The 70,937-nt window shown below is 35.1% G+C and overlaps 7 protein-coding genes, 2 long non-coding RNA genes and 1 pseudogene across 11 annotated transcripts; 5 read left to right on the forward strand and 5 right to left on the reverse strand.

The window, feature by feature from the left end:
- The first annotated feature begins 4,913 nt into the window (after window positions 1–4,913).
- Window positions 4,914–6,545, forward strand: LOC125223390. Its single transcript, XM_048126520.1, has one exon. The coding sequence runs from the start codon at window positions 5,061–5,063 to the stop codon at window positions 6,417–6,419; it is 1,359 nt and encodes a 452-aa protein (XP_047982477.1). The 5' UTR covers window positions 4,914–5,060; the 3' UTR covers window positions 6,420–6,545.
- A 4,279-nt stretch (window positions 6,546–10,824) lies between these two features.
- Window positions 10,825–11,960, forward strand: LOC125219390. Its single transcript, XR_007176124.1, has 3 exons — window positions 10,825–11,047; window positions 11,137–11,221; window positions 11,709–11,960. It is a non-coding gene; the product is annotated as an uncharacterized LOC125219390 (long non-coding RNA).
- A 1,119-nt stretch (window positions 11,961–13,079) lies between these two features.
- Window positions 13,080–13,925, forward strand: LOC125219391. Its single transcript, XR_007176125.1, has 2 exons — window positions 13,080–13,446; window positions 13,626–13,925. It is a non-coding gene; the product is annotated as an uncharacterized LOC125219391 (long non-coding RNA).
- A 1,034-nt stretch (window positions 13,926–14,959) lies between these two features.
- Window positions 14,960–17,593, forward strand: LOC125221627 (transcription factor GTE7-like). 2 transcript variants are annotated; one of them, XR_007176391.1, is made up of 4 exons: window positions 14,960–16,701; window positions 16,810–17,056; window positions 17,144–17,280; window positions 17,379–17,593. XR_007176391.1 is itself a non-coding variant. In XM_048123799.1 (3 exons), the coding sequence occupies exons 1-3, from the start codon at window positions 15,202–15,204 to the stop codon at window positions 17,200–17,202; spliced, it is 1,806 nt and encodes a 601-aa protein (XP_047979756.1). In that variant the 5' UTR covers window positions 14,960–15,201; the 3' UTR covers window positions 17,203–17,593. The 2 variants fall into 2 exon arrangements, 1 of the variants encoding a protein (XP_047979756.1); XM_048123799.1 differs by having other exon boundaries at window positions 17,144–17,593.
- Window positions 17,594–18,052: 459 nt separating this feature from the next.
- On the reverse strand, window positions 18,053–24,589 carry LOC125221626 (myb-binding protein 1A-like protein). 2 transcript variants are annotated; one of them, XM_048123797.1, is made up of 9 exons: window positions 24,445–24,589; window positions 23,604–24,263; window positions 22,711–22,836; window positions 22,435–22,632; window positions 21,935–22,159; window positions 20,719–21,843; window positions 19,976–20,260; window positions 19,207–19,648; window positions 18,053–19,106 (listed from the first exon to the last, which is right to left on the reverse strand). In XM_048123797.1, the coding sequence occupies exons 2-9, from the start codon at window positions 24,234–24,236 to the stop codon at window positions 18,265–18,267; spliced, it is 3,876 nt and encodes a 1,291-aa protein (XP_047979754.1). In that variant the 5' UTR covers window positions 24,237–24,263; window positions 24,445–24,589; the 3' UTR covers window positions 18,053–18,264. The 2 variants fall into 2 exon arrangements, with proteins under 2 accessions (XP_047979754.1, XP_047979755.1); XM_048123798.1 differs by having other exon boundaries at window positions 24,409–24,589.
- Window positions 24,590–25,895: 1,306 nt separating this feature from the next.
- LOC125222129 (heat shock 70 kDa protein, mitochondrial) lies at window positions 25,896–29,215 on the reverse strand. The gene is made up of 6 exons (XM_048124595.1): window positions 29,030–29,215; window positions 28,348–28,415; window positions 28,180–28,258; window positions 27,533–28,099; window positions 26,831–27,451; window positions 25,896–26,738 (listed from the first exon to the last, which is right to left on the reverse strand). Exons 1-6 carry the CDS (start codon window positions 29,102–29,104, stop codon window positions 26,109–26,111), a joined length of 2,040 nt encoding a protein of 679 aa, XP_047980552.1. The 5' UTR covers window positions 29,105–29,215; the 3' UTR covers window positions 25,896–26,108.
- Window positions 29,216–30,092: 877 nt separating this feature from the next.
- Window positions 30,093–35,058, reverse strand: LOC125218580 (zinc transport protein ZntB-like). The gene is made up of 5 exons (XM_048120269.1): window positions 34,855–35,058; window positions 33,812–34,720; window positions 31,091–31,170; window positions 30,732–30,996; window positions 30,093–30,657 (listed from the first exon to the last, which is right to left on the reverse strand). The coding sequence occupies exons 2-5, from the start codon at window positions 34,560–34,562 to the stop codon at window positions 30,389–30,391; spliced, it is 1,365 nt and encodes a 454-aa protein (XP_047976226.1). The 5' UTR covers window positions 34,563–34,720; window positions 34,855–35,058; the 3' UTR covers window positions 30,093–30,388.
- Window positions 35,059–52,132: 17,074 nt separating this feature from the next.
- On the forward strand, window positions 52,133–56,994 carry LOC125222215 (oligopeptide transporter 4-like). Its single transcript, XM_048124714.1, has 6 exons — window positions 52,133–52,693; window positions 53,117–53,214; window positions 54,456–55,019; window positions 55,160–55,412; window positions 55,591–55,773; window positions 56,228–56,994. The coding sequence occupies exons 1-6, from the start codon at window positions 52,196–52,198 to the stop codon at window positions 56,840–56,842; spliced, it is 2,211 nt and encodes a 736-aa protein (XP_047980671.1). The 5' UTR covers window positions 52,133–52,195; the 3' UTR covers window positions 56,843–56,994.
- Window positions 56,995–57,187: 193 nt separating this feature from the next.
- On the reverse strand, window positions 57,188–61,755 carry LOC125222216. The gene is made up of 9 exons (XM_048124715.1): window positions 61,467–61,755; window positions 60,549–60,650; window positions 60,277–60,436; window positions 59,985–60,164; window positions 59,578–59,712; window positions 59,110–59,192; window positions 58,536–58,629; window positions 58,297–58,414; window positions 57,188–57,470 (listed from the first exon to the last, which is right to left on the reverse strand). Exons 1-8 carry the CDS (start codon window positions 61,724–61,726, stop codon window positions 58,316–58,318), a joined length of 1,113 nt encoding a protein of 370 aa, XP_047980672.1. The 5' UTR covers window positions 61,727–61,755; the 3' UTR covers window positions 57,188–57,470; window positions 58,297–58,315.
- A 610-nt stretch (window positions 61,756–62,365) lies between these two features.
- On the reverse strand, window positions 62,366–66,253 carry LOC125185504 (annotated as a pseudogene).
- Between the last annotated feature and the right edge of the window lie 4,684 nt (window positions 66,254–70,937).

Here is a 70,937-nt window from a genome sequence, read left to right on the forward strand (position 1 = left end):
GGGGTTGTTACAAGTTTGGTATCAGAGCCTAGGTTTAGGCGTTCCTAGGCTTCTGGTTGGGTTAAAGTTGGTTTAGACACATGCCACATAGGATGTTGAGTTTTTTTTATATCAGTGACCCGATGCAGCTGATACTGTGTATTGGTAAAGAAGTTTGTCTAACGAGGATTTGACATATTATGTTAGATTAAAGGTTTCCAAAGTACGGGACAGGAATTTCCGTGTGACCGAGAAATTAGTTATATGGGACTGGCCACCCCATATAGCTCGAATCTCGATAGCGTCATTCTGGGTGAAAGATTAAAAAAAAAAAACTTTAAGAATGATGAGATTAGAATTGGTCAAGAAGATATGATATTGTTTGTGATAAGAAGGTGAATATGTGAATTGGTTGATACTTGATACATATGAATATGTGTCCCTTAAATGGGTTATATGTGCTATCGAAGTTGAGCTATGTGTTGTAATGAAAGTATAAATTCTGTATAGATTATCGAAGTCTGTCAAATGATAAAATGTAAAGAAGTATGCTTATGTGTATTATTGAACCTGTGACATTGTGGAACTAATAAACTTAATATGTTAGAGTAGGGTAAAATATGAACTTACGTGACATTATATGTTATTGAATGTGATGTTAAATATGAGATTTGAAAAGAAATATGGTTGCCGCGCATTGAGTTAGTCAAAATTTCGAGGACGAAATTTTTATTTTGTAATGGTGGTGATCAAAATATACGTGATGATATATGTGACAATACCTGTTTAATAATATATGAGTTTATGTGAAATATCTAGTATAATTTAATAGGTTAATATATTATACATGAAAATAGATTCTTTTATATGGTTCTGTTGAGTTATATTATAAATATTGAAAATCCGAGGCTTGCTAACATTGTTTATAGCGCATGTGAAGTTCATATTACTAACCACTTATGTTGTCATAGTTTGAAAATTTGATGTTGTAGATGAAGATTTGACTATTGGTAAGAGTATGTTGATACGATTAATTATGTGATAATATGTGAATCAACACTAAAGTGAAGATACGTTCACACGAGAATCTGTGGTGATTCTAGGAATAAGTATAAGTATTATAGTAACGACATTATGATTAAATTTTATTAATAATGTAAATTTAATTGTCTTAACATAAACCTAACAACAATACTCTCCAATCATATCAAATGAGTCTATGACTCACACCATAACTCATATGTCATTTTCAGTAAGATGTTCAGTATGTAAATATCACAATGTACCGACTTACCTCTGAACATAAATTTGACAAGAATATGTAAGACCATATGAAATGAGCCCATGCCTCACACAATATCTATAACAAGACAATACTACTTTACTTTGATTGTCACACCAATCGAACCATATGAGACTCTGTTACAAGTTCGTCCTAACAAAAAATTGCACTTTGTACCCCAATAATTAAGGCACTCAACTACAATTTTGACAATTATAATCCTACGTGGCATGTGGGAAAACACACGTAAAGTTGACTCATTTTAAAGTAGGACAACAGCACACAACCTAACCTATTATAGCCAGTTTGAATAGGCAACAACAAACAATTTAATGGACAATGCAAGTGGCCATGGTAAATAAAAAATGTACTACTCCATATAAATTATTTTTAATGAGAAATATTACTAGAAAATCGCATTATATCCTGTGATTATACTAGCCTAATAGTCATCTTTCATGGAGTAATATATGTATAATTATATGCTAAGGTTGCATTGATATGAGATAAACACCGTTAACATCAAAAGAACAATAATTCTGAGAACAACAATTATGACTACTCAAAAATATAAGAAAGGATTCCATAATTTTTAAGATTTTACCATTGACATGCAAATACTACCTCACTTTTTAAAATACGTGAAGATGCACGTATCCATATCAAAACTCAAAGTATTGCGCCAAGAGATGCATACTTAAATTGTGTGTGTGTGTATGCATATATTAAGAAGGTGCGAGTTGTATATATTAGTACGTCGTTGATGAGATCTAGCTCGAGTGTCTAAGTTGAAATGCCACACTGTTCATCTTTGATCTCTATTCCATTTAACTCATTTAATACAATTTTCTTAAATTTTTTATATCAAAATAAATGTCTCTTCTATACTATAGATGGATGGAGTAGTAACTTAGTAATAGTGTAGATAATTAAGCAATTCTAGTAAGTCTTACTTCAACAGACCTATGAGTAGTAACTTAGTAGTGTAGATAATAAAGCAATTCTAGTAAGTCTTACTTCAACAAACATATGCAGTTAATTTGCTACTATTATTGGTTTATTTATTAGATTCTATCAAGTTTAGAAATAGTAACATATTAGAAATGTGGTTTTTGACAAAATGTGGCTTCTGTTTAGTACTTACTATATACTCCTACATATTGTTTGATTGGAGAGGAATCATAAAGAATGAGGTAGTTATAAAGTAGCGGCAAATAAATGCATAGACATTTAATTGACAAGTGCAACAACCACAATTATTTTATTTATGTATTGATTTTTTGAGACAATAAAAAAAGATTTTATATCAAGTGAATAACAAACAAAAACAGAAACTAGATCTTAACTACTTGATTTTCTTAAAATGACAGGACGTTAATAAGGTTTTATATGTGTTGCATTTTTGTTCTTTCTAACAATTTCTACATTACATTAACTATGATATAAATTTGGTTTTATTTGAAGTATGTGTTTATCACAAAATCGTTACTTAGTCTTACTTAATTATACCACTCCACAGAATATTGGTAATGGAGTAGTATTCAAATATTTAAATTAATTTGCGAATTGTGTCATTCTAAGAAAATATTAATGCTTGGTTATTATGACGCTATATATGCGAGAGGCTATTATTTAATTAAAAATACAAAATCTTGTGGATTATATATTTTACAGTTTTAAAATTTTATCTATGTAGTATTTGCTTGTTAATTACATATTTTTTTAGTTTCGGATTTTAAATTATCTATTTTCATTTAATTACTATATACTTTTTGGAGTAAATTTGTTTAGTTTTAAGTTATGTGATTAATTGTAAAACTAAATTGTAGTTAGACCTAACTAAGAAAAAAATATGAATGAAATAAATGTTTAATACCCCTCCATATATGAATAAGAGTCTTATTTCTTTTCGACATAAATTTTAAGAAATGTTAAGAAAAGTGATTGGAAGAAAGTTAGTGAAATATGAGTTGCACTTGCTCATAATTATTATAAATGGCAGTGAGTCCCGACTTGCTCATTTAAATTATATATGAGTATAATTAGTTAGTGGAATGTGAAGCCATTTATAGTATAATAATTATGAATGAGGATTCTTATTAGCAGACAGATTATAATGAAAAAAGTGGAACTGTTATTCACAAACGGATGGAGTATTAACTATCAATTACTCTTTGTCCCTAATAATAAATGTTACACTTTTTTTTTTACTTTGTTACACAAAATATGTCACATTTAACTTTTTGGAAAAATTCTCTCACATCACAAAAATATTTTTTCTCACAATAGTTAGCACACAAAATGTCATCTCCTAAAATCTTGTGTCATCACCCAAATATAACATCATTAGAACGAAGAGAATATTATTTTATAATACCATTAAGTCCTACTACTACGTATTTTGATTTTATTAGTAGAATGGAATCAATTGATTAATTTTTAAATATTACTAGTATAATATTCGTAGAAAGATTTCAATTTGATACTAAAGAAATTGGTAAACAATTTTATTAATAATATATTAAAATAATAACAAAATTATGACGAACACTTAAACGCAATTCTTCTAGAACTTTTATTAGTACTACTCCCTCTATTCCACAAAAGATGTCACACTTGTGGGATGACACGAAATTTTAGGAGGTTTTATTTTGTGTGTTAGATAGAGAAATAAAATATAATTTTTATATTAATGTGAGAGATAATATTTTCAAAAAATGGAAATGTGATATCTTTTGTGGGACAAACTAAAAAGGAAAGTATGACATCTTTTATGGAACGGAGGGAATACTACTTTGTAAAATTATAGTAGTACTCCATTTAAAAATAGAAACTTTTATCTTTTCGGTTTGCACCTAATCGTAAAAAAATTTAATTTTAATAATTTTTTCTCTAATAAAATGGAATTCATTCTTTATTAATACATAATATCTTTATTATCTTTATTTATTTATAATAACTCGAGATTTTATGTAATTTTATTTTGTGTTAAGTAAAGATAATAAGATAAGAGAGATGAAAATAAATTATCTTAATTGGGATAAATAAAAAGAAAAATTGATCATATTTGGTGGGTTAGAGAGAATTAAAACTTGTACACATCATTTCAAAATTAAGTTTCTATTTTCAAGAGAAGAGTAACAGTAGTAAAATTTATTTTAGTACTTTCTCAGTCTCATAGATGTTATCTCATTTTAATTCGATATGAGTTTTAAAAAATATAATGAAAAGTAAATTGAAAAATTAGTAAAAAATGTGAGTTCTATTTTTATAAATTAATTTTATAATAAAATATGAGTAAAAATGAGTTAGTGGAATATGAAAATCGCTGCCAAAAATAATAATAAAAAGTTAAATAAGACAAATTTTATGGGCCGAACGAAAATAAAAAAAATATACTATACAAATTTTCAAGAATTGAGGTGTGAGAGAGATAAAATATGAGAATAGCCTTGACCTCCTCTCTCTTATCCTTTTCCTAATGAATTACTCTTATCAATCCCCTAAAGTGGGACCCATGTCACCATTCTTTCGCCCCAATTTCTCCATTTCCCCACTCCCCATCACCTCACCCTCACCACCTGTCCTGCCACGTCAGCACGAAACCAAGGTTGCACAGAAACATATGGTGCAACTACTCCCCCCTTTATCAAAAGAGAAACCCCCTCACCCAGCTAAACAAAATCCCTCTACACTATTTTCTCTCACGCAAAATGGCCTCTTAACGAAAACACAAATCCCCCTCTCTCTCTCTCTAAATTTTTGCTTCCTCTCTCCTAACAAACGCTAACGTGCGCCTATGGAGAACTACCCGTACAACTCCTCCTACCCGGAGTCCGGCGACTCCTCCCCCCGCTCTCGCGAGATCGACTTCGAGAATCCGCCGCCGTGGGAGGATTCGCAGGGGAACCAGCCGCTGCCGAATTACAAGGTCAAGTTCATGTGCAGCTACGGCGGGAAGATCCACCCGCGCCCTCACGACAACCAGCTATCGTACATCGGAGGCGAGACGAAGATCCTCTCCGTCGATCGCAGCATCAAATTCGCCTCTCTGCTCCCCAAGCTCACCGCGCTCTGCGATTGCGACAGCATCTCCTTCAAGTACCAGCTCCCCGGCGAAGATCTCGACGCCTTGATTTCCGTCACGAACGACGACGATCTGGAGCACATGATGCACGAGTACGAGCGGCTGTACCGGATTTCGCCGAAGCCGACGCGGTTGAGGATTTTCATTTTCCCGACGCTGAATCAGAGCTTGAGCTCGTCGACTAGGAGTTTTGGCTCCGATGATGTTAAATCGGAGAAGGAGAGGTTCGTGGAGGCGTTGAATTCTGCGCCGATCGTCACTGCGCAGCCGCATACGGTGGCGGCAGCGGCTCCGCTGCCGCAGCAGCCGCCGCCTGGTAACGCCGATTTCCTGTTTGGATTTGAGAAAGCGAATGCAATGGCGCCGCAGCCGCCGATTCAGCAACAGATGATGGGGAGAGCTCCGGAGATGGAGGATCCGGTGTTCCTTCAAGCACAGGATGAGCGGTCGATTGCGATGGATCCGATCCAGAAGCATATTCAGGATCTGCAGCGGCTGAGGCTGGAGGAGCAGCAGCAAGGAGTCTACCGAAGAAAAAGCGACGATAATCTCTCCGGCGGCTATCCAGCCGCCGAGTACTACAAATTGCCGGAGAAAACTCCTCCGCCGGTTCCTCACTGGCCTGACAACAGGCAGATCCCCGGTGGAATGTTCCCGGCGAGCACCGAGCAGCCGGTTTACATGATCCAGACGCCGGCGGGTGCGTACCACGCGCCGATGATGAGGCCGATGGCCGGAGCTCCGCCGCAGGGCTACTACGCCGTTCAGCGCATGCCGCCGGAGCAGCAGCAGCAGATGTACAATGTGATTCCGCAGCAGCAGCAGAAGGCGGCGGGATATTCCGAGGGTTTCGGGATGGTGAGAGGGGTGGCGGAGGCAGGGTACGCGCAGGTGGCGTATGATGTGGGGGCGGGGAGGCAGGTGTTGTATACCACGACGCAGGGGGGGGTGATGGGGGCGGCGCCGTCGCAGTATCAAGGCGTGGTGAGCGGCGGAGAGATGAGGACAGCTGGAGGGTATAATCCGGATGTAGGTGGGAAAGGTGTCCCCAAAGTTACGCAAACTTTGTGATTTTGGTCAATAATTGTGCTGTTACTATTGAAAACCCATTAAACCTTAGTTTTATTGGATAATAATAATAATGATTTGAGTGATGTATTTATATGCTATGTATATATATGCTGTGTGTTTATGTTTTGCTTTTGTATATTTATGGAGATCAAATTACTTCCTCCATAGTTTAAGATTTCGCATGGTATATAGTAAGACAAAAATATCACATAATATAAGAGCATGTGTATAATATTACATTTTTAACCAAAAAATATTGTTTATTTCATCAACAGTGATATTTATATATTCCGAATAATTTTTTTATTATTGTATCATATGCAACTCCAATAAAAACATTTTAATATAAAATAATTTAGAATAAATTTAAATATTATGGACTTATAACTAATTTTTAAAGTTATGACATGAGACAAATTAAAATTATTAAATTTTATAAATTTTTTGACAATTTATCTAATTAAAATATTTTCAATGTCACGAGGCTTAATGATAGACGTAAATGAATTATACATAGATAATTATATTTTTTAAATTTAGCAAAGAGAATCAGTCGTGTAGACGAAGAAATTAAATATTTTATTTTTTATCACATAAAAAATACCTCTCTTTATCTGCCATTAGGTGGTCCATTTTTTAGCGGCACAGATTTTAAAAAATGTTAAAAAAAGTGGATGATAAACGGTAATGGAATATAAGTCCTCACTTGTATATATAAGTTCTTAATGAAATGTGAATGAAATGAGTTAGTGCATTTGTTACATTACTACTATTTATGGTAAAAGTAAATTGGAACTTCTATTAATGGACGAACTAAAATGAAAAAATCATATTCTTATTTACACGGAGAGGGAGTATAAAAGAAGTATAATAAGAGTATTTTGTTTTTTTTTAATCATAAAATAGAGATACTCAAGTGACTTTGGAGTTGGGACAACACAAAATTAATACAAATTACTCCTTGTAAGTAAATTGTGAAGGAAGAAGTATCTTTCTTCTAATACTAATCATTTTATGATACCCCCAAATTTGCACACGTTTTATATAAGTTGTTAATTAGGATCTAGAGAGAAACTTGCCATGTTGTGATTAGAACTTAGACCATAGGGAGTTGTGCACCTGTTTTAAACTTTTTGATTGATGCTTTGGTATTATATTCTTTTTCAATTTTATTCCACACTAGAATACTCTTAGTCCTTAGACCATAGTATCTTATGCCATTCAATGATGGGGCATTTCTAAACTACAAAGTCCTCTTTTATAATTCAAGTCCCCACACACGTATTAATCGACGACTTCTATAAATTAATATTCCCTCTATTTACCAATATTCTTGGTAATAGACTACCCAATTTTGAATACTATAAAGTTAACCAAGTATCAAAGAAAAATTAAGAAATGGAATATTATTAATTTGAAATGTTAGAATGAGCTAATGACATGCTATAAATATGTTTCTTTCTGAAAAAAAGATTATACAAGTATTATCTGTTTATTACTGTTATTACTATTTGCAATAATTCAAAACATATTTTTGTTCTATATTCACACGCTAATTTATCGACTAATATGTACTTCATTAGGGAATATATTCTTTCAAAATATCTAAATATGAAGAAAAATAGAATATGTATATTATTTGTTTTACTTTTAAGACCACTTTTTCTATATTGTAGTGTGCTAGATATCTAAAAACCTATGTTTTACAATCATATGTCACAATATAGTATACAATGTTTTAATATGATCCACTATTTAAATTTCCATAATCTTTATTTTATCAGTAAAATCCGTACAATTATTGACCACTAATTAAAATTTTAAAATTGGACCACTCTAATAAGTGGGCCAACAAAAACCTAAAAAACTTATACACTGCAATTTGTTTATGATGTTGAGTAAGTTTTGACGAACAATTGTATTTAGTTTGTTCTGATATAATGCATAATATTTAATGTATTAATTTATGAGTTTATCTAATTTTTTTTCAAAATTATTCAATCTTACTTTCTAGTGTTTAAAAATTAAATATGAGCAATATATCATTTCATTTTTGGTTACTATCCCACGCTTCTTTTATATCTAGTCATTATTATATCATTTTATTTACATAAATATCAAGCATGACTTATTCATTTACCTAACATATAATATTAAATATAATATCATCCAATAAGTATGGGCCTCTTTTGCCATATACATACACAATTACATAGCAGTATTTACTAAATTCGTGTAAAAAAATATGCAATATTTTTAGGGGCGAAGATGAACTTAGTGATCCCATAAATAAAAGTTCGATAACTTATCTCAATTTGAAATCATTATAAAAATAACGCGACTCAGTGGATAAAACGTTTCCCTTCTAATCAATAAATCAAAAAAGACACATCCACATCATTTCTATCCACTCTTTCTTCAAATTCTAAAATTCATTCCACTTATCATCTAAAAAATAATTCACTTTTTCATTTATCCTTATATTTTGTTTAGTTCCTATTGTCCACAAAAACTTTTAAAAAGTTCAAACAAAACTTGCAATTTTAGGCTGATATATGCCTAAAATGATGGCGATGAATACTAATTCTTGTTTCACTTTATCATACAGTAATAATTTCTAAGACACACGATAAAAGTTGGATTGTAGTAAAATAAAGGGGTAACTGCTTTTAAAGTCACCAACTTTCTATAAATTCCGGTTTTTCCCATAATCTTTAAAAAGTTCGTGTAATGTCACAAACTTTATTGTCGGTTGCCATTTTCCAATGTCAGGTTTTATACTCCACGTAATAGTCAAATTCAACGAAATCAACAAATAGACCAAGTGATTAAGATATGTATATACGAGGAGATCAAAAAAAAAATCTCCAATAGCCTAATAAAAATTAAGAACATCAATATGGGTTTTTAATAATAATATTATCCTCTGCAATCATTTTAATGGATAATACTATCATATTTCACCTATTAAAGAACGACTCGATCCCACCTAAAAATCTAAAATAACATCACTTATTGTACCATCTAAAGTCTATGAAGAAATAAATAATGGAGTATTACAGAGTGATAATGAAAGAGACTTGATGTGATACAAGGCCTCATTGTTCGTGTATTATTTCAAAATTATATTTTTTTCATAAAATTTTAAAAACATTTTGATATAAAAATACATCAAAGTTAATATTCATCTGTAAAAATTGGAATTAAAAAAAAATACCTTATTTATGGATTTATCAACTTCCAAATCATTGTTTATATGATAAAAATAACTATAAATTGTAAGTAAAAAATTTAATTAAGAGAAAAATATATACTACAATCTACGAAAAAGTGAAAGAGATACATAAAATAAGATGTAAAAAAGTAGATCACTGAATTTCTTCAGTATTGTATGGTTTCTTTTGCCACAATTTAATATCTGATTGTTCAAAGTTTAATACTTGCAAAGGGGGAACACGTTAGTTCTATTATAAATAGGGCTTTTAGTATGCTATCGCAATCCATTTTCATTTTTTAATGCATCTGTTACTGTCAAATAATATTAAGGAACTATTGATCTTGGCCTCATGGGTTTAGCATTACATTATTTACATAAAGATTATATACCAATATTAATTATGTAAAATTATTCATTCCAATCTTTGGAGATATTTTAATTTTTGGAAGGTAGCTTTTGTTTTGTAAATTAGATCATTTCTTGGAGTTATGTAGCTTAGAATAATTCTTTGAAGACAAATCAAATACATCACCCTTCGATTTGTTGATTTTTTGTTCTGAAATTGAATTACTATCACTTGGGTGGGGCTTATATTTTATGTAATATGGGCTTAATAACGTAACCAAATTTTGGGCCTTCATTACTTGGAAATTGGGCTTTTCGTACATGGCTTATTTTTTAAATAATTTGGACTTTCATCCATGCATTATAAATGCTGGTTGGATAGAATAATGCAGCGTTCGATTTTCTAAATAAAATAATACCAAAATATAATTTAGGATTGAATTGTGGAATTATTTTAGTCACGTAATTTAGGATTGAGTTATGAGATTATTTTAGTCATGTGACTGTTTATCTATGACTAATTATTCCATAATCAGTGGCGGACACTGAAATTTTAAAGCGGGGAATCTAAACTACTGTTAGTAATTGTTGCATATGGTATTATTGGCGACCCCAAAAATAACTGAGAAATGTATTTATTTTAATCCCGGAATTCAATCTCGTAAACCGAACCCTCACTGTGAACACTATTTAAAATTATTTTAAAATGCTAATTAACAAAATATAAGCGGTGCATATGTTCTCATACATTGCCACGTGTACATGTAAGAAGTAAATGTGACATAATAAACATACTAGAAACAGGCATGGCCCACATATTTCCAATTTCAATATAAACCTTCTTTCCAGAGCATTCTCATCACATCCTCAACAGAAATTTCAAGTAAAGAATTTGATTCATTATTCTCTCCACAACTTTCACTCCACTAAACAAATAAATACTACTCATTATACATACATATAGAAGAGAGTCTAGAGAGAGAAGAGTTCTAAATTTCTTGCGTTAGCAAATCTTGTTAAGAGATGAGTGAGCCACCAAAATATGCTTACCCCTATCCTGCTCAAGGTAACTTGGATTTAATCCATATAATCTTGTTTAAGATTTTTTTATTTTTTATTTTGGTTAGTTTTGATTTGGGTTGGATTGTGTTATAGGATACTACCAGGGGCCGCCGGTGGTGGCGCCGCCACAATATGCGGCAGCGCCGCCGAAGAGGGAGCCCGGATTCTTGGAAGGGTGGTATGTGTTTATATGTGATTTAATTAAATATTGATTTCTTGAATTGTTAAACTGCAAAATAAAATTTTTACTTGTTAGGTAGCTAGAATTGTAGCTTAGTTAAAATAGCCAACGTATATATTCTTTTTAATTGTAATTTATGTGTAGATTTTATTCCTGTAATTTTGTTAGTCTACATATATGTTTGGCAACTAAAATCACGAAGGATGGCCTAATTTTGATATTTCACATTAACTTAAAACGTGGTTAAAATCATGAACTTGATTTGTGATAGTAGATTTTTGGGACTGATGTGGGTGGTCGGATAATCTTGATAGTCGGTCGTGTGGTTGTATAGTTATGTATAATTGCAACTTATATCCGATTGACTATGCCAATTTTGATTCATGGGAAATACAAAATTCGGTCGTGATTGTAGCTACGAATGGCTATAGCCTTTATCCCTATCTTGGAGTACTATGATTGTGATTGTGATTGTGTAATGCAGCCTTGCGGCGATGTGTTGCTGCTGCTTAATGGATGAATGCTGCGACTTGCTTTGGCTCTTCTAAGGACTTCACTCATTTTGTTTAAATCTGCCTTTAAGAAACTATGTACAATATTTTCGTCATAATTAGAAGTAGAGAAAAAAGAAAGTTATGTACTGATATTAATATAATTAAATAATGCCACATTTCTCGCTAGAAATGCTCTGTTTCATGGAGGATTAGAAATGAAATGAAATTGGATATTATGGATACTTAATTTTATTAGTCTTGACCAATCTATTGTGTCCAACAAAAGGCCTTTTTATGTTTTACAAAAAGTTGAGCTAAAATCGATCAATAGCGTAATTATATGAACAATTGAAATTAAAAAAAAAAATCAACAACAAAATGAAATTATTGTATAGGCAAAAACAGAATATATGTGAAATTATTACAGAATAAATTAAAAAAATATAAAAACAAACACAAAACGCAAGACATATTCATATTCTGATACTATCACTTGTGAAACTCGAAATTTAGAAAATATGTAGACTATCTTTAGTGGATTCGGTTTGATTGTACCAAAATAACTAAAATATGAAATAAAATTTTATTGTTCGATGATTGATCACTTGTGGTCAGATTTTTAACCGAGGAGTAGTATTCAATTTTTTTAAATCTTTGTTTTTTTAAATCTTTATTTTTTTAAATCTTTGTTTTTTATAGTTTTTATTTGTAGTTTTTTTTAAATCTTTGTTTTTTTAAATTATTGGTTTTTTATGTTTTTTATTTGTAGTTTTTTTTTTCTCGTTGTATTATATTTTCCAATGATTAATACAACGATGAATTGTTCATTATAAATCTATTTATTAAACACATTTGTAGGGAAAATTAAACAATATTAAAAATGATGATGTAAAAATGAAATGTTGAGTTAGGGAGAAATAAGGGAGAAATAAGGGAGAAACCATTGGAGCAGTTGGCTAAAAGTTGGCTAAAAATTGGGGATAAATTTTGGTGAGGAGTAGTATTCAAAATCAAAACTTGGTCAAATTCACTAATTTACAAACTACTACTGTATTATTCTTTCTATTAGTAGTATTATTTATTCGGATGATTGGTTAAATGTATTTTCACATGATCAAATAGTTCAAAAATACAATCATGAATTTGCATATGAAAGTTTAATATTATTCCGACGACAAATGTCTCTTCTATCCAAACGACAATTATCTATTGAAGAACACATTTTTTGACTTAGCAAAATGCCCGCATTAAATCCACATTTCACCAAAACCATTTAACTATACTAATTATAATTCAAACGACTTGAATAGATCCATGATCATTATTCCTCCATTAAAAAATTCTAAAAAGGTAGTAAAAAATGTTAAACTAGTATTTTAAAGCGAATTAAAATACTAAATCAAAGATTAGATGTATAAAAAAAAAAGAGCTCAACGTAAAAGTGCTCACGTCACGATTCACACTAAATGCAACGCCAAATTCACATTCAACCACATCGCATAAACCTCCTCCCTCCGCCGCCGCACCTCATTCGCGATCTGCGGCGGCCGGCGGAGATTAACCGTGCGAAATCTCACAACATCAGATCCCGCTGCTCTGCGGCATCAGATCTCGAAAAATCAGTGAAAACATCAGCGATTCGACTCATACACAACGCGGTGGAAACATTATTGGAAATGTGTAGCTGAAATTGGGAAGAATAAAAAAGCAGAAGAGAGTTATAAAAAGGTTTGGGTAGATATGGACGCCACCCCATATATTGCTGTCTTTTATAATTGGGGAAAAAATATTACTGTTTTGCTCATGGGTGGGGCCCACTTTGGCAGTCCTTTGCCATTTTACCCTACTGTTTTCCTTTATCTTATTTTATTATTTTTAGTTCACCTTTTTAATTACTCCATTATCAGGGAAAGGGGTATTACTACCGGTGGCGGATTAAGGGAGGCAAGAGGAGGCGGTCGCCCCCGTCGTGTAACTATTTTTCCCTTATCGAAACGTCATGTCCGCTTCCTCCGTTTGCTTCTGGCGTCGGCTCGAACAACGAAAAAAATAGTCATGTTCATACTAAATCAAGCTTATACTATATATCCCGCTCCCTCCGTTTCTGGATCCTGGATTCGCCACTGATTACTATGATTGTACAATTCAATAATTTTAGGATTGTATAATTCAATAATTTTTCTATAATCGAATCGATTTTTACTTGATGAATGTTATTAATGCATTGTGATGCTTGCATTCAAGATTAGAACACCTAAACAAGAACATTTCTAGCCAATTATTTTTATAGATACTAGGAGTAATATTTTTCATGCTTTTTTGGAATACATCAAGTAAAAATGTAATGATTAAAGTACACATTATTTCAAAAATTCAATAATTTAATAAAATACAAGATTTTCAATCTTAATAATTTCATTGAACATATTCTTTCACTCAATTGCATGTATGCATACTAATTAAACGTATATTTAATGAAAGACGAGATTACCTCTTCATCATCTTGTATGTGGGAAAGTTTTTTTCATCGGTGGGATTGGATGCGCGATTGAAGAGGCATACGCGCAATACACTCAACAAATCTAGACCTCTGTACTTGCAATACAACCGCACCTCAACATCTCCGATAAAGAATTTTCGATACTACTAAAACACCAGCAAGGAAAAGACATTTAATTATAAAAAAAAATATTATTTAAATCATAATACTATCTAAAACACAATTTATGCCGGTATAGGTCAGGTGGGGACACTATAATTACATATTTAGAAAAGTGTTAGTTCTAGAATAAAATGAAGACCAAGACCCAATTGTGGTAAGTAGAAACCTCTATTAAATTGAAGGGCATAATAGTAAAATTCTAGCAAAGTCGGCTTTTTTAACGTTCTTCCCGCGGTGCACGTGACAAACCGAGTTATCTTCACATTCACGTCGTCAATTCCACGTCACCGCTCCCAGTGGGCCCCACACGAACCCTAAGAAGTGCCACGTGCGACTCATCTCAGCTCAGACACAAACGCCTTGCCATCCTCTCAATTCCACCCATCGGACGTCCAGAAACGCGCCACGTTTCCAACAGCCCAATCTGGGCCGTCCGCGACAGATGTCCCCGGTCAACTGCCCGCCAGCAAACAAAGTCACTTTTTGCCGTGGGATTGGCCGATCGACGGCTGCGATGCTGCCCGTGATATCAGCGGGCAGATCTCGTCGCCTTTAAGAGCACGCCCTCTCCTTCTGATTTCTTCGCTCAAACCCTAATGTCTACACATCGTTGTGAAATTGGTGTTTAGAATCATTTCCTTTTTTCGTTTTCCCCCAAATTCTAGCTGATTTTTTTTTATTTAATTTAATCTAGCTCTGAGCTGCCGCAGATCGTTTGGCGAGAGGAGGGAAGGTCCGATTCCGGCTGTTCGATACATGATTTTTGGGGGAAATTGCTGCCGGAGGCTCGACGGAGCTGAGCGTTGCCGTCGGTGTGATTCATGGCGTCCGCCGTTCTAGCGAGCCAGAATGAAACGAGCTGGAGCCACATGGGAAAGACGCAGTTCGTGAATCCTCACGTCAATTCAAACCCTCACCCTAATTTTAAGAAGAAGCAGAAGCAATTCCACCACCCGTCTGCAACGAACGCCGCCGCCCCTCGTTATCGTAGCAACGTCGATTTGCCGGCCGCGACGCAGACGGCGTCCGATGATGCGTATTCCTTCAACCAGGCCCCCACACCTCGTGAAGCGGGGAATTACGGCGGCTATTTGACCTTCAATGTCTCGACGTACACGAAGTCGAAGCTGCTGGAGCTCCGGAAACGCCTCTCGGCCGAGCTCGATCAGATCCGTGATTTGCGAGATCGGATTGAGTTTGGTCGGTTCAACAATGTTGAAACCCCTAGATCTCAACCGAAATCGAAGAAATTTAGCGGCAGCAAGCGTCCTGGCCCTGCGATTGGATCCGCCCCCAAGAATTTTGTCAATGAATTTGACAATGGCTCTTTCGAGGCGGTCAATTTTGGGGATTTGTTGAAGGAATGCGAGAAGATCGTCAATAAATTGATCAAATGCAAACACGGGTATGTTTTCAAAGTTCCGGTGGATGCAAAAGCTTTCCAGCTTCACGATTACCACGATATTGTGAAGCATCCCATGGATCTCGGCACCGTGAAAGCGAATCTGGCAAAAAATTTATACCGTACGCCTGCAGAATTCGCCGCTGACGTTAGGCTGACTTTTAACAATGCGTTGCTCTACAACCCTAAGTCGGATCCTGTTAACGCGATGGCCGAGGAAATGCTGATGCGGTTCGAGGAGCTGTTCAAGCCGGTGCAGGAGAAGCTCGACAAGCGGCTTGAGAAGGAGCCCCGCGAGTTCAACATCAACAATGATTTCCCTTTCCGTGAGGTTGAGGAATTGCAGGGGAGCTCTTGGAACAACAATGGTTCTCAGATTCTATCCGCGAAGAAGAAGCCGAAAGCTAGCCATGTTCCGGTTTCCCACATTATGAAGAAGTCTGAAGGAATGCATTCGTCCATGCAAGCCCATTCTAGTGCCTCAACGCCTTCTAATCCGCCTCCACCGCCGATGAATCCACCGGAGCCGATGCCCCCTTCGCCGGTGAGAGCTCCTCCTCTGCCCGTAGCAAAGGAGCAAAGAAGAGTAGTGGCGCCCAAGCTGCCGAAGCCGAGAGCTAAGGATGTGAATAAGAGAGATATGAGTATGGACGAGAAGCAGAAGCTGGGACTTGGGTTGCAGAGTATGCCCCAGGAGAAAATGCCTCAGTTGGTGCAGATAATCAGGAAGAGGAATGAGCATTTGGCTCAGGATGGCGATGAAATTGAGCTTGATATTGAGGCTCTTGACACGGAGACGCTGTGGGAACTTGACCGCTTTGTGACGAATTGGAAGAAGTTGGTGAGCAAGACAAAGCGGCAAGCGTTGATGATGAACAACAATCCAGCTCCCACCAGTCCTGTTACCGATGCTGATATGGTAAGAGTTGTATTTGCAATCAAGAATTGTTTTATTTTGGTATTTTTACTAGTTTTGACAATGTTGGTTTTGTTGGTGTTTACTTATGTTGATGCTAATGTTGTGTAGGGTGCAATGAGTGACAAGAATGATGACCTGGGTAAGAAGATGAAAGACGAGGAAGAAGATGTGGATATTGATGATGATATGCCGGCAGCGAGCTTCCCTCCCGTGGAGATCGATAAAGATGAAGGGCTAGGTGGCGGTGGCGGTGATGCTGATGAAGGGCTTGGTGGAGGCGGTGGTGGTGGTGGCAATGCCAGCAGTAGCTCGAGCAGTTCTGGCAGCTCGAGTAGCGATTCATCATCCTCGAGTGGTATTGATACTGATTCTTCTTGCGTTTCTACCTTGTGTTGAGAGAAAACAAAAAAAATGCTCATTTGTTTGAGCTTGCTTTGTACAGATTCAGATTCAGGGAGTTCCTCTGGTAGTGAATCAGACGCAAATGATGCACAGTCTTGACAACTGTTTGATCAAATCTGAATGAATTCAATGATCGGCATTTGGTTGCTGTAATGAATGAGCATATTTGTTCATGAGGTATAATGGTGTTAAGTAGTGTGGCTTGTAGTAGCTTTCTTGCCATTTTAGTAATGTACATGAGCATGAGCTGAATATATTTGAAATTGGCTTTGCAGAATGGCAAATGAGGCTGTTGTTGTAGTTGCTGGATGAAGAAAGAAAAGACTAAATGTTGGGTTTTTTTTCTCCAAAGAAAGTGGTAGCTTAAGCTTAGGTGATGATGAACAGATATTATTGTTAAAATCGTGTAGATAGTTTGGTTAGGTTAACTTGTACAGTTTTTATCTCCCCCAAAAAATGGAAGAAAGCTATTTACTGCTATTGTTATTCAGCTTGTGCCTTCTGAATTACTCCAGTTTCATGTCTCTATCTATTAACACAAGAAAACTCACAATTTGTGTGTATACCATTTCAAAAGTAGTCTTATCTTTATAGAAGAGAGTATTAAACACAAGTAATGAAAAATGCTAGCAGAAGTTGTCAATATAATCCTATAAAAACAGAAGTCTCCATAATGGTATGTTTGGTAGGGGTGATAACTCACTCGTTATTCCTTCAATCGATAAATTGGCAAGTCTGGAAGACCGGGTTCAATAGCAACCCCTAGATGTGTTATTTTACTTTTTTTTCTCTTTACTAATTTTGCATTAAAAACTACTCCTAGTATATATGATTGTAAAAGTAGTCAATTTTTATATATCGATGAGAGTATTAAACATGAGCACTTATGGCAGAAGTTGTCAATATCTATGATTTCATATTACAAAACAGAATCAAGTAAACAGGCAAATTGAACTCAAAGCTGAATCTAGAAGAAAAATTAAGTAATTGTGTAACACAACAATAACAACTTGAGACACAACAGATTTGGTGAAGAAAAATGTCCTAAGGGCTAGATGAGAACAAACACAGTGCAAAATTGAGTCCTAAGACTTGACCAGATCAAAGTTCAACAATAGTGTATAGGAAATCAAACTTGCCTCTTTGCTGAAATACAACATCTCAAACTTGTTTCTTCAGAGCAAGAAATGTATCACCAAGTTGGGATCGACAGGCAGCACAACCATCTTCTTCCAAAGCATCAACAAAGCTAGAACTGAGCTTAAAAGTTGCAAGCATCTGGAACACCTTGCTGCAAAATTTCCGCACGCCAGCTCTCCTCGCCTGCTTTTCGGGCATATTCGTCACCAGGTGCTTGATCAAATTGCTTAGCTTTGGAACATGGCTTTTCAAAAACTGTTCTGATGTCTTTTCAGTAGCACTACTGTGAGACTTTAGCACCTCTGTAACCAAATCCAGGGCTTCAACTTGGCGAAACTGCGATTTTGCGCAGCTGCATTTCTCCAATAGGAAACTGAATAGCTGTTTCCCAATCCACGGTCGCCTTCTGAATATTTCTTTCAGGAACTCGCATTTCATTTGTGATTTCTTGCTATCAAAGTAGTCCACTAAAATATTCTGCAGTATATCACAGACCTTCTGTAGCTCAGACTCTGAGAAGTTGCTAGCGTCGATAATTTTCAGAATCCAAAATGTTGAGCTTCGGGCGAGGGAATTGATCAGGCGGTGACGACTCCAGGAGGCGGATTGTTTCTTCTTGGATGGATTAGAGGCAGATTTTTTTCTTTTGAAAGGCTTTGCTGCCAGCTTCAGATACTTTTCTAGGAGAGGCTCGAGTATTGCAACCGACACTGTTTCTCCTTTTGGATACTCTTTAGCTTTTAGTATTTTCTTTTGTATAATCCCCCATATACGCTGACCAAGCTGCTCGCTTCCTTCAGTTGTTTGTGGGTTAATAAATGCTTGAGCAAGGTTTGAGAATATTTTGATCACCTGCGGTTTACCTGCATCAACAATATCCAAAGACGATTAGATCGTATGTTTTAACTAAGGAATGGATCAGAGCTTAAAACAAGATGTGCCCCTACGATCATTTTAACTTGCCTGGATTTTCGTGCAGGTACAACTCTAGCAATGAGAGGACGCGGAGCTTAAAGAGCACAAGCTGCGAATGTGCAGTTTCTCCTCCGGCTTGGTTCTTCTTTTCCCTGAATATCCGTGCAAGATAAGTATCCATTCGGAACATTGCATCATCATCCATTCCCTCATCAGATTCATCATCAGACGCATCAGGGAGTTCAGCAGTGACTGCATCAACCCCAACCACTGCCTCGGACTCATCTGTCTGTTGATCACTGTCTGCAGTTTCACCTGTCTCGGCCTCATCAGACTCTTCAGCTTCTTCAAGACCAAGCAGATCATCTTCGCCATCATCATCATCACTATCTGAATTGTGGTGGCGAGCAGGTTTCAAATCCTTTTTGACAACCCTCAACATACGATGTAAACCATCATCTGTTATATCTTTACAGAAGCATTTGAAAACCTGTACGATATCACGAAAAAATTTAGCATAGAGAAGGGTAATCGAAAGCAACAGGGGGACGCAACAATGTCTTTTATAGCTATAGGTGAATCATCAAGTAATGCAGGCCTGAAGTTGGATAGCTAAAGGAATCATTCTTTAAGATATACTCCCTCCGTCCCCCAAAGTTTATTCCACTACACACCTTCATTTAATACAAAGTCAAATAATTTCTTAAAACCCGCGCCAGGTCAAATTGGGACAAACTTTGGGGGACGGAGGGAGTAGTATAAGGTAAAGATGCATATAATTAACTATGGGGAAGTGACATGAATATTTAGTTGGTACCTGCTCAATGGCAGATCGCAAAGGAGCAGATGACTGCGGCAACAGAGAGAGCATTGTGTCCACAAGTACATCCATCAGTTCAGGCGCACCATCCTCCTCAGGTTCATCTTCTCCAGAGGATTCGAGATCAGAAGAGGCAAAAGCTTTTTTACAACACATGACAACTTCGCTGGCAGCTTCGAAGAATTCTCCAGGACGAAGTATGATTTGAAGCAGTAGTTGTATAAGCAAATATCTCAGAGCATGTATCTTAATTGCATCTGTGGTGGTAGCACACTTACGTTCCTATAACAACCAAAATAGTAATGAGAAGTTCTCCTAAGCACCACCAGCATAATCTTTGCAGCAAAGCCAAGATTTAAGTCATTAAAACTAATTTAGAGGTCTGAGTAAGACCCCAAATTTCAAGTCATGGGTCAAAAAGCGCAATTTGCAAATAGATTTTATCACAAATATAAGAAATCTAACATCTAATACGATTGGTCAAATTAAAAACATCCTATAAACATATAAATACGTTAGTTTCAAATACTCCAAAAATCTCTTTCCCGTCTTCACACGTGAAAATATAATTGGAATCTGATAGTTTATGCGCTGGGAATAGCTAAATTACATTAAAAAAATTCCTACCAGACCTATATACTCATCAGATAAAAAAAACAGAGATTATTAAAACACATTTAAGAAGTAAAGTGATGAAAGGGAGTATTATCATGAGATGCAGGGGCTAACATAGACTGTACCTCATTTGACAGTTGACTTTCCATGGCCTGCAGTTTCTTGAATGCTTTTTCATCATCACTATTCAAAGCCCTTGACAGAGAAACTGAAGGAATGTTGTATAATATACCCAGAAACCGCATAAAGTAAGACCCGAGATCCTTTGCCTCAACACCACTTGCCACAGCATGAGGCCCCTCTCCTTTCTGTGCATTTGAAAGCAACAACTGAAGCTGCTCAATACACATATGGGATAAAGCACTAGGAATTACTGATTTAGGCCATCGGAACGTTTCTTGTAGTTCAAAAGATGTTACTTCGGTTCCCAGTGATGATGAGAATAGACCTTGAACTGCCAGAAACTTCAGAACTTCTTTCTCCACACGGAATTTTGCAGCATCCTGTTCAAGCTTCAAATGCTTTTGAACAGCAGGAAGGGATTCCACAACCCAACTTTTAAGAAATTCAGCAGTTCCAACTGTCCCAGCAGCATCTTTATCTTCAATAGATCCGATCTCAGAATTGTCATCAGTAGTTTGACTTTGATCTGAAGGTTCTTCTGAAGATTGATCTTCGTCAAGAAACATGGTCACCAAACTTTCAATAAACAGAATACAGCCAGGCTCAGTTTTGAAATCTGACATCAAACCTTTGACTGTTTTTGATCTGGTGATACAATCAAATTTTCCATTGCTGTGTTTCTGCAGAGCCATAATAACCTCAACCCTCCTGGTGTCATCATTCACTACCCACTCAGATAGTTCTTTAAGAAAATGTTGAGCAACTTTATAAAGCCAAGAATCTTTTGTGGATAGTACGTCCATAAGACCTTGGACAACCTTGTATGACAATATAACATGCACATAAGAAGCAGGAAGCTTTGGAAGCAGAAGCAACAGTACATCCAATGCTAACTTTTTGCGATCGTGAGATGAGGTTAGAAGCGACCCTTGAATTATTATTTCACAGAAGCTGACCAGATTTTTTTCCATATCTTCGTCAGCAGAGCTACTCTTACGACTTTTTTTGTGCTTCTTGCTCGAAATTGGACCTGATGCTGAATCAGCATCTTGTATAACATCAGGTAACAGATAACTAATAAGGACAGGCCATACACTATGCACTCGTGGCTGACAGAAGGTAGACTCCTGCATTACACCAGACATATAGATCAGCAATGACTTGAAATATCACTTAATCAGTAATAAAAATCTGTAAGAAAATAAATATGAGTAGTACCTTCAGGCAACTGGAAACAGTGGATAGGTAATCAGTAGCAAAAATGGCACTTTTGCTAAAGGGGGAAGGCAGTAGTTTATTAAATTTATGGTCGATAGAAACTTTTTCTTGTATTTTAAGAGCTAAAAGTAATGCGTCCGGATTTCCAGCTTCAGTTGCTCCTTCTAACCACTCCTGTAGCCCCGGTGCCTCAAGAATATGCTCCAGCAGTGCTTCCTCAGGCAACTAAACCATTACACAGATACAGGGAAACATTTAGTCATGGGTAGGAAAACTATAATTAAACAATCCTGAGAAGATATGGCACTGAGGAAGTGTTATAGCTAATACATAAAGTGGTTCCAAGTAAATTTTATGTGCAGATGTCCCAACACAATCTAATAGAGTAATTACAGAAGAACAAGTCTTAAGGATTATTACTACTGTGAGCGAAATCTTGTTCCACTCATCAGCATGATGGAAAAAATAATATATGCTGTAGGCAATATATGATGGATTACCTTTCCAACTATCTCCAGTAAAATAGTAACAGCAGGCTCTTGTAAGTACCGTTTCTTAGCTGCAAGATCAATAAGACATTTGGTAAATTCTTTGATGAGTACACTGTTATTATTCGACTTCCATTCTTCAGTAAGCTTTCCCGATCTTGCAAGAGCCCCGTATGCAAATAAACGGCCTAGTAGGCAGTCTTTAACCTCCTATAGACAAAAGGTGCCACATAAATTAAAAAACAAATCTCAATAATTGACTTCATTTGAGGAGGGATCATTATTCACCTGACCCTTCATCGAAGATGAGACCTCCAGCAAACTTGTAATTAGCTTTAGCAATGACTCTAATTTAATGCTACGAACCGTGGCAACTAGCATTGTGAGACCTAATGCAAACCCTTGTCTTGCACACTGCAACAGAAGAGTAGAAAAAATTAAGAAGAAAAATAAGCAGTGTATTCAATAAAATCTTCACTGGGACATATTACATGCATAACTCAGTTAAAAATCGCAATAAAATAACTCTCAGAGAACTTTCTTGGCAACATTCCTATTAAGTGTACCACAACTTTCTCTGCATATTCAGATATAGTGGAAGGGTTTCTATTGCTAGTAAACATGAAACATTAATCCGCAAAAACATATTAAAAATTTTAAATCTTGAAATCTCAAATCTAATATCAATAATTATTTTCAAGTCTGCACCAAAATCAAAAGGATTAGAGTCTTAGACAATCCATATAAGACCTTTACTGCCCACTTAGAACCAAAGAACAAATGATGCCTTATCTGACTTATGCATGTCAAATATAATGCTCTTACTTACCAGGTAATCTTAACCCATCATTGCTCATATTTTCAATATTTACAATTGCGCAAATGAGTATGTGGTAAACTACACACCCAAGTCTTTGATAAGTTGTTAAATGTGAGAAAATTAACTAAGGAGAAAATGGAAAAACAATATATTGGAGGTAAAAAGGATTCAATTTAACATGAAAAAACCCATCCTGTTGCAGCTCTGTGCAGTTTGATATGCCAGAAACAATAAATATCGCAAAAGCATGAAACTACATGAAATTCATCCAAATTCAACCATCCATAAAATTCTTGGCCAATAACAGCAAAAAAATAAAATAAAAATAAAGATCATCTGCAATAGAAATTAGAAACCGCACCTCTCTAGATGAGGAAACACCACGAATAAGCCTCCGCACAGCATACCTCACAGAGGGAGCACAGTTATTCAACCCATCATCCTTCTCCGCTTCTAGTTTCGACTTATCCTCTACCTCATCCTTATTCTCCAACTTATCATACGCATTCTGAACTTGCCTCAACTCCACAGCCAACGTCTTAGCTGCCGCTTCCCTCACACTCGCATCTGCAGCTGCTAGCTCCTTAAACACCCCGATGTGGAACTTAGGCAACAATCCCCCACCACCACTACTTGTTCCACCACTCTCATTACCATCATTTTTCGAATCCACCTCCATCTTTTCAGCCCCCGAATCGATTTTCTTCCCCTCCCCGCTGTGCCTCACCTTATCCTTCAACTTCCTATGTTTTTTCCTCTCCATCGAATTCAACGGAGCCCTGTGAGCATTCGAAGATGCCGGTGTGGCATCAGCATCATTCACATTCTCAGCCTCTGGTAGCTCAATATCCTTCTTCTTTTTCTCCTTTTTCATCCTCTTTTTTGAGGGCTCCACATCCGAATTCTCGGAGCTCACATTCAATTTCTGCCTATCCTCACCATTTTCCAACGCGGATTCCTTCTTCGAACTCGATTCTCTCTTCTTGCTACCCATTTAACTCAGCTTGAAATTTGAATTTCTCTGCACACGCATAAAAACACACATCATATCTATATCTATACTAACAAAAGTTATAAATCTCTACAAATACATGTAAAAATGAGAAGGAACTCAATCTAGAATAGAAACAAAATCAATTCAAACAGAAGCAATAAAATCAGAATACTTGAATTGAAGATAATCAATAGCTGCTACAACACACCACGGCGAGGCAAGAGAGCGGCAATGCGACGAGGTATGGCGGTGGAGTAGCGAGGCAGGCGGCGCGGCGAGTGAGTCAGGCGGTGCGGGTTTCGCCGGTAAAGGGGAGAGAAGGGTATAGTGGCGCCACTTTTATTAGGGTTTGAGGTAATATGTGTATACAGTTGCGACTTAATTAGTATGGGCCTTTATATGCTAGTGTTATCGAAGCTAAGTTCTATTGTTATTCAAACGAAATTATTATTGATTTAAGTAAATTAATTTAAGTATATACTCCTACTAATTAATTTATTCTAACCTTTTTATTATTCTTTAATATTCCATCTATCAAAATTATTAAAGCTTTTATAATGATAAATGAATTTAATTATTTATATTTGATACTATATAAATTGTAGTAGTATAATTTATAAGGTTTGTATTAAAATAAAATGACAACACTTCTTAAATTAACACCATACCACCATTCATAGCCAATCATTTGTACATGTGGACGAATAATAAGCTGTCATATGGCAATTATAAAAATTGTTCAAGGGTAAATTTTCACGGACTGCAATATCCAATACGCTAGACTGCAATTTTTTCCTTCTGCAATATCCAATACGCTAGAATGCAATCTAGCGTTTATACTATTGCAGTCTAACGTTTATAATATTGCAGTCTAGCGTGGTGTCACAGTGTCACTTTAAAAGGTGTTGTCATTTTAACGCATCTATTTATATTTAAATTAGTTAACGTTGCATATATAGTTTAGTTAATTTTGATTTATTCTTCGACGTAATATATGTTGTGTCTATATATTGTTATTTATTGAATTTAAATTTGGCCAAAGCTAATATATTGATTGTGAAAACTTATATTATTATAGTAGCTTGATTATCTTAAATTATTGTGGAAAAATCACGACTATTGTGTATCGCGCACGGGGTTAATAACTAGTGCTCCGTAATACAAAATGTAAAGACCTCGATGGCATATAATCAAAAGGAAGAAACGGTTAGAAGCGAAAACAAACTAAAAGTATTATCATATTTGATAAATAAGAGTCAACAGAGATAGTTTTAGCATAAGCATACATTCAAGCACTTATGACACAAATATTTTCCTCCCATCATAAACTAGTCACGATCCTTTCCGGGACGTCCGTCATTTCTCTTTTTAGCAAAAAAATAACACTTTTCCTTTCTTTTATACTTTTTAATACTAGTATTTGAATATAATAAAAAGATTATACAAGCAATGACACAGTAGAGTGATTAATACTCGAACCAAAAGCCATGAGTTTGAATCCATTTTGGCGTGGCCTTAAAAAAAAGTGTTCAAAAGTGATGAACACTTATACAATGGACTCGTCTAATCAAATGGAAGCAACTCAAGAGAACCAAAAGAAGCAAAAGATCATTGCTGATAGCATATATCTCATCAAAAGACAAAAAATGCACAACACAATTCCAAAAACGAAATCTCATACCCCAGACGGCATAGGATTTATTATACGATATTTCAGCATATATCATTCTTCACCAAATTTATGTAAAAAAAAAAAGAAGAAATCCGATGCTCAATTCTGCCCGAGGAATTTCTAATCAAACTCCTAACACCACCTAACTAAAAGTTATGTAAATACAAAAATGAACTCAGCTGAATCAACTCTCAGCCATCCTACTTCTTCACTTCCTCATATTCTGCCTCGGGTGGCTGCTGCTCACCTCCCTCGGAGCCTCCAGTGGGCCCGCCACTCGAGCCGCCACCGCCAGACATGTGCTGCCCGATCTTCGACACGGCCTTGTTCGCCAAATCAAGCTTCGCCTTTATGTCGTCGATGTTCTCTGTGGCCATCGCGCTCCTCAGATCTGCGACGGCAGTCTCGATCTCGGTTGCCACTTCGCTTGGAATCTTCTCCCTGTACTCGTTCAAGGACTTCTCGATGCTGTAGATGGTGGTGTCGGCGTTGTTTCTGACATCGATCAACGCCTTCCTCTCTTGATCCTTCTGGGCGTGCGCCTCGGCCTCCTTGACCATCTTCTCGATCTCATCCTCCGATAGACCACCTGATGACCGGATTGTGATCTGCTGCTCTTTGCCGGTGGTTTTGTCCTTCGCGGAAACAGTCACGATACCGTTGGCGTCAATGTCGAAAGTTACTTCGATCTGAGGCAAGCCCCTAGGAGCTGGAGGAATACCCACGAGGTCGAATTCACCGAGGATTTTGTTGTCTGTGGCCATTTCACGCTCTCCTTGAAGGACTTTGATGCCGACCTGGGTCTGATTGTCAGCAGCGGTCGAGAATGTCTGCAATAATATTAAGACTTGCATCAGTGAACCAGAAATCAATAGTGTAATAACTTCAACAGAAGATTAAACCTTCACAAAATGCTACTGACCTGGCTTTTCTTTGTTGGAATTGTGGTATTTCTGTTGATCAATCTGGTAAAGATTCCACCAAGTGTCTCAATACCTAGAGACAACGGTGTAACATCAAGGAGAAGCAACTCTTTGACATCACCTCGGAGAATGCCACCCTGAATAGCAGCCCCCATGGCAACAGCTTCATCAGGATTCACACCTTTGCTAGGGGACTTTCCAAAGATTTCAGTAACTACTTCCTGAACCTTTGGAACACGGGTCATTCCTCCAACGAGGAGAACTTCGTCCACCTCCTTGATGGAGATGCCAGCATCCTTCAAGCAACTCCTGCAAGGATTCTTAGTCCTCTCGATCAAACTGTTAACCAGAGCCTCAAACTTAGACCTTGTCAATGAGATATTCAGATGCCTTGGCCCGGTTGAATCAGCAGTGATGAAGGGCAAGCTGATCTCAGTCTGAGCAGTTGATGAGAGCTCTATCTTTGCCTTCTCAGCTGCCTCCCGTAGTCTCTGAAGAGCAAGACGATCCTTGGACAGATCAATACTGTCTGTTCTCTTAAATTCACTCACCAAAAACTCCAACAAAGTATTATCGAAGTCCTCCCCTCCCAAAAATGTGTCACCGTTTGTGGCTTTCACCTACAAGCAAACATGTATCAGTATAAAGACATAAACAATGACAGGATCAGTTAAAAATGCACTTAAACAAGTATGTCACACCTCAAAGACACCATTGGAAATCTCCAAAATGGATATATCAAATGTTCCACCTCCAAGGTCAAAAACTGCAACCAGGCCTTCTTTGTTGTTCATACCATATGAGAGTGCAGCTGCAGTAGGCTCATTAATAATCCTTTGCACATCAAGCCCTGCAATTCTCCCAGCATCCTTTGTGGCTTGTCGCTGAGCATCATTGAAATACGCAGGGACAGTCACAACAGCCTTTGTGACAGTCTTCCCGAGGTAGTCTTCAGCAGTTTCCTTCATCTTGGTCAGGACAAAAGCACCAATCTGACTTGGGGAGTACTGCTGCCCATTGGCCTCAACCCATGCATCACCATTAGGAGCTCTGACAATTTTGTAAGGAACCATCTTCATTTCTTTCTGTGTCTGAGCATCATCAAAACGTCTACCAATTAGACGCTTGGTGCCAAAGACTGTGTTTGTCGGATTAGTGACAGCTTGTCTCTTTGCTGGTATTCCAACCAACAGTTCTCCTTTCGGGCTAAAAGCAACTACTGATGGAGTTGTCCGAGCACCCTCAGCATTCTCAATAACTTTTGGAGTCTGTAAGCATCTCACATGTAAGTAAATCATTTGATAACAAATAGTAAGATGCAGATTCAATTGAGAGAAAATTCTGGCACCTTTCCCTCCATAACAGACACACAAGAATTCGTTGTACCCAAGTCAATACCAATCACATCATTTCCAGCCGGTTTGGTGCTGTTCAGGAAGAAAATACAATTGAATCAATAAAGAAATAAAGCAATTACTCAATGCTTGATATACAAAATGATGAGCACGGAACATACCTGAATGGCCTCACAAGACCTGCCCACTTGTTGCTTACTGCCCATGATGGTTTGGTGTTTCCAGTTAACTGAAACACACAATATATAGGTGGGTGATTAAATTCTCTAGGTGCTTAACGCTAATAGTATAGTCTTCAGAAAGAACACTCAATTATAAAGGTGCTGCATATATAGAATTATCTTAACCGAAGCATTAAATAGTTTGACTCATAAAATTCACTAATCATATAGCATCATCATAAACAAGAAACTGCTCAATGGCAAGATACATGAAGTACTGCCACTAATATCATCATTAATCATGGGAATATTCACATCCAAAATTCGATCAATCCTTAATTCTACCGATATATTAATATCACAGTGATTGTGAGATGGTTTGCATCCAAAATCAGTTGACAATAGACCACGATGTTCAAAATATTTCCTCGCAAATTCAAATCACCAGAAATCATAGCAGCCGTATATACGTGACACATAAAACAAAGGACAAATTCATAGATTCATCACGAGAGAAATCCTGCAAAAACATATTCTAATACACAGTCACCTCCTGAAATAAAATACGCAGTTCAAACCAGATCTAAGAGAGTAAATAAAACCGCACACCATATCACATAGAAAGAATCAAACGTGAGAGAAAATAAAAAAGAAAACAATCAGAGAAATTGGCGAGACGTACTGTTCTGAAAGCAGAGATAGGGGCGGAGGAAATATCGCGGCGGCGAAGAGATCTGAGGAGGACGGCGGTGGCCATTGAAACGGAGCGATCTGAGGGCACCTTGGTTGCTAGGGTTTAGGGTTTATGAAGATGAGCTTTGAAAGAGGAGAGTGAAACGGCCCCAAATAGCTGAGGTTTAGAAAAAGAAATTGATAAAATGTGAATAAATAAATAGCTGAGAAATATATTGTCGGAAGATGAACGTGGTTGCAATGCTAGGTGGATTGTTCCCCAAGATATGCAAGGGCCAAATAAAAAAAAAATTGCAAGGGCCAATAATTTTTTATTTATTTTTATCTTACCAAATGTTTTATAATATTTTAAACAACTTTTTAAGTTCATAACATATAGGATAAAAAGTCACGTTGAAAACCATGTAAATTTAATTGTGTCAAGTATGATTAAAAAGCCTCGTAAGTTAGTCAAATATAGTAATAAACATGCCGTGGGAAATACCAAACAAAATGCAAAGTTCATGATATTATATACCAATTTCAAAGTTCATGGGAAATACCAAATTTTTGGCAAAGTTCATGATTTTAGAGACCAATTTCCCTTTATTTAATTACATTACATTTCACACTATTTTCTTAAATCTCTGTGCCGAAAAGAAGAATCTCCACTACCATGAAATGGAATAAGTAGTGAAGAACATAGTCTCTAATCTATCCCATAGTCATAGTAATTCGAATCCTATTTACTGGTTAGATGTGAAATATCTACTTTGAGTTTTATGAGTTAAGGTACAAGAAAGACCACAAGAGCTAGAATAATGACAATTGGATACAATCCGATTTACTGTCTCATTAATATCGAGGCGTTTCTTTTTAACACAAGGATTAGTAAATAACTATGGATGATTTTAAGAGAAGATTGAGAATAAAAGTAGAGAAAAATTAGATTAACAGGGCTACTAATGTAACTCAAGTAGTAGTAGTATCACAAATTTAACTATATACGTGTACACAAAAAATATTATCAGAGCATAAAATATAAATCCATATAGGAATGAGTAGTTCGAAAATACAATAAATCTGCTAAATTTCATAACTGCCTGAGTTGAATGTTTCAATTAGTTGAAAAGTAATAGTCTTGTCACCTGTACAAGAAAATCAATATCCACAAGGAGAAAAGAAATGCAAGAATCGCCTACATCTAGCAAACCAAGAATTAGTGTGTGTGTGTGTGTGTGTGTAAAAGTTAGCAGATGATCAACGATTGTAGGTACAACAACGATCCATCCCGGGAAAGACGATGCCGGATCAAAAGAGGGAGAAGATCGAACATGTCTAGCATGTACGATGATCATCGCGCTGCATCCTAAAGTCGAACATACCCCCCTCTGTCTGTTCTCCCTCCATCCATCCCGGCTCTCCTAATGAAGGACCTCCGGTTGAGGGACCAGCTTCGTTGCATAGTCGGCCTTCTCCACCAGGCCATTGCACGGCTGTACAATGCCGGGAAACCGAAGCACAAGAGAACGACTGCAAGCATCGCTGCACAGACCATCATCACGTTGCGAAACCCATCCTTTAGCGCGGGGTCTCTTTGTCCGGTCCAAGGAACTCCGCCCACATTCATCCCGAACACTGCCAGCAAGAAACAGCTGAGGTTTAAGCACATGATAGGAAAAATGTTTTCGCGTTTAATGTAAAAAACTAACCTCCGGTTATTATTGACAGAGGGAGAAATATAATGGAGAGGAAAGAGAGGTAGTATAGTTTTCGGTTTATTTGCTCGGACTGCCAGCTGTCGAGGCCAGCCTGAATTGCTGTGACGCGGTTGGCTATGAAGCCAACGTTCTCCTTTAATCTCCTTATACGACTGATCAACTCTTCTAACGCGTTGATGTTTTCACTGCTGAACCATTCTTTAGACGAACACTTCTCCTTGACTCGGGGAAATACTTGTTCACCGTGTGCGATCACCTGGAGTTTCTCCAAACAAGTCAGAACATTGGTTTAAATTAATACGTACGATACAGGCTTTCTCAGAGAGGGGCTATCGAAGCATGTGAAATACCTGCAATAGACGTTGCAAGTCGAGATTCATTTTTGGGAATCTTCGGCTGTCTAACATTTGCTTCTTCATAGCAAAACCACCTGCAACAAATCACTGAGTATCATATAGTGATGAAGTAAACACAAATGAGAGACCTAGCTATCTAATAAATCGGGAGTACTCTAAGATCCCTTTGATCGAGACTGTATGGATGTCTGCACCATCTAATTTTTCCTCCAAATAATGTAGCCTACTTCTTTTAAGAGCATCCATCGAGATGAATATAAGATGAACGTTTATATAGCTTCGATAAACTAGTCCATCTATGTCTCATCGACCCATACTATTCTCGATCATCCCAGAAATAAACACAAACTTATTTTTCACAATCCCTGATAAATTTTTCAGACATCTAACCAAGACTCGGATCTAAGAGCATCATATATTCGTTTCTCTGTCATCATATGCAGCGCGTGTGAGTAAATGCAACATAGACTATTATTTGGCAGGCCATGAAAATATTCGTTAAGGAAACTATATAGAACTAATACACTATGAAACGAAACTTTTTCACAATTCCTGATAATTTTTGTGCGGTCTGATAGAGAGAACGAACGAGACCGCTGCTCTTCTTTCACTGGCCATTTGTTTTTATGTAGTATTTCAAGCCACTTCAACTCAAGTTAATACAAGATGAACAAAAATATAGATATGGTCATTTAATAAATGGCACATCAATTGAAAAAATATACTTCGACCAAATTCTGATATTTACTGCTCTGGAATGGTTCTCGAAGAAGCTGAGGTATAAATTCCGAAATTCCTATCTTTCTACGACCCAAACAATACACTCTCTCTCTTAGCACTTAGTTCATATTCAATGTATATGTTACACGTAAAAGAAATAACAATCTGCCGAAACCTTTTTTCTCCAAGTACTGATGGAGTAACAGATACTAATAATATGTTTTTCCACGAAACCGCCAATTTACACAGTAAGAGAAGTACCATAAATTTTTTTTGATAGGATCACAATGCACATAAAATCATCAAGAAGATAATACTCTACATGCCAAGACTCCAAAAACGGCACTACAAGTAAGCAGTGTAAATCAAGAAAGTTGTCCGACCCCTCAAACATAGCACGAGAATAACAAAAAAGCATAAATAAGCCGAGTTTAAAGGATGTACTGATGTACCTCTGTGATTCACTTAAATTTTACATGGTTTTAGAGGGCAGTTTTACTTGGTTTTGATCATATATTGTGAACTTTGAGACATGGTTATAGCTAGTTCTCTATTATGTTGGTATTTTGACCATTTTGTGAAGAATGTGTAGAAAAATGTACAAAATATATGGATGTGCAGTTGCTCAATGTTCGAGACAGCTTTTCTGGAGATTTTGAAGTCCGATTCGCATGTAATGCATACCATTCTCTCCGTCTTCGAAAGAGCTTCGCGTGGATATCTTAAACGTCTCAATCGGAGTTCGGTAGAAGAAGTTATGGCCGTTTTACTAAGACTGCGCAGAGCAGTGACATAGCTGGCGACCCGCCAGGTTCGCATGCAAATGAACCTGGCGACCCACCAGCAAAACACGAAAAAAACGCCGTAAGCAGCTGGCGACTCGCCAGCTTCGACGCACACCCAACCCGGCGACCCGCCAGCTTCGTCGGACAGCTTATTTCGGGCCCAAAGTCAACCCTGGGTATATATATGCCTAGGAAACGCCTCCAAACACAACTTACACGCCTCCTACCCCAAAAATACTACTTTTTCACATAGGAAGAAGAGAAGAACGAGCAGAGGACGAGTATTCATCGCAAGATTGAAGACGAGGCCTCAAATCCACCCAATCCAATTCTAAGAGTTTCTACTTTTAGTTTTATTCTTGTTCAAACAATGTTTTTGAATATTTCTTTGAATATTTCTTTGACTTTTGTGATGAACATGAGTAGCTAAATCCTTCGTAGAGTTCTACGGGGAGATACAATGATTCTTATGTTTAATTGATTTCCTTTTTCTATGCCTTGGCTCATGTGGTTATTTTGATTTCTTCTGTGCTTATACATTTATTTGACTGATCACCTTATAAATGCATGTGGATTTTACTACAAGAACTGAGAAGTGAGTAGTTTAATTTGAAAGAGAAGAAATTGACGTCTTTGCCAATATAATCGAGAGATTTGAGCCTTTGAATGAAGCTAAGTATCTTAGGAGCTATTAGGAGTTGTTGCCTTAGTTCTAGGAAGGAGACTTCGGTTCTAGGTAGCAATCTACAAATTATATGCTTTGAGAAAAGATATAGTTTTACCTTAGTGATAGCTTAATAACCCTTGAGACCCTTTGTTGGCATAGTTTAGAAATTAGTTGAGCATAGGATAGTTGTTATCGATCCCGTAGGATTCTACCCTTCTCATCTTTGATCTACATCTGTTTTCTTATTTGCTTTTAGTTCTCTAGTTGTTTTTAATTGTTTTTACTTTGTTTTTAAGTAGATTTAGAAAACCCAAACTTTCCGATTCATCTAGATAGTAGTTGAGGTTGGTTCGTGGTAATTAGGTTGACACTGATTGTCTCTGTGGATACGATACTCTTCGCTTACTATTTGCTACATTAGACTCCAAAAACGGCACTACAAGTAAGCAGTGTAAATCAAGAAAGTTGTCCGACCCCTCAAACATAGCACGAGAATAACAAAAAAGCATAAATAAGCCGAGTTTAAAGGATGTACTGATGTACCTCTGTCCATCTCTAACTCGACCGCATCCAGCTCAATCTCAAGCTTGGTCACGACATCCTGAAGGTGATCCACGTGCGTATCAATGATGTGCACCACAAGATCCGCGACAGATTTAGGCACAGGATTATCAGCTTCCTCTGAATGATTCATAGTCAGCAGAAAATCCAACACATGCTCCCTTATCACAATCCCGCCTCTATCCCTACCTTCACTAGTCCTACTGTCATTACTCGAACTCTCCACAATTGGGATCTCCGACAGCAAAGACTCATTCACCGGGGAGAATCCCAGCCTAGGCACGCGCCCCAACGACACCGTGATGACTGAATTCTCGGTGACCCTAGCTGCAATCCTAAAGGTGAACTTGCTAGACGCAGGGCCGGGAGAGTTAACTCTGAACACAAGAGCACCATCAACGTGGCCACAAAACGGGCCGTTGCTGATGAGGGAGAGGATGTCCTGGAGCTTTAGGGGCGGGGACAGGGCGTCGATGAGATGCTGAGCCAACTGGGAGAGCTTATGGTTCCCTTTTGGAAGCTCAACATGATACCAACAAAACTCTTTGCCTGAGCCTTGCACAAGATCCCATTCCTTGTTGAAGTAATTCCCATCTCCATCAAAAATGTAGGCCTTTTTCCTCACAACACCAGAGTAATTTGATTGGTGGAATAGGTTTTGCCTAAAACTTATCCTTTCAGATCCCTCACTCTCTTCAATTTCTCCCTCACAATTTACATGAGTGAGCTCCATCAAATTCCTCAAAATCAATCTAATTTTAATATAGGTTTATTCTATCAACAAAAAAAAATGAATTTCTCAGCACCTATTATTCAACTTAAATCCCCAAATTCATGCTTCTAAACCTGATTTTTGCAAGAACTAAGTCAAGGATTTCATCATCGCCATTCCTGAAGAGAGGATCAAAGTTGAAATCACTACTAGCAGAAGACTTGCTATTTTTGGAACGACATCTACATCATTATCAAGCAGAAAAAAGGGGGAAAACTTCCCCAAAATTGAAAATCAAGCAAAAAAGAGTTACCTGAATTAACCCAGAAGCTCGGAACAACTGAAATGCCAGGTTTTTGTTTAGCCCAAATGAAATCAGGGAAAATCCAAATTGTGGATAAATTAAAGATTTAATCTTGAAAATTTGAATAAGACCAAACAAAATTAGCACATTATTTATGCAATTAACTATAAACAGTCAACACAAGTAGAAAGTAGATTAGTATTGAAGGTGGAGATTGTGGTTTCATCACAATAACCTGCCAAGATCTATAGAGAATAATCATTGATATTAAGAAATTCGATTAAATTTTAATTCTGATTTTACAAATTTCGAATTAAATTATGAAAATTTAATAGATTTTTATTGTTACATTGAAGAATATAAAAGATTACTTATTTTACTAAAAATTCGTTTATATGAGAAAAAAAAAAGAATTTAATATTCGCTCTAAAAGTATAAGTTGGCCTTATTTAAATGACTAAATTAAAAAAATTGTGATTAACTAATTGTAGTGTTATATGGTTGATTAACTAATTCATATATAATGGAAAATTATTTAGGTAATTATTTGGTAATTTTGAAATGAATGATTACTTCAAATGATGTATAGATGATTTGTATATGTATACAGTTGCTAATTGTTGGTAGAAACTTGCAAGACTCAAACACATAATTTATTCATATGTATTTGTAAGTAATTTTTAGGATATTTTTTGGACTTTGTTGAGACTCTTTTTCATGTGAGCAGAAATAATCTCTTTTGCCATCATTCGAGTGTGGAATATCTCATTAAGTATAATTAGTGATAAAATAAAAAAAATGTAGGATTTGGGTAATGTTTTGGATATAATCATTTTAACAACCTTTAAATGATACAATTATGACTTAAGTATATTTTTACGTTATGTTTACATGTTGAAATGTGTTAATAATCCGCAGCGGGGTGTCCCTCCGTCCATGCCAGCAGTAGGGATATCCGCCGTCCGCCGTCCGCCAATGCATGACGTCCGTCAGTGTCAGCGGCACGGCGCCGCTCTTAAATAAGAGCACGTCCGTGCTCAGTAGCGGCACTGCGCTGCTCTTAAATAAGAGCACGTCCGTGCCGCTGAGCACCCTTACGTGGCAGCTTCTGATTGGCAAATTCAATTTTTTTTTAAAATGCGAAATAAAATTTAAAAAATGGTTTTAAATAAAAAAAAATATTTTCCTACTTCCCAATAAATTATAACCATTTTATGCATATTTTTAATTTATTTTTCAATTTTTTTCCCCGAAAATTCACATTATAACCGTTGTTGGCCCTCTTGGGTCAACTCAATACGACCGACACGTCTAACATGACTCCCAAGCAACTTGCAACACATGTGGGAATGATTCGGGGTCTCAAGAGAACATTGGGGATAGATGACTAGTCTTCCACGGGGGTATTTTTTAGTCTTTAATTATGTAATTTTTAATTTGTAGGATTTTAATTATGTATTTTTTTATTTTCTAGGATTTTAATTATGTAATTTTTATTTTTAAGATTTAAATTATGTAATTTTTATTTTTTAATGTATTTTTATAATGTAGAAATATTTTTAGTAATTGAAGTATTTAAATTGAATAATAGAATGGTGAGACCCTTGAACTTGTCCTTAGCTAAGAGCATGGATGTTGGTGTTGTGCTCTTGCCTAAGGACAAAAAGTAAAAGTGGGTCCGGACCCACTTTCATGCTCTTAGCTAAAGCACAAATGTGGATGCTCTAAAGTTTGGTGAAGGAAACAAAGCACAATGTGCTAATTGGTAGGCCTTAAATACATACTTTCTTCCATCCCACAAAAGTTTACTTTTTCCAAATTTTGAAAGTCTTTTCAGTCAAATAAGGTGAGTTTATTCTCTACTAACAATATTTTAATTATCTTTTTCTTTATTTCTCTCTTACTTTCCATTTATACATCCAACCTCTCGTGTCCAACCAAAAGGAAATTTGCTTGTATGACGGAGGGAGTATATTTTTCAATTTGAAAGTTTCAAACTCTCAAGTGTCATCAAGAGGTGTTTAGCTAGTACTCCGTACTTTGGAGACTCTGAGTGCCCAATGATCCGATAGCATGTTTCTAGGTTTGGTTAGGTACCTCTTTTCGTAAATTTGACAAAGAGATTTTAGTTTCTATATCCTATATCATCTCGTGATCGATTAAGAGTAATATAAATAAAACAATTATTCAAGATCTAGAGTTTAAAAGAGAAATCAAGAAAAGAAAGACTTATTTTGCGGCTTAGATCGTGAAGTTGAAGCTTGTGACTGGGTCTCCCTCTCAACGCAACCATGAAGCGATGTTGATGCATTCGATGACGTGACCAAATTCTTGGTCCTCCCCTCTTCTTCTTCTTCTTCTTCATTTTTTTTTCCTAATTGAGTTATATTTGCTTTTATGCTTTTGTTTATTGTTTGGCTTGTTTGCTTTGCTTCCTCGATCGAGCCTTGACGTGTTAGTTTTATGATGGAGTTTTGCTAGTGATGTGAATCCGGATATTCACAATCATAGGATGCAACGACATCGAGGGCCATGGGTTGATTGGGGTCCGAAAAGAAGGTGGAGATATGGCAAGGAGCCCAGCCGGATGCGGAGGTCTGACTCAAATCAGAATTTGCCAATTAATATGGTGTCCAAATTCTCTTCTAAGACCACCATTGTTTTCATCGTCAAAATAGCTTCGCGTGAGTACCTTACACGCCTCAATCGGAGCCCGGACGAGGAAGTTATGGTCGTTTTACATTAGCCGCGCAGTCCAACAAGCAAAACGCCCGACCACAGAGACTTTGCCCGGCCTGGAGAAGAAAAACGCCCGACCCGGGCATTTTGTGCGATTTTCGAATTTTGCTAATTTTTCCTCTTTTGTTTTGCACTTTTAACCTCTAGTATAAATACCCATGTCTAGGGTTTTTGTCATTAGCTTTTGAATATTTGTAAGAGACAATTTCTCCATATTTGAGAGCTCACCTTCTTCATCTTTTGAAGACTTATCAAATTCCTTCGGGTTGCATTCGATCTTTTGCCGGGCTAAGGTTGATTGTAAAGGTATGCTTGCTAGTTCTTGTGTTGCTAGTTTGTGGAGCCATTAGGTGTTTGTGTGAAAGTGCCTTTGGGATTTCTTTCTTGTTCTTCACCTAAATCATAACACTAATCCATCCTCTATCCTTTTATCATTTTTTCTTGTTCCATTTCTTGGTTTATCTAATTTATTTATTGGGTTTATTTACAAGAATAAGTCCGGAGCAAATTCATGAATCATGAATCTTCAGTCTATAAGATTCACGTTAGCTAGTGTATTTTAGTGAATCTTCAATCTATAAGATTCACGTTAGCTAGTGTATTTTAGTGTTTGCTTTATTGTTATTTGTTTCTCTAAGTTGTAGTATGAAACTAGTTTTGTTATGATTTTATTCGCTGTTTAAATGTGGATAAGACTTTGTAAAAAAAAATCTTTATCATGCCCCTCCCTTAAATGATTAGTTTGTCAAAAAAGTAGACAACTGGTCTACACCATATAATATTCATAAATTATGAATTTACTAGTGTTCCTACTATACTATAATGTGTGCTCCTGGGCCTACTTCTACCCTTATCTCTACAAACAAGTTGGGAGTCAGAGCAATTTTATTAGACCAATATATTGGCCCTTCAAACTCACTTCCCCTACAATGTAAGCAATGATATTTTAAAGAGTTAAGTATGTTCTTTATAGTTTGATTTTTTATAACTAAACAATTTTTCATGGTGAGCGATCAAATCATTTCCAGTGACGAGAAGATCGGTATCTATATTTATAAAATTATTTTTGACCGATACTGTTGAACCATTTATATCACGTGATTCTCAAATGTTTACTATTTTATGAAACTCTCATTTAGAAAAACAAACAAATGTAAACTCTTAACAAATAGGAGAGGATATTTTTTTAGGCAAAAACTAATGTCAATTTCCCTTTTTACTTAGCAACTTCATCAAATTATTATATTATTGTGCTAAAATTTATTATTTTCATAAGTTAAAAGCAATTGTGTTATAATGATCGAGGCTATGATTAAAATTGACATTTTTTGTGATTTAAGAGTAATTGCCATTAATAAAGATTACTGGTTTTTGATGAATAGGAGTATTGCTTTTTTCCAATTTCATTTAAAGAAATGATAACCTCACTGGTATGACTATTTTTTTTTCCACACTTTAATTTAATATATGCATCAAATATGACTATTTTTCCGCGCTTTGATAATATCTATCAAAATATAAAAGACCAGTTTTTTGGCAAGCCATGTGGCACTATTTTCGGCGGGAAAGTCGCTCATTGGCAAAAAAAAAGGGCAGACATTATTGGATAAAAAATTGGCGCAATGAAATGGTGGTTTCTCAGAGAAGATTCAATACTTATGCATTGAAAAGTCATTAACTGAATCCTCAATTTTGAGGACTATTGCTGTGACTGATTTTGTGAATTTTTTATTGCAGCATAGAAACAGATGAGAGAGAAAGAAAGTGAGAATAAGAAATATGAGAGGAAGGAGAAGCGCCGGCTGTGCAGTCACCAGAACCACCACTTCAAAGATCCGATCTTTACCGGCAACAGCGTCTGCAGGGCGGCATATGCGTGAAACGGAAGGCAAGGCTGACGGTGGGGCTGCGGGCGTGAGCGAGTAAGGAAGGAGGCAGAGCAGCACCACGGGTGAAGAAGGCGCGGCGATGTGGAAGGAGAGCCGGCGAGGAAGAAGGTGCGGCGCTCTAGCCGGTAGCTGATTTCCGCCACCTATTAGGAAGGAATGAGGGAGAGAGAGATGGAGGCGTCGCATGTTAGCTTTCGGGTTTGAGAAATATTAATTCAATGTTATATTGTTTGGACTTTAATTTAATGTTTAATGGGCTTTTAGTGTGTTGGGTTTTGAAGTATAATTTCGATTTCAAATAATGGTATAAAATCAATTTAGAGTATTGTACATCTTTTTCAGTTAAATAGGATTTTTATTTGAGTGTTGTCTCTATTATTATATTTTATGCTAAGTTTTAATTTGGATTTCTAATTTATTAGATTTTATATAATATATATTTTTAAAATGAAATTTCTTTCATTCATTAATTAAATTTATATGTATATAGTTAGAATTTAGTTGACTTTGATTTACTAATATTTCTATTTTTTAGACACCACGAATTTTGAATGGTGTATAAATTGAATTTATATCTAGCTAAATCAAATAAGTAATAATTTAAAGTTTAAATATTAAAATAGTATTCAATCATCTGCTAAAATATGAAATATTTCATTGAGAATGGGTTGAGAGAAGTACAAATATCTTTTTGTTGTCGTTTATAATATATTTAATTGTTTATAATATTACAAATACTCTTTGTGTGAAATAAAAAAAATTAAATTAAATAGATATGACATGGTTAACAAAAATATAATGCTTTAAACATACATATTATATCACACATTAAGTATTTAAAATACTACTCTTAATATTATGTATAAGCAAGTTTTTAAAAATTTATAAACTCAATTTTTTTATAATAGTTGAGTTTTTACTCTTAATAACATGTGATGTTTGTCGCTGATCTATGATATTTGTGGGCGATCGTGTGTGGGCGATTGAAGAATTTCGATCAAATTCTTCATTAGTAGAGTGTGCGTATGAGGTTGTGATTGTTAGAGAGTAATAAAAATTGAAAGAGGTATAAAATATTAATGGCCTTAATGTGTGCTAGAACATAATGCTTAGAATTTAATTAATTATGAAATATATGAATAAAACTAAGTATTAATTTTAATGTTTAAAGTTTTGTATTCCAATAGTTAATTTCTCGATAATGAAATCTAATTCTAGATTTGAATTAATTCAACTATAACATTTATATTATAAGTGGAGATAAAATCACTAACCTCCATTCATGCTTTCTTCATTTGATGTAGAGGTTGAATCCACCAATTGATGTTAGTCCTCTCGTTGACTGGATCCTCCATAATTGATGTTATCCCCTTTTTGATCTCAAGTCTTTAATGATTCTTTTGATGGATAAAGAATCAATAATTTATCATTCCCATAATATATGTAAGTATATCTGTATATGTGAATACCATTGCATGTATATCATTTATTTGCAATTGATCACGTATTTCCTTTTCTGTATTTCGACAATGAGCAAAACCTCATTTATATAGAAATCTTTGCACCTCTCCGTAAAGACGTGACTTTCCACAATATGCAATTAAATGAATAGACACAACTTTTGATTAAGGTAGTTAATTAACTGCCTTTTCCTAATCAATCTAATAAACTAACGGTACACATTAAAAAATATGCATAATCCTTACATTATTATATACTAGTATATATGTACACATTATAAAACCTTTCGTATATACATATACTATATTATAATGAATCCATACATAGAGTTTTGTTCTGCTGCGCGACGGATTGTGCGCGACTTGTAGGCGACATGACACACCAATCGCCATCCACCCTTTTCCTTTTATATTTTATAAATAATTCTGTTTGTTTTCTATAATCAATTCTGATTTTTGACTTAGTTCTAAATTGTCAATTCATTTTTTTCTTCTAGCAGTAAACACTTGCACAACATTAATATTTCATCACAGACTCTAACTAGCCACCCACTAATACCCATGGTATTTCACCGGCATAAATAGCCTTGCACCCTCTGTCGTCGCCATCAGAAGTGTAAACTCACATTCGTCCAGCAATAGTGCCCCACCCGGAATCTGCACGATTTCTACTGGAATTTCTCAGCACTGTCAAAAAATCGAATCGCAATCAAAACCCTCCGGTGATGCGTTTCAATGCCTCACGGCATCTGGCGGCAGCACGTACGGTTTCAGTTGCCCAGCTTCGATTATAGGGAACATGAGGGGATCTTCCCCTCAACTTCAGACTTGAATATTTCCTCGTCTTGCTTGTTGGTACTCAATCTTCTCAGCTCCGGATTTGGGAGAAGCAATTTAAGATCATTTAATTTGGAACGGCAGGGGTGCGGGAATATGAGAGGAATTCTAGAAATTTCTATGCATATGTTGATGAAAAATTGCATGCTACTTTCTAGTATCAAATAGGAATTTGTAAATTTGAAATTTCAATTGGAATGCAAGCAATCAAATTCCATAGATAGATATAGTGAAATCAAAAGAGAGAATGGAGGAGACGATGAATAAGAATAAATTGAAGGACAGAAAAAATAAAAATAAAAAAAGGAAAGAAAACAAGTTACCGAAATTCATAAACAGAAATTGCTAAAAATCAGGAAGTGAATCCTACGTGGAATACTAGTCGCTCACAAACGCTTAAATAAGGTGTGCAGCAGATCTTTTCTCTCCATATATATATCTATATATAATTATGTCATATTAGAGGTAAGAGAGGAGGGTTATCAATACACACGATCCTAATTCTTTAATCGAAACCGGTCCATCACAGTATCGTCTTTTTATATTAGAATCCTTAATTTATTATGAACTTAATCCAAAATATTAAACCAATAGATACATAGGTCACATAAGAATATAAATATTCTTACATTCTCACTTGACCTTTGTGTCGCCCTGATGGTTTAATTACTATAATGCGCACTTTTATATCAAGTTCATAAATTCTTTAAATACCATATAAAATTAGAACTAATTGAATCATGGCGGTCACACGTCATTAAGCGACATGATCCCTTCCATGTATCACAAACCAATTCTAACTTTATACTGACCTTTCATTGAGATGATCCTTTATTCTCAATTTATCATATGTTATCCAAAAACCACAATTGTATACAATCTATAATGATAACATATTCAATAAACAGAAACACAACTATAATTGAATTCCAAAGTGTCTTACACCTTATGAGCACAATATAATTCGCAAGCAAGGCTTTCTCTATAATACCCATATGTTTTTCATGGCCAATAAACATTTGGGTGATAATCCTTTATTTAACAGATCCGCTTCAATTATATTAGTCCTTATATGCTCAATGGACACTTTATGTTTCTGTACTTCTTCATTTACCGACAAATACTTCAACGTCATGCATATCACCTTTCAAGTATTTATCTTTCCTTTAGAAGAAGATTTCTGCGAAATTATCACAATAAAATCTCAGCGGCTTGGCTATAATGTTAACAGTTCCAAGTTCCGAGATTAAATTTCGCAATCACTTTTCATGAACTTTGGCCTCAAGGCATGCCAAAATTCAACGTTTATAGTGGGAATAGTAATGACAAACTATTTTCCACTTTTCCATAATATTGCTCCCACAACTTAAAGGAACAAATAGCCAAACGTCAATTTTCTACCATTGACGCATCCGGCATAGTCTGAATCTGTATATCCATTGACTTTTAAGTCATTGGATCCCCTTTACATAAGCATGTGCTCTTTGGTTCCTTACAAATACCCGAGAACTTTCATTGCAGCTTTCCAGTGATCCTTTTAGGATTACTTTGATATCGACCTAACATACCAACAATAATGTAATATTTGGTCACCTACATGTTTGAACATAGTTCAACCTCCCAACCACTGATGCATATGGAATTCTTTCCATTTCCTTATGCTCCAATTCAATTATAAGACATTATCTCCTTTCTTAATTGGAGCTATCCTTATAGAGCAATTTTCCATTCTATATATCTCTAAAATTTTTTATAGATATATCCTTTATGAGACAACTTTAACAATCCTTGTGATCTAACTCAAAATATTTCTATTTCGATCACATAAGATGTCTCACTTATATCTTCATTTCAAAATTCTTATGCTCCAATTCACTTTTAGGACATTCATTGTACCGAACTTGTCTCCTTTCTGAATTGGAGCAATCCTTATAGAGAGATACTACTTGTTAAGATCATGTAACATACCCATGTCATTTGCAACAATCAAAATATCATCAACATATAAGACTCAATTCATAAACTTGCTCCCACTGATTTTTACATAGATAATCGATGATCTCTACAAAATCATATGACATAATGGTATCATTAAACTTTAAAATACCATTCACAGGAAGCTTATTTTAGCTCATATATTGACTTACTTAGCTTACATACTAATTTTTCTTGTCATGTGGTCAAGAATCCTTCAGGTTGGTCCATATACACTTTCTCTACCATTTCTCCATTCAGAAAAGGTGGATTTTACATCCATTTGGTGAAGCTCGTGATCATAATGAGCCACCAAAGCCAAAATAATTCTTAAAGAATAGTCACTTTTCATGGCTCGTTGGAATGAGTAAATATTTATCACGTCTTATGTCACATTCACTTTTAATAGTGTAAACCACAGTAATTTGAAAAGACATATTTTATTTTCCTTACTGATCGTTTCAATATTTATTGTGGTTCACTATTCTCCTCCAAAATTGTGACAGGTTCATCTACTTCATTTTCGGTAGTGGGTTTTACACATCATCATGTTGTTCTATTGTGTATTTTGATTGTGATACAATAGGAACAACAACATTAGGTGCAACAACATGTGGATGAACCTTATCGTAGACTTCATGAACATCCACATTTTACCACTCCCACTAATTTTCACCATTTTCAATGAACCTAGCATTTCCCATTTAAAATATTCTCGTACTATGGTTAGAACAATAAAGTGTATACCCCTTTGATTTTTCCGGATAGACAATAATAATAAAAAAAATCACTGACAATCCTGAAATCAAAATCTTTTCATGTGGTATAACATTACTTATGCTCGACAACCCCAAATACGAATATGCCTTAAGCTAGGTCTCCTTACCGTCCATAGTTCTAAAGGAGTTTTAGGAACTGTCTTACTAGGAACCTGATTAAGCATATACATTGTTGTCTTTAAAGCATAAATCCACAACAAATAGGGTAACGTATAACAACATGACATAAGTCTAACCATTTCCCTTAAGGTACAATTCCACCTTTCCGTTTTGGAGTATCGAGCATTGTACATCGTGCACAACACCTCTACTTTGAGTAACTTTACAAATGGACATGGATAATATATATTATATAAAAAAAAACTCAACAACTCTATCTGATCTCACAACTTTAACTTTTCTATCTAACTGCCATACACCTTGTCAATGAATATCTTTAGGACATTCACTGGCTTGGATCTTTTATGCAATAGATATTTATTTCATATTGTGAGTAATCGTCAATAAAGATGATTAAGTAATTTTTATCAACCCAAGGAGTATCAAAATGACCGCATATATCAGTATGTATTACTTTAATAAGTTGAGTGCTTCTCGTGGCTGATTTCTTTATAATGTGTGTAGTATGCTTCCCCATAACGCAATCAACACGTATTTAGGATACTAAATTCCGACTTTGAGGAAGACTTTCGTACTTTACCAACCTCATAATCCTTTCTTTGGAAATAGGACCTAATCTTTAATGCCACAAGAACGCCAAACTTTTACTTGACCAACAACGCTTAACGCCTCGACTTTCAATATTAAATAAGGATTCAGAAAACTTTGCATCAAGATTTATCAATTATGTGAATCAAATAATGTACCAATACCATAATAGTAATCATTTCAGTACGATGTAGATTCACCATGTTCAATCTTGATATTAAAACTTAAGTTATCCAATCCATTTACAGAAACAATATTTATAGCACACTCAGGCACACAGAGATAACCGTTAAGATCTACATGACATCCGATGTCTAAGATCAATCTGTAAGTCTCAATGCCTTCGTTCCATGCCCTTATCATGTTTCTTTATGAACAATTATTGTTCAAATCCTTTTATAGATTGGATCGAACTAAATCCATGTTTAATCATGAGACATATGGATTGTAGCACCAAAAACTGACCACTAAGTATTATTAGGCTCTTCGATAAGATTTAATTAAAAGTAAACAAAAACAGTTATGTTCAACTTTCTTATCGAACCAAACCTTCCTTTTTAGGACAATCTTTCCTGAAGTGTTCTATTTTCATACAAATGAAACACTTCTTTTCCTTATGGATATGCTTTTCCGGACCTTTCAGAAAAGATTTATCCTTCTTTTGTCCTATTTACTTAGATTTCCTTTACTGGTGCCTATACCTCCAAGACCTATGAGATTCGCAACTTGAAATTTTATCTTCTTTAATCTCCCTTCCTTTTAAACCAACATGGCCTTAATTCTTTAAATGTTCCATGTATCTTTAATGGTGTTATAATTCACCTGGCTAAATTCAACATGTAGGGAGTTTATGATAAATTTTGGCTGACATTTGCTCATGAACCTCCATTCTCAAGGTCGTTAACTTTACTGTCTGTCAAGTTAGACATGTTTGTCACATGATCGTGAATCGGCTGAGACCAGTCAAACTATATTGTAGTAAGCCCATTCATTATACTTCTACATTTGACTTATCAGTCAACTCCGATCGTGAACACTCTTTAATTTTCTTAATAAATTCCCTAGCTTTTACTGTCATGGACAAAGATGACCTCAAATTTTCTGTCATCGTCATTCTCACGAGGCTCAACCTACTTGATCACTCCCAAGTCTCACATTGAGATTTTTAGTTACAGAGTGACATCTATAATGGTTAAGATTCCTCTTGCGTTCGTATGACATGGTCCAATATCTTTACACCCAGCGTTAGCCGGATCTATTCAGATCATTCTCCATAATTTTGCCCATTAATTTAATGACAGAGTTAGCATATGCATACAAATTTTATAAAGCTGCAACATTTATACATGCTTATCTATACGTGCATAGTTCTTTAACACGGATTCATAAACAGTAATAAAAACTTTAAATAACATGCATTCAAGTAACCTTTGGACAATACTTAAGCACATGTACTTTCAGCGATGCTAAATATATACTTTAACAATTAATCAAACTAAACATATATCAAATAAGCATGTTGTCTTTGGGTGTACATACTAAATTATACATGAGTAAATGATTAATCCTTTTCGTATTTATTAACTATATACAATGATCCACCTTTGGGTGATCTCCCAGTATATAGATAAAAAATAATTGATCAATCAAAATCTTATGTCATTTATAGCATCTCTATAATCATGATCAATTAATTAACATTTATCATTTTCAATAAATAAATACAATATAACAAGACCACTTTGGTGATAAACACGTTATATATTATTTAAATATTGAAATCTTTAATGGGTAGAATATCCTAATATTGTTTTAACATTTCATAAAACAATTACCCAACACAAAAGCGGAAGCATATTAACCAAAATCGAAAAATCCAAGACCATTCAAATTTCAATTTTGAAATCACATAAATGGTGAATTAACCAAATCTAGATTGGCTCTGATACCAACTGTAAGTCATATCTCTATGCTTTAATGATTTCGATAATGAAATCTAATTCTAGATTTGAATTAATTCAACCATAGCATTTATATTATAAGTGGAGATAAAATCACCAACCTCCATCCATGCTTTTTTCATTTGATGTAGAGGTTGAATCCACCAATTGATGTTAGTCCTCTCGTTGGCTGGATCCTCCATAATTGATGTTATCCCCTTTTTGACCTCAAGCCTTTAATGATTCTTTTGATGGATAAAGAATTAATAATTTATCATTCCCATAATATATATAAGTATATCTGTATATGTGAATACCATTGCATGTATATCATTTATTTGCAATTGATCACGTATTTCCTTTTCTGTATTTCGACAATGAGCAAAACCTCATTTATATAGAAATCTTTGCACCTCTTCGTAAAGACGTGACTTTCCACAATATGCAATTAAATGAATAGACACAACTTTTGATTAAGGTAGTTAATTAACTGCCTTTTCCTAATCAATCTAATAAACTAACGGTACACATTAAAAAATATGCATAATCCTTACATTATTATATACTAGTATATATGTACACATTATAAAACCTTTCGTATATACATATACTATATTATAATGAATCCATACATATATCTATATATAATTATGGCATATTAGAGGTAAGAGAGAAGGGTTATCAATACACCCGATTCTAATTCTTTAATCGAAACCGGTCCATCACAATATCGTCTTTTATATTAGAATCCTTAATTTATTATGAACTTAATCCTTAATATTAAACCAATAGAGACATAGGTCACATAAGAATATAAATATTCTTACAGGTCAAAATTACCACTTAATTGGTAGTTTGCTACCGCAACATGGTGCATCTCCCAAGTTTGTTCAATTGTATATTTATGACACGGATAATGAGATCAATAATAGAATGAGATGTGTAAGGTATGCATTTATAATTATATGATTTTAGTGTTAAATTTAAGTTGATTTTGTTATATTTTATTTTAACGTACTACTTATTATCTTTGTAGGGAGAGAAATGCTGGTAATAATCTTCACTCTGAGAAGATGTTTGAATTCTATGTTATGTTGATTGAATTTATAATGAACTATTTATTTTGAATTTAATTTTATTTATTTACTTTATTATTTAGTATTTCTCAATCTTTTGTTTGTATATCCTATTCTATTTATATTTCTTTCCCTCATGTCCTTTCATTACAGTGGATTAATAGATTGATAGATGTAGAAGTAGAATTATGTTTTTTAAATCTTTATCATCTTATATAAAATATTTAAATAGTTTCTATTCTTGATTTGCAATAATTTTTATATTTATTTTTATATATATATATATTCTTTATTTTGATTTAATTCATTTTAAATATATTTCCTTGTTTTTTGAAATGTTAATAATAAGTTTTTACAAAATACTCTCTCCGTCCCAGATTAGGAGTTAGATATAGTTATGACTCGGGTTTTAAGAAAGAGTTGAAGCGTGTAATAATTAAGTGAGATGGTGGAGTGTGTAATAAATGATTTGAGTTGGTTGAAAGTGGGTCACTTTTGACTTTTTAGATTTAAAAGATGTTTATTGGTTTATTTTAATGTAGATAATGACATTTTGATGTAATTTTGATGAACAATGGGGTAAAATTGTTTGACCAAATATGAAAAATTCTAAATGTGACTCTTAAACTGGGACGGACTTTTATGGCAAAAAGTGACTCTTAATCTGGGACGGAAGGAGTATTCAATAGTTTTTATTCGCGAACTCAGTAATTGTTTACTTTTTTTTTCTCTATATTAGTTATTCTTGAAGGATGTTTGTATTTCTTTCCCTCATGTCCTTCCGTTATAATGGATCGATAGATTGATATATGTAGAAGTAAAAATATATTTTTTGAAATGTTAATAACCATACAATATTTCAATAGTTTTTATTCTTGAATTGCAAAAAATTAAATAATATTATATTTTATTTTTTTGTGAAGATAATTTGGCCCGTGCTTTGCACGGGTGGTAAAACTAGTATATATATATCAGACATCAATCATCTCCACGCTTTAATGATCGCTATAATTAATTTCAAAATTTCCACAATTCGACAGGTATAGGTTGGGCAATCGAGGAACAAATTGTGCTCCAAATTCAACTCTTTATGTGGATTGCTTTTATATATAAAGAACAACGATACATATACAGATTCTTGGACATCTATATTTATGTGGAGTAAATTACAAAGTGATGATCAAAGTATAATTAATTAATGTATAAATACATATCAAATCTCAATCACCAGATAAAAAATGGAAGGATGAGATTGGATGGAATTTGAAAATACAAAATTCATTTCAGCGATTATTTATTTCATTCCATGTTTTCAAATATGTTTTATGAATTAAAAGCCTTTATAGTGAACTAAAACTCTCTTATAGTGAAAGTACAACAACCTTCACTATAGTGAACTAAACTTTAAAAACTTTAAACCCTTCATTATAGCAGCGTTTTGGTTCACTCCGTATTATAAACTCAAGCGCCTTTATAGTGAACTAAAACACTTTTGTAATGAATTCCGTGCTTTGGTTCCGAGTTATGTATTTAAATAATGATCGACCTATATAACTACTCCTGTTAATCATAAAAACATTCAATTTTAGTAAAAATGATTAGTAGTACTATTTTTAGTCAGAGTTTGCGGTGTCTATCTGGTCTCATCACCTATAATATCATGCATCACATATCTTATTTTTCTTAAATGGTTTATTATTTCGTATAATTTGCAATTGTATATTTATATATCTAATTATCTTGATATGTGAATAATTGACAAATACTCTAATTACAAATCTAGAATCGTAATTATTTTTTGAGAGGTGAAAAAAATAGAAGTGCTTTCTAGTTGAGCACTCTTCATTCGAGATGTGTCTATAGTGTAAGATTTGAGCTGCAGACCATATAACCCTATAATATTTTTTTTCAAGGCGTTTATTGGTACCCTCGTCCATGAGTGTCCTGCTCGCGGCGAGTCATCCTCTTCTCTTTAAGCTTAGTCGCATTTTGTCCAATCAGAGTCATCAGACAACCTCTACTCATTTAGATGTGAACCTCATACCCGTCTCGTCGCTCAAAACAATGTCGGTTGAGCCACTAGTGGAAAAGTAGCAATAGGATGTGTATTTTGTTCTCGTCAGTCGGACATGTTCTCTACTGTTCCCTATTTTTCACGGTATCAAACCTTCACACATAAAAGATACTACCAATTAAGCTCATATTTTGGATATCTAAGTAATATAAAAGACAAATACTAAATGAATGTGTGAAATCTTTGATATACTAGAACAAATCCAACACACACGTAGTATATATACATAGAGAGTAGACTAATGAGTTAAATTTTAAGTGGGGACAAAGTTATACTCCACATTTGAATAACTAAGGTATACCACACAACTATTAATCCACTCTCATCCGCGTCCACACACAAGAATCGTCCTATCCTCATTAATTCACCACATTCAAATTCCACATCCTCATGTCAGACGTGCTTCCCAAATTTTCAACAGTTTTTCTACAATTAATTACGTTTTCACATTCTTACAAACAACAAAACATAATTAAAAATTGGTTGACTTCATATGTCAATTGTCATCCCCATCAGTCACTCCCACATTTTCTTCATTACCACTTAAAAAATCTCACTATATATATAAAATATATAAATATATTATATGACCAATATCCAGAGTACCACTTTAGTTTATTTTACATTGTTTTGTTTTGTTCGTTTCATATATTTAAATACCCCATAATTCGATTTTTATCAATTATTATCATCGCCTTTATTATTAAAAGTTTCTAAAATTCATAATTCGATTTTTAATTTGTTGGACATTACAGAAAAAATAGACAAATCAAACTTTAGTGTATTAAAACATAGATAAATATATAAAACAAAATAAGTAACAGTACTACTAGAACCTAATATGAATTGAAGTATTAAACGAAAGTAATACTTACATATAGCATTCTCATCAGACATTTATCATAACATTTCTCTCGGTATAAATGTACAAACATAGGACATGTCTTATCTATACATATATAAAAGACGAGTTTTGAGAGGATTTGAATAATTATCTTGTGCAAGGAATGTAAATACAATAAATAAAAACTATTAAATTAGTTTTGGCGATGTAACCGTCTATTAGGGTGTAGCACCAAATAATACTCCCTCCGTCCACGAAAATTCGTCCCGGTTTGACCGGGCACTTGAATTTTAAGAAATGTAATGTAAAGTGAGTTGAAAAAGTTAGTGGATTGTGGGTCCTACTTTTATATATTAGTTTTATAATAAAATGTGAGTAGGAATGAGTTAGTGGAATATGGGGTCCACTACCAAAAATAAAAAAGTGAAATGGGACAAATTTTGGGGGACGGACGAAAATGGAAAACTGGGACAAATTTTCGTGGACGAAGGGAGTACTCCTTCCGTCCATCATTAAATGCCTCATTTTTCCTTTTTATTTCGCCAGTCAATAAATGTCTCATTTCACTTTTACTATATTTGGTAAGGGGACTCTACGTTCCACTAACTCATTCCACTCACATTTTATCATAAAACCAATATATAAAAGTAGGTCCCAAATTCCACCAACTTTTCAATCCACTTTACTTCATAAAGTCTAGCAATTTCTTAAAATATGTACCGGTCAAATATGAGACATTTAATAGCGGACGGACGAAGTAGTAGTACTAAAACCTGGAGTATTGAACGAGAGCAATACTTACATAGTACTCACATCATGACCTGTATTATAACATTTCTCTCAGTATAAATGTACGAAGGACATGCCTAATTAATTATAATACCAAAAAGAATACTCCTACTACATTTAAAATTCCCAACTCTCACCATATCAATTACTTCATCCTATATAGTTAGCCCCACCCCCATTACCCATAATATTAAACCTCATAGCCAAGTAGTGAACCCAAACTCCCTCTCCTCTCCTCAACATGGGAACCTTAGCACCCCCGGCCGCCGCCGTCTTCGCCCCAGACGAAGACGATGAGTCCCCCATCGAAGAGGTCCGTCTCACCGTAACAAACACGGACGACCCGACCCTGCCCGTGTGGACGTTCCGGATGTGGTTCCTCGGGCTGCTCTCCTGCGCCATGCTCTCCTTCCTCAACCAGTTCTTCGCCTACCGCACCGAGCCCCTCATCATAACCCAGATCACGGTCCAGGTCGCGTCCCTCCCCATCGGCCACTTCATGGCCGCGGTGCTGCCCGAAACCAGGTTCGGGCTGCCCGGGTTCGGGCCCAGGCGATTCTCCCTCAACCCGGGCCCGTTCAACATCAAGGAGCATGTGCTCATTTCGATATTCGCGAACGCCGGGAGCGCCTTCGGGTCCGGGTCGGCTTATGGGGTGGGGATTGTCACCATTGTTAAGGCTTTTTATGGGAGAGAGATCTCTTTCTTGGCTGGTTGGCTTCTCATTATCACTACTCAGGTACTAATTAGGTCCCTCTCTCTTGATAATTTTCTTGATGTGTATAATTTTTATTTGATTATGATTGCTTAAATTAGACTTTAATGTGGAAATTATTGAAAGATACATCAACTATTTTAAGTAAGCTGTTATTGAATTTTGTGATGTAAGTCTCTCTCAAGATCACTGTTACAAGTAGGAAATTTTGTTTGGGTATTGTTAGTAAAAGTCATTCTTCTTCCTAGATTAATTGTTCCATTCTGTCAACAAATCAGTGTCCTCTAGTATTTGAATAAGTTATCCAAAATCAAAACTGAAAAAGTAGAAATCGTATTTCATTCATACTTCCACTTGTGACATACTCAAATAATTTTTTCTAAACCATAAAGGGATATTTATTGGTGGGTGGTGAGAAATTAATAGCAGTAAATTGGAATATTGCAGGTGCTGGGATATGGGTGGGCCGGGCTTTTGAGGAAGTACGTGATCGAGCCGGCCCACATGTGGTGGCCCGGAACTCTAGTCCAAGTCTCCCTCTTCCGGTGAGTCAAATTTTCCGCCTGTTTCCACACTGTTTTATTTTAATTTATTAGACTACTAGTCATTATCATCTCATTATATTGTCATTTATTTTATAGGAGTATCTCCTAGTGCATATACTATTATGTTAATATAAGATTTCATCAAGTGGGCAATCCTTCTCCTTTTCTATGACTTACTTGACTTGATAGGCCCTAGGTTCACGTTTGTCACCAATTAAGCTATATGAATATCCAACTTTTTCCAAAAGTAATATATTTAGCTGGATACATTATTGCATAATCTTGCCATATATTTGCTTTAATAATTGATGTACACCACTGAGAGAGAGAGAAGATGGAAGCAAGTTGATAGTAACCTTTTATGAGCTTCACGTGCTAAATCTTTGGCCTTACAGTTACTCCACCTCTTGATCATAAATGCACCCACCAAGATTCCTCAGCAATCAATCAGACTTAGTTTGTGGACAGATTCATGGACCCATAGAAACCTAAAATCTCATCTAGATTCATAGCTCATGGAATCTATGGCTTAATTTACTAGGATATTTAAAAACAGTAAACTTTTTACTGATTACTACTAGAAAATGAACTCCCTCTAACTTACTGTCAAGAAACAGAAAAATTGGAGATTTTTTCTTAATCATAGCACAGTGAACATTAGCTAATAATTAAGATTAGCTGGAATTAAAGTAGATGAGAAAATGCTATACGCCAAACCTGAAAGAGGAGCTCTTGAATCGAATAACCTGGTGCGTATCAGCGTATCTGAAGCTCGTACAAAATCAGACTGACATAGGAAAAAAAGGAGATATGTGAAATTATAGAGGAACAAGAAATCAATCCTGAGATATGCTATATAGAATAAGACTATGTGAAATCACGAGGTCGAAAGCTTCGTTATTTATACGTGCAAAAACTATTACAAGTGATGAACAGCACCTGATAAGCTGACCAGTTTACATATTTTCCCAAGATTTTGAGATATCAAATGCATCTCTCCAAACTGAAGGATCTCATGTGAAAATACAACAATGCAACGCTGTGTAGACTTTGAAGGTAAAAATGAACCAAAATTGCCAAGGAAAGAGAGCAGAATTTGCATGTGCAGTGTTCATCACTCCTTTTCAAAATCATGTGTTTTCTCCACTTCATCTGCATATTTAGCGTGGTCCGAATTGAGACAGACTAAACTCCACATTCTTGTACCATAACCTCACCGATGATTTCTTCTGACTTTGCAGGGCTTTACATGAAAAAGATGAGGCGCGCATGTCAAGGGCAAAGTTTTTCCTGATTGTGCTAATATGCAGCTTCTCATGGTACCTATTTCCCGGGTACCTGTTTCCAACTCTCACAAGCATTTCATGGATGTGCTGGGCATTTTCCAAGTCAGTCACAGCACAGCAGATTGGATCAGGCATGAGAGGCCTTGGCCTCGGAGCCGTGACATTAGATTGGACAGCCGTAGCATCCTTCTTGGGCAGCCCACTAGTAACTCCCTTCTTTGCCATAATGAATGTCTTTGCGGGTTATGTGCTCATAATCTACTTAGTGCTTCCTACAGCCTACTGGGGATTTGACTTGTATGGTGCTAGGAAGTTTCCAATTTTCTCCTCGCACCTGTTCACATCTCAAGGTCAGAAGTATAACATATCTGCAATTGTAAACGACAAGTTTGAGTTGGATATTCAAAAGTACGAACAACAGGGCAGAATACATCTCAGCATGTTCTTTTCCCTGACATATGGGTTTGGCTTTGCAACTATTGCATCTACCCTAACACATGTGGCCTTCTTCTACGGAAGGTACTGAATTTCAATGCTACTTTTTATATTCATTTTTTAAATTACCACCTAAGTATATTTTATGCATAGAGCATACTCAGGTAATACATCATCCCAAACATGATGATTAGCTTAACAGCTTGTTAATATGTAAACCACAGGGAAATAATCGAAAGATTCCGTGCTTCATATAACGAAAAAGAGGATGTTCATACAAAGCTTATGCGCAAATATGCAGACATACCTTCCTGGTGGTTCTATGCATTACTAGCAGTGACCTTTACTGCTTCTCTGATGCTCACCATATTCTTGAATGACCAAGTTCAGATGCCATGGTGGGCACTGATCTTCGCCTGTATCATTGCCTTTGTTTTCACACTTCCAATCAGCATCATCACAGCCACAACCAACCAGGTAACTGAGTAGTGGCATTCCTCTCTAATGTTGTTGACTACAAAAAGAATATAGTTGTGCCTTCAGTGCCAAACATACACCGTGCATGCTCACAAACACATTCAAGGAGTATCATATAGCAACCGTCAATTTAATATTATTATTCTCTGATACAAAAATAAAAATGTTTTATTTGCAGACTCCTGGATTGAATATAATCACAGAGTATGTTATGGGTCTCGTATACCCAGGAAGACCAATTGCAAATGTCTGCTTTAAAGTCTATGGATATATGAGCATGGCACAGGCTGTCTCTTTCCTAAGTGATTTCAAGCTAGGCCACTACATGAAGATCCCTCCCAGATCAATGTTTATAGTTCAGGTAGATTGCATTGTTCACCTCACATTCTTCATCATCATGCTCTCAAACTGTGTATACTCAATCAGAATAGAACAATTATGTTTCAGTCCTAACCAACCACATAGATAAGTACATCATTTTAAATGGGTAATAACCAATGTTAGCTAAACTTTGAGTTCTACAGCCGTTACCTACTGTAAGGGATAAGATGATGTGGATACCAAAAGGGATGAGATCCACACTCGAATAAACTAATCACCAATTCGACTACCAACCTACATATATGATGAGCATGCTCAGCATGGCCTTACTATAGGAAATTGGAATATGTGATAACATAGAAGAACATAATACTCATCACTCTAAGATGCAAGGCAGTCTTTCTATGATATATTGTTGTATAATCAATACCTGAAATTCTTACCATCCCAGTTGACTTACTCTTCTCATCTGTATTCCATTTATGCTGCATCAGTCCGTGGGAACAGTTATAGCTGGAACAATCAACATTTCTGTGGCGTGGTGGCTGCTTACATCTATCAAAAACATATGCCACGACGACCTCCTTCCACCAGACAGTCCGTGGACATGCCCCGGAGACAGAGTCTTCTTCGATGCATCAGTCATTTGGGGTTTAGTGGGGCCCAAAAGAATATTCGGAAGTCTCGGAAACTATAGTTCAATGAACTGGTTTTTCCTTGGAGGTGCAATAGGTCCTGTCATTGTCTGGCTCTTCCACAAGGCATTTCCAAACCAATCTTGGATTCCTCTAATCAACCTGCCTGTCCTTCTAGGGGCAACGGGTATGATGCCACCTGCAACACCATTAAATTACAATGCCTGGGTCATCATTGGGACGATCTTCAACTACTTCCTCTTCCGTTACCGGAAAAACTGGTGGCAGAGGTATAACTACATTGTTTCAGCGGCTCTAGATGCCGGAGTAGCTTTCATGGCAGTGGCACTCTATTTTACATTCGGCATAGAGGATAAAGAAATAGATTGGTGGGGCACGAGCGGTGAACACTGCATCTTGGCTACTTGTCCTACCGCTAAAGGCATACAAGTTGCTAATTGTCCAGTTTACTAAATGTTTTCCACTAATAGGTATCAAGGATATTTTTGCTGCCTTTATTTCTGTGAGTATTCTGCAATTTTAAGATGTTAAATCAAAGGTAGAAACATGAAATATATGTATATTCATCTACTGATCAAAGTACTTGTATATACACAATAGTCCTATATGAACTAGGCAATCACTAACCTGCTCTACTTATACCATATACTGATACACACAAATCTCATTCTAACACTTCCCGTCAAGCTGGGGCACAGATATTAATCAAGCACAGCTTATACAAAGTGACAATCAATCTCAATATGCATGGTTCACTCATGAAAGACTAGATTAGATGCCATGTGAATTGCAGCCTGATTATCTCACCAAAAATTAGCTTGTATTCAAACATTCAAACCCACTTCACATACAGAAACCAATGTGCATTCATGATCTCACATACAGATAGTCATAGCTCTATACTCTGAATCCACACTAGAGCGTGGGACCTCTTTATCTTTTAAAACTTTTCGATGAAATCTTCCGTCCAAAGAACACAGAAAATCCAGAAGTAAATCTTTTGTCTTCTTGCGACCCCACTTTTCTTGATCTCCTCATACAAGATTCTTATCTCATATATCACGGCATGCCTTTGTCAAATCTGAAAATGGAACCAAAAGAAAGTCGTTAGCGAATGTCCATAAGTGAGACACATGATTCACCTAAACCTTTCAAATTGCGCATTATTCCTTCCCTGTTATCTTTTCCATATTACACTTCATTCTTATATGCAAATATGACCTTCTATTGAAAGTTTACCATGAAATTTCATCAGTCAAACACTAAAAACACTTCAATATTCACAATAACAATAATTAAAGAAGTAAAACACAGCACTCATATAACCTAACAACCCTACAATCCTCGCAAGATAGAATCCAAGAGATAGAAATATTGAATTTTGGGGGAAAATGCATTAGAAATCCAAAATACACAAATTAAGGCTACTATATAATCTTAAACTAAGAAATCCACAATGATATAAATCCACAAAAAGAGGTTAATCTTAACTAATGGCCACATGATACCTAGTAATTGAATCCTTTTTCCTTATTAATCACCAGAGTTAAGTATAAACATGGCAAATTGTGTTACATATTTTGGGGCTAAAGTATATCTCGGCAAAGAGAAACAAAATTGTCTAATAAATTATAAGGTCACAGTCTCTTGATCCTCAGAAGATAATCCTCTCACTTGATATAAAAGTAGTGCCAAACAACAAGGCTGTTGTAATACAAATCAAACCGTCATATTTCTAACAATGTACTGTCCACCACCACTTACAGCCTTTCTGTGTTAGAAAATTTTAGTTTATAAAAGTGATCACATGGAACCCCCAAGGCATAAACCCATTAGATCGACGCTAGTCAATGAAATCATGGAAGTAACTTCAGAGAGTAAAGCGAGCTAATAACAAAGTAACTAACTTCCTTATCACTGATGGCATTATCTTATTGGCGATGGCAGTGCTGAACGCCACTGGTTATACTCATCCATACGAATAATAAAGGAGCTGGAACCTGGAAAACCACCACCACCGTATGCCTGCAGGTAGAGATACAGAAACCAGACTTGAAACTTGATCAGGAATTCTGCTGGAAACATTCTTATATGGGTTGTTTATAATAAGTGCATAAAAGGAGAATAAGTCCGCCACGTTGCAAACCTTAGCAATTTCAGATGTATCAGTACCGCTGTCTACAGTTCTCAGGCACATTTTTAGATTGTTCCTCTGCATGTAAACGACTGCTCCAATAGGCCTGTTTCATTTGTAGGCATACTCAGTGTGACACACATGGCAAACAAACACCCAGCTAAGTAGCAGTAGCCACACTAAACTTCTGTTTGTTTTACTTCAGGCATCAAATTTACAAAGGTGAAAAGAGAGCTAATAGTAAAAGAGTATCAAACTTGAAAATTGAAATTTAAACATGCTTAAAAGGTTCGCCTAGTAATTTAAACTGATACATGCACACAACAATTAACTACATCAAGGCTCAAGCTAGCCATGAACGATACACCTATTGTGCAACTGCATACTATCATCCATATGTTCATGCCTGTTGCTGAGATGAGTGGCAATCTAGTCCTAAGGAATTATGGCATCAAAAGTTTTCGGAAAACATGCAAGACAGAGATGCATATGACAAACATGAAAGACAGATGCAAAAATGAATTACGAGGGACAATTAATCTTATGGAAAGACAAAAGGAAAACAGATAGAGCATGGTTCAATCACCTTAACCCAGCTGCTGCACTCATTTGGCTAAGTTCCTTGCCCATTTCATCACTGAAATCTGAATTCCCATCAGATCTTATCGCCTAGCCAACAAGATAGACGCCAGGCAATTAACATATAATTATATTACTTCAGGCTTTTAATAGTTTCAAGCCTGTCAAATGCGAGAATCACCCCAAATAAAATAACTAAATAAGAATTATACTCCACTTACTTTACTCTCTTTCCACTTTAACTATTTAATTATCATTTTCCTAAAACCCATGGTTAAAAGAAGTGCCTCACTTACCGTGGGACAGAGGGAGTAGAATATAAATTTAAAAAATAGCAAATGGAAATAACAAGAATAAAGATGATTCAATTAATGTAATTATGTCACATGCTTTAAGATTGACTTAATGATGAAAATCACAAGCGTAATTTAACTAATTATGGACTACTGAACAGGTCATTTGACAATTGTCATACCAGACATTCACCATAAAAGCCTCGGCCCAACTTAATCTTGAACACTTTATTCAGCAGTTTACTTGCTTCTGTCTGTCGATTAGAAAGACAGGTGTCTCCATTGATGATCAAGTCTTCAGAGCAAATCTCTGTTAACTGTTCATAGCAGAAGAAGACCAAAACTAAGTAAAGTATTCAAATCTACACAAATCAAAGCATACCAGTGTTGAAAGAATAGTGACTGAGTAACTCTTTTCCTTCAATGGAGTTGACTTTAAATTATTAAAAGATTACTTCATCCAGCAATACAACTATCAGATAGTACAGAATCTACAGATACAGTTACTGCTTTTTCAGTTTACAATTGCTTCAATGGTGTCATATTTCCAAAGAAGAAAATGGAGTAAATTTATACAAATTGCTTGCACCTGTTGATACATGAGTGGGTTAGTGATGCAGTTTAATTTCGACCGAAATGCTCTTAGTCCAATATAAAAGGCTTTAATGTTGGGTAAATTCCATTGCCGTAGATCTCCAGCTTCAACATATTTGAGAATCATCTCCATGCGTTCTTGGTCATCATGGTTTAGCAGGCTCATATTATCAATCTGCCATGTGTCTAGCACTTAAAATGAGTCATCACTACTTATGAAAATTTATTAACAGCTGTATATCCAGTAAAACAGAAAAACCAAAATAAAACATCCAGCTCTGAGTTACCTGATCAGATCTAGTATCTGAGAGTTTAGCAGAGAAATATTCATACACAGCAGTGGAGCTACTCTTCTCGATATTTACATGAATTGAAATATTCGGATCAGAATCTTCCCTTGAAGAAATTTGGGAAAGCACTGATTTCCGGTGATCAAAACCAATGACCCTAATAACAAAAGATGTTGAGTTAAACCAGTGCCAACTTCATGTCCAGAACTCCCAGTTAGAAGGAATCATACGTTAAAAGACATTCAGTAACATGTGCAACTATGACTCACGTGGATGATGTTCGCCTGGAAAGCTCCAAAGGAAAACCTTTCGGACCCAAACAGTCTAAAAAGTAGCACGTCTTCATTCCTTCTATGCACAAGTCATCAACGCTAAAGAAACATTACAACGAAAGAAGACTGTAAGGGCAGATATATACAGTGGCAAGGTTACACAAATGTTAGTACGCCTGTGGCAGCTCATCACCAAAAAACAGTGGATCAGGTCCTGAGTCACACCTACTTGCATCTCTGATACAACATACTGGTGAAAAGTATATCCACTATACTTCAAGCATGTAAAAGCAGAGTGCAGTATAAACATCGAAAATAAATTCCCCACAACACCACCATACATTCTCTGAAACTATAGGTGATGCACACACAAGATTTAGTACTACTATATTACCTAAATGGATCAAAAATAGGAAACAGGAATTTTTTATTTCATTTTCGTCTATATCGAAAAATGTGAAACAGAAGCTCAATCACAAATTATCATTTCACTTCAACACACATGTGCTGACTTACAACAACAATGCATACTGCTTAAATGCTGTTTCCACATCAGGATTGAATACTAAATGCCACTTCCAACTGTACACCGCAAGATTATACCATAAATTCATGCAGATTAAAAGCAGAATGCAATATAAGCATAAAATCAAATTCATCACAACATCGCCATACATTCTCAGATTGTGATTAATGCTAACTACAGGTGATGAGTACATGTTAATAAATTACCTAAACGGATTGAAATTAGGAAATACTATGAATTCCTGATTTCAACTCCATCAAAATCAGAAATGCGAAACAGAAGCTCAATTACAAATTACTCCATATCATTCATTGAATACTAAATCACATTTTTAACTGAACACCGCCAGATAATACCATAAATTCGTGAAGAAGACAAGCATACGTTACCTGAAGGGCGAAACGGAGGAGAAAGGCAATATGAAGCAAGGGAGGTTGAGTCGAGAGTGGTAGAGGTGCGCGAAAAGCGCTCCAAATGCGCCGGAGAATGAGGGGTAGTTGTACAGCACCAAGTTGGGGATTTTGTTCTCCGACGCCTTCCGTATTGCTTCCAGAGTGGCGTCCGAGCGCAATTGACGGACCAGCAGAGGAAATCGGAAAGTGGCGGAAGAGGCGGCCAGCCGCCGTGTGAAGGCAGCGGAGGGAGCCATTTAATTTTTCCGGCGGTAATTATCATAAATATTTCCCGTAACTGTTTAAAATGTTTGCTCTATTTACCGGAAAAATGAGTGCAACATTAATTTATTTTATTATAAAATTAATATATTATTCATTTATATTTTAAAAATCCATGTCAAAATCAAATGCAACATTTTATCTTATAATATCACAGCAATACTTGTAGTTTTTATTCTAATTTCATCTTTTTTCTTATAATTTTTTAAATTTATGGGCCCAATTTCTTACTTTTGAAAAACTTATTGTTGAAGCCATTCATAGCTTCTTGAAGGACTTCTACTATATTTACATTATGTTTGATGAAAAAGTCATGTTGGACTCATGAATAATGTAAGAAAAATGAGAAGGTTCGGCTTTTGTCGTGGACGTTCGACTTGTCTATCATCTTTATTTCGAACTGTTCGATTTCTTTTTCAGGCCACTATTACAAGTCGACTCATAAACGTTCTCATTAGTCACAACCATTTTGATCGTAGATCATGTTTTTTTGCATACCAACCACATGGGCCACTGTTCCACTCCGAACCATAGGCTCTCTAAATAAAAACACCTTATATTACAATTTACAAATGAAAACTCATCCCAAGGGATGATGAGTATATTAGAAGAAATTATAGCTCATTTAATTTATAAACCCCCACACAAATTGTTTTATACAACCAATGTGAAAATCATCAACTCAGTTCTTGAAGGTATCAATTTACAAACATCAACCAGTGACTTTAGCTATAGGGTTGTGATTCCATCAGCCACCAACCCTAATGCAGTTGAAGCCTGTTGAAGCAACCAATATTATACACATGCTTTATAGTTGAACACCACTCATAATGCTATGTATAGTATAATTTTGGGCATATATATGCAAATTAAGGGAAATGGTATTTGATGAGTTAATTAGATAAATGAAGAGAAAATAAAGTAAAATTACCCCAAGTTCACTACGTCTAGTTTGTTCCTTTTCTGCAGCTCTGCATTCTCTTGACTTGCAATGTGTATCTTCTTGTGTAGTTCTATATTTTCTTGTTGAGTGAGGTTTGCCTGAGACATGAGTGATAAGTTTATTCAAGAACCTTACACAGTTGGAGATATGTGGACTTGTCACAAGAATATATACCTTCATGTGTAGCTCTTTGATCTCCTCCCTCATCGTTTGTTCCGACCAGAGAGGAATATTAGGGTTAAGTCCGATCTCATTCATTGAAGTATACTTTATATGTGTAAAGAGACTAATCATACTGATATTTAAGTTGATATCTTTTTATTTATATTTTCAATATAAATATTAGAATAGTTTTCACCTTCCTTGTTCGCACTCCTTTTAGACTCCTCTCGAGTCAATTTTCCAGATTTTGGAGGTCCTCAATGCTCAATCCTGAAAGCTCTTCTCCTAAAAGCTGCCTGTACGTACTCACCGGGAAAATGCATGTGGTATGCTTTTAGGATATGCTTGGTATGATAGCATGAAATGAAGGTAGAAGAATAGGAAATGATTGACAAACTCAAAGTATAATTCATCTACATAGTATGCATAAGAAATGCAAATGGAAACTAATAATAACAAAATTCATAGAGAATAATATTGCGTTGGAAAATGTTGTGAAATCATAAAGTATATGTGAGGGGTAATTTTTTCCAGAATAAAATTAAAAATACAAAGAATGACTATGTCTAAACTAGTAGGAACGATAATTCCAAATAAAACGGTGATTTCTACAAACATATTGTACCAAACAAAGAAATGCACAAACTAATCAGATAAACCATGAAGTTTGGATTTGTTCGCAATTATCCTACATCACTCTTTTTTGGTAAAATGGTATTTGATATGACAACTCGGAAATCATACATGAACATCACTGCCGGTGAGTTAAACAATGTTGTTTATTCATACATAAAACGACGTCGTTTGGTTGAAATATATTACAGACATGAAACCACATTTTTCAGCGTGCATGGGATAGTTGCGAATAAATCCAAAATATATATTTTAACACAATGGTATATAAAGTTGTTGGACATATCATAATTCGACCAAACATTATGATTTTTCCGGAAATTTGTCCTTGATTTTAATACACACACTTCACTCTATTGCTACATATGAAAATTTGGACATACCTGCGGCATTGATGTAAGTACTGCAGCTGTTGCCTCAAGCTTGATGCTTCCCTCTGCCAAAACTGTAACAAAGACAAAATGGATGATTAGTGTATTGGATGATTACTGACACTAAGGCTTTGTTGAACCCAAAAATCTTGAAAGGTCTTAAAATGGATTACTTATTACCTACACATTAATGTATGCAACTAATTATAGCATCTAATTTCAATTAAGCCACATGCTCATCCGCTCCCATTAAAAATGAAACATTTTTCTTTTTAGGTTGTACTGTTAAAAATGAAACGTATCCTAAAATGAAAAGAATATCATCTCTATTTTGTCATCTTTCTTACTTTATTCTCTCATTAACTCACAAAAGCAACACTATATAAATTCATGTCTAATGGGACGAAAGGAGTACATACTATGTCTTACAAAAAATAGTCTTAACAGTGAATACCACAAATTTTAATACAAAATTGGTAAAGTAAGAAAGAGATAGAAAAAATAAATAGTTGAAGTATTGTAAGTAGAAAATGACACTAATGAGAAAGAAACTTAACATAAATGGATAAAGAGTAATTTTGATGAATGGACAAAAATAAAAAAACTTTTTTCTGATGCATTATAATTTAGATTGATGAAAACTCAATACTGAAATATCCTTTAACTAGCCCCATATTGTAATGGAAGGAATGGAACATCAATTGTGTCACAAAACCTAGTTTGATCAGCTGGACGATTAGGTAATTAATTATAACCTTTTTATATTTAAAGCCAAAACCCTAAACTCCAAATGCTAGTACTTTCTAGCAAAAGGGCTTGTTATATGACTCATATCATATAATGATATAGATTCATTAATCCCATTATTCTTCTTTAGTTTTAGGGCATATAACATATGTATATTCACTTAAAATTGTGATGATATCAACTTTACTCAATCATGACCTAAAATATTCACAATATATTGCTAATTTTCTTGAAGATGCAATTCACATATTATTTCCATTGTTCATTTACAAATTTTATTCTAGCAGACAATTAAGTGAGAAGTAAATAACATGGGTAGTAAATCAGAAAATTATAGAACAGGTGTACCTTGATCTCAGAAGTAGGATTGATGAGATGATAATTGTCCTCTGTCAGCTTCGTGTATCTTTCGATCACCGATTTCATACTGCTAAACATTTACACCACATGAGGATTGATCACATCATAGTTCGTGTTCCAAACTTTTTAGCATTTTTCGAAAAGGTTCATTTCTTACATTTTCACTTGAAAAAAATTATCTAACTTCGAAAAAAGTTTGAGTTGCGCCTTGCCTCTGGCGATGGAGATGAACAAGTGACTCGTTATTTCGTCATGGGATTTTATAAGGCCGTACGTGAATCAATCTTTTACATCATTGGTTTGGTGGATGCAATATATAAGATTGATATATATAGGATTAGTAGATCGTAGAAATAGTTGCATAAATATATGTTCATGTTGTGTTTAGATTAGACTAATTGATTGTTCTCATGTTGTGTATATAGTACATTGAACCACTAAAATGCAAAAAATAGAAGAAAAAATATAATTTTTTTTATAATCTTGTAAAAAAGAATATAGGGATCGATGAGTTCATGTATGCATATATGTTATTTTTCTGATCAACTTTTCGAAGATATCTGAAAACGTGCAAACAAAAGAAATTGATAAGTTATGGGTTGAAAATTGAAGAGAACAAAGTGTAAGGCTAAACGCATCGATTGGGTCTGAATTAATTTCAAAATACAATTCTAGCCATTATTCATTTCAAAATCTGTTTATTCACTGTGTATTGTAGTAAATGTATCCATTCCATATATATGCAATCATACATATATTAAGAAATAAAATCAAATACCAAAACATATCGATCTTCAAATAATATATTTTTCCCAGATTTAGAGGTTGAGATGCATAGTAATAATAAACTAATATTGCAAATTTAATTGAGAGAAAATGAACCTGGTGCTTGCAAAATCATAGAGCTTCTCTGTGCTGGAAAACACAATCAGTCCCACTTCAGCATCACACAAGATTGACAACTCCTTAGCCTTCTTGAGCAGCCCACTTCTCCTCTTCGAGAAGGTCACCTGCCTGCTGTCGAGTTATCGATCCGCCTAATTACTATTTTGCCCCTCCCCATCTCCTCCCCCAACACCAATTCTAGGGTTTATTCTTCTGCTTCCTACAACAATGTAAAGTCAAACATATGAATGCAATTAGGTGGGACATGATACATATATTTGAAGAAAAATTTCAAGAAACTACTGATCAAAAGGAGTAAGGGACAATTAGAGGACTTACTAATTTGGAAAACAACTCTCTTTGGAAGGAAAAGGATTTTGGGACAATTGTTCTTAGCTTTATGTGGAAAGGAGGAAAGTGGTTTCAACAAAGCCAAACTTCCTTACAAAACTAGGAGCGTTTTTTTTATTTTGAGATAATGTTAAATGTATTTGACGTGTAGCTACCGTGTGTTTTACAAGTCTGTCTGATCTAGAACATTCGAAATTGTATTTAATCGACTACTTGCCAGCTATTCTAATGGATACCACGTGTTTTTGCAAGTTTGTATGATCGGACACATACGAGACTGAGTTAAATCGAATACTCGCTTTGATTTCGGACAGATATTGAGGTGCGTCTAATTAAATACTCCCTTCGTCCCCGATTAAGAGTCACACTTTGACCAAGCACGAGTTTTAAGAAATGCAAAGAAAAGTTGGTTGAAAAAGTTAGTGGAATGTGAGACCCATTTTTTTATATTGGTTTTATAATAAAATGTGAGTGAATTGAGTTAGTGGAATATGAGACCTACTTACTATTTATGGTAAAAATGAAATGTGACTCTTAATTGGGGACGGATCGAAATGGAAAAGCGTGACTCTTAATTTAGGAACGAAGGAAGTATAGTATTAAATTTAAATGAGACAAGAAACCAATTAGGGTTGACCAGGTGGAGAAACTATATTCACTCACTCTTGTACTTGAGAGAGTTAAATATACAAGACAAGTGAAGTGTGGCTACCTCGTACATACATAAATTGGGAAAACCCCTTTTTTGATTAGGTGGGATTGGTTAGTGAATGATTTAGAAATTGATGCGGCTGTCTAGCGAATAGATGATAGACACGTGTGTGTATATAAGTAGAGGCTTTTGTTATCATAGTTATCGGGTACAATAGTTTAATGGAAATGTACAAGCGTGACATGTGGGATTTTGAAAAATTATTTCATTGTTCTTTTGTTTTTTCTATTATTTGGCGAGTACCATAAATACAGGCTGCAATATAATTAGTACTGCAATATAATATAATTGGTTGAACTAAAACAATCGGACTACTATTTTAATTAGTAGTGACTGAATAATTATTAACATGATTAAGCGACAACTTAATGTTGGACTGTTGGTGTTATCGAGACGCAAGTTTACTTGAATATATTGACATTTGAATAGCATAATAAAGCACTTAAATTTAATTAAGCGACTTTAGATTCCTTAAGGCTGGATTTATTTATAACGAGTTTAGTACGCAGTTCACAAATTGATATCATGAGGAATCTGCTCCGGCTATAAACTGTCTGCCACTAAGCTAATACTACATGTTATAGTATATTTGATGCAATATTAAAACTCAAAGAAATTTAAAAAAATACAATGTTCCATTGATGGATATGAATATATGATTTAATCCCATATGGTAGTAAAAAAAATACCCCCTCGGTCTAGGATTATGTCTAGGATTATGAGTCCCATTTTTTCATTTTTATACGTCCGTAAACTACAGGAGTCCTGATTATTTTTTCTTATATATGGTAATAGAATTCATATTCTATTAAACTCATAATTTATTTAAAAATAATATACAAATAAGACTTATATTTCATTAACTTTTCTTACCCTTTTTTAAACCTCATACTGCAAAAAAATTGACACTCCTAGTAGTAGAGAAATGAAATAACAGGCTTCTCAAGTGAATAAAGTTAAGCCTTAGAAATTTATAACCTGGGCCGTAGGTTCATTTGGTCTTTTGATAGCTGGGCATTATTTAATTTATCTTTGGGCCGAAAATTTGAATAAATATAGGGAAGCCCAATCTCTTGCAAAGTACTGCTCCCTCTGTCCCATAAATTATCACACTTATGGGCACAAGTTTTAAAAAGTGTAAATAAAAGTTGGTTGAAAAAGTTAATTGAATATGGGATCCACTTTTTTATATTGGTTTAATAATAAAATGTGAGTGAAGTGAGCTAGTAGAATGTGAGACCTACTTACCATTTATGGTAAAAATTGAAGTGTGGCAATTATTGTGGGACAAAACAAAAATGGAAAAAAGTGACAATTATTGTGGGACGAAGGGAGTATAATTTAGTTAATCAAAGTTATAAATAAGTGAAGACGGTATATCATCGTTTCACTCTTTCCTTTTCTTTATAGTGCAATAAAAAAATGCTCAAGCCACCTAGATAGCGAGTCTCAAGTCATGTCCAATAAAAATCAACAACGAATCATCTAACGTACTAATAAACAAAAATCACAACACAATAATAACTAAGTTTAACCATAAGCACAGTCAGATAACATAAAAACAGAAAAAGCAAGAAAAATGCAACAACGATCACCATCAAATCAAACCATAGGAGACAAGCTTATTGTCGAACACCGGCTTTGGCACAATAAACACTTTCAAGAAAGTAAAAGTGTGAAGCAAAATATATCATTGTCTCCAAAGTCAAGAGTCCCTCATCTCTTTATGGATTCTCTCTTTACATTACGCTAGTCTACCTTCACTTAGTCAGCCTTCCGATCCTACTTAAATTTGCTCCTTCAAAATAAGTGATGAGAGATAATGATACGATTGTAAGTATTAAATCAAATAATTTTGTTGGAATATGTGATTTGTAGTAATAACTGGTTTGTCAATTGAATTAAGTTGAGCCATAGAAATTTATAAATCGGGCCTAAAATATTTTGTCACATTAAATTTCTTCATTTTGATCTTTTACAAGCTGGGCTTTATTTAATTTCATTTCGGGCCGAACAATATAGGGAAGCCCAATCTCTTGCTAACTAAAGAACTAGTAGTAGATATATTACATAAACGTTTCACTCTTTCAAAGGGCAAATCACAGCCTCACAAGAGACGAGCCTATAGTTGAACACGAACTTCAGCACAACAAACACAATCAAGCAAGCAAAAAGAGTGACTAGCAATATTACATTGCCCTAGTTTATACCTTCACCCGGTCAAATCTCTGAATCTACCGTTGTGGTTTATTGATGAGATAGTAATATGGTTGTAGGGCAGTGATGCAATGCAAACTAACTCTATATAGTGTACAAACTCCAAACTATGTTCTAGACTGTTAAAAAATGTCAACAAATGACAAAATAACAACAAAAAATGTTTACACATTATCAAAACAATGTCAACACAGCATCAACCGTTGACATTGTGTTGATATTTTTTGTTGCTATTATTTTATTATCTGTTGACATTTTAAACGGTTCAAATTATAATTTGAAGTTTGTATAATATTTAGAGTTTGCATTTGATTACGTTCCTGTCGTAGTTGAAGGGATAGTCGTTACTAATGGCCCAATCTCAGCTAGTTCTCATCTTATTCTAGTTGAAGGGATAGTCGTTACTAATGGCCCAATCTCAGCTAGTCCTCATCTTATTCTAAAATACAGTAGCTTTCCTAATTATATTTATTAACTCGGTAGCTAAAAGAACAAGTCACAAGTTGAATAAGATTCCGTAGAAAAAGTCCTTGATTAATATGTTGTGGGTTCATACCATATTTTATTATGTATATCAAGTGGATCCACTAACGCATTTTTATATAGTATTATCACACTAAAACTATCGCATTTCCTAAAATATAAATAATATAATTTTTATTTTTTTTTCTTTTTCTCACTTTATCCTCTATTCACTTAACTCATGAAATAATAATCACTATATAAAATTTCGTATCAAAAAATAAATATAAATATTTTAAATTTAATAGGATATCCTCTATTCAATTAACTCATGAAATAATAATCATTATATAAAGTTTCGTATCAAAATAAATATAAATATTTTATATTTAATGGGATGAATATGAAGTAAGAATATCAAAATTATTGATTTCTTTTTATCAAAATAGAAATAATTTATTTAACTTTAAACGTGCTAGTAATAAACTTGATTATTACGAAGAACGAAAATGAAAACATGCAACCAATAATAGTGCAAGTGATTGATTAGAAGACTTTGGCCAAGAAAATGAAGAAGAATATTAGTCCAAGAAAAAAAGTTTTCATTTTTCCAAACTCATTCAACGACGAGTCGGTGCCTATCTTCACAGTATCCTATTCCACAAGTTCAGTTGAATCGTTCATTACCCAATTCTCTCTCAGTTTTAACTTAGCATAAATTTTTGAAAAAAAATGTAAAGAAAAATGAATGAAAAAGAGTTATATAAATTAATTTTATAAAAAGATTTGAAGTAATTAAGGTATGAAAATGGATTCAAATTAATCAGTAAGGTCTAGGACTAGGGGTGTATACTTCCCCCTCTATAAAATATTGTCCAAGTTTAATTTGGTGCTAGTTTTAAAAAATGTGAACAAAAGTGAACTGAAAAAGTCAGTGGAACGTGGACGTAAAGAGTAAATGGAAAGTAGGATTTGTTTACCAATAAAAATAAAAGTAAAAAGGAAAGCAAAATGGAAAAAGTTTACGGCATGCCAAAAATTCAATATAAGTAATTACGGTGTATAACAAACTTTTATAAAGGAATGTGATCAAATGAAAATTCTAAATATTGTACAAATTCTAAACTAGGATCTGGACCATCGAAAAATGTCAACAGATAAAAATAACATCAACAAGAAAATGTCAACAGAATTTTAACGGTAGTCAATGATTGATGTTGTGTTGATACTGTATTGACATTAAAATCTTGAAATTTTACATTGTTGATATTGTATTAAAACTGTATTGAAGCAGTGTTGAGGAGGTTTGAGTATGCACAATATATAAGTTTGCATTTTATCAC

Source organism: Salvia hispanica, chromosome 4 (assembly GCF_023119035.1).
Source record: "Salvia hispanica cultivar TCC Black 2014 chromosome 4, UniMelb_Shisp_WGS_1.0, whole genome shotgun sequence".
Taxonomy (NCBI): domain Eukaryota; kingdom Viridiplantae; phylum Streptophyta; class Magnoliopsida; order Lamiales; family Lamiaceae; genus Salvia; species Salvia hispanica.

Coding starts and splice junctions, on each gene's coding strand:
- LOC125218580 (XM_048120269.1), bottom strand. CDS start 34,562: ATGGAGCTCACTCATGTAAATTGTGAGGGAGAAATTGAAGAGAGTGAG. Junction 31,171..33,811: donor CGAGTTAGAGATGGACAGAG/GTACATCAGTAC, acceptor GATTTGTTGCAG/GTGGTTTTGCTATGAAGAAG. Junction 30,997..31,090: donor ACTTGCAACGTCTATTGCAG/GTATTTCACATG, acceptor GAGAAACTCCAG/GTGATCGCACACGGTGAACA.
- LOC125222216 (XM_048124715.1), bottom strand. CDS start 61,726: ATGGCTCCCTCCGCTGCCTTCACACGGCGGCTGGCCGCCTCTTCCGCC. Junction 59,713..59,984: donor ACCCACTCATGTATCAACAG/GTGCAAGCAATT, acceptor TGCTATGAACAG/TTAACAGAGATTTGCTCTGA. Junction 58,415..58,535: donor ATACATCTGAAATTGCTAAG/GTTTGCAACGTG, acceptor CTCTACCTGCAG/GCATACGGTGGTGGTGGTTT.
- LOC125221627 (XM_048123799.1), top strand. CDS start 15,202: ATGGCGTCCGCCGTTCTAGCGAGCCAGAATGAAACGAGCTGGAGCCAC. Junction 16,702..16,809: donor CTGTTACCGATGCTGATATG/GTAAGAGTTGTA, acceptor AATGTTGTGTAG/GGTGCAATGAGTGACAAGAA. Junction 17,057..17,143: donor CGATTCATCATCCTCGAGTG/GTATTGATACTG, acceptor TGCTTTGTACAG/ATTCAGATTCAGGGAGTTCC.
- LOC125221626 (XM_048123797.1), bottom strand. CDS start 24,236: ATGGGTAGCAAGAAGAGAGAATCGAGTTCGAAGAAGGAATCCGCGTTG. Junction 21,844..21,934: donor CTGTTTCCAGTTGCCTGAAG/GTACTACTCATA, acceptor GGTGTAATGCAG/GAGTCTACCTTCTGTCAGCC. Junction 19,107..19,206: donor GTACCTGCACGAAAATCCAG/GCAAGTTAAAAT, acceptor TTGTTGATGCAG/GTAAACCGCAGGTGATCAAA.
- LOC125222129 (XM_048124595.1), bottom strand. CDS start 29,104: ATGGCCACCGCCGTCCTCCTCAGATCTCTTCGCCGCCGCGATATTTCC. Junction 28,259..28,347: donor GGTCTTGTGAGGCCATTCAG/GTATGTTCCGTG, acceptor CTTCCTGAACAG/CACCAAACCGGCTGGAAATG. Junction 28,100..28,179: donor TGTCTGTTATGGAGGGAAAG/GTGCCAGAATTT, acceptor AGATGCTTACAG/ACTCCAAAAGTTATTGAGAA.
- LOC125222215 (XM_048124714.1), top strand. CDS start 52,196: ATGGGAACCTTAGCACCCCCGGCCGCCGCCGTCTTCGCCCCAGACGAA. Junction 53,215..54,455: donor GTCCAAGTCTCCCTCTTCCG/GTGAGTCAAATT, acceptor CTGACTTTGCAG/GGCTTTACATGAAAAAGATG. Junction 55,020..55,159: donor GTGGCCTTCTTCTACGGAAG/GTACTGAATTTC, acceptor TGTAAACCACAG/GGAAATAATCGAAAGATTCC.
- LOC125223390 (XM_048126520.1), top strand. CDS start 5,061: ATGGAGAACTACCCGTACAACTCCTCCTACCCGGAGTCCGGCGACTCC.